This window comes from Salmo salar, chromosome ssa13, assembly GCF_905237065.1.
Source record: "Salmo salar chromosome ssa13, Ssal_v3.1, whole genome shotgun sequence".
Classification (NCBI taxonomy): Eukaryota; Metazoa; Chordata; class Actinopteri; order Salmoniformes; family Salmonidae; genus Salmo; species Salmo salar.
Window position 1 is genome coordinate 91,665,632 of NC_059454.1, and position 72,089 is coordinate 91,737,720.

Below are 72,089 nucleotides of genomic sequence, written 5' to 3' on the forward strand. Positions count from 1 at the left end.
TTAATAATAGCAGAGACACACTACTGGAGACCCACTACTGAATAACTGTACATGAATAGTAAATTATAACTGTCCACACAATGACACTAACCTGACTCAGAGCCTCTACTTGGAATTCCTACTTAAGTCACCATAGAATCTTCCAAGTATGAGTCACTGAGAGAGCAGGGACTACTGTCTGAAAACAATTTTTGGTTTTCATATAATTATTTGGATGTGATTTACTGACACTCACAGCACTTTCACAGAGAATCCCACAGGGATGCCCTTGAGATTGAATTTTTCCTTATATCAGTCAGACTGGTATGAAGTGACTCATCTTAATGTCTCCTGTTTTCATTCTTTCATTATTCCCATCCTGTCCTTTCACCTCTCTCCAAAATAATGATTTCTCTCTGTCACAACTGCCAAACGCTTATCATTCTATGGCCCTATTGGCGTGTCAAAGAGGAGGCTGGCCTATTAGCAGTCACAATAATGGAGATGTATTTCAGTGTGACAGCTCCCATCATCTCAGGAAATAATGCAACACTTTGATTGATTTAAAAAAAAATAATCTTATTTTAACACCGGCTACATGCCTGCAGGGCATTCGGAAAGTATTCAGACCCATTGACCTTTTCCACGGTTTGTTACGTTACAGCCTTATTCAAAAATTGATTAAATCGTTTTTTTCCCTCACCAGTCTACATACAATATCCCATAATGACAAAGCATAAACCGTATTTTAGGCTTGGCACACCTGTATTTGGGGAATTTCTCCCTATTCTCTGCAGATCCTCTCAAGCTCAGTCATGTTGGATGGGGAGCGTCGCTGCACAGCTATCCTCAGGCCTCTCCAGAGATGTTCAATCAGGTTCAAGTCCAGGCTCTGGCTGGGCCACTCAAGGACATTCAGAGACTTGTCCCAAAGCCACTCCTGCGTTGTCTTGGCTTTGTACTTAGTGTCGTTGTCCTGTTGGAATGTGAACCTTCACCCCCATTCTGAGGTCCTGAGTGCTCTGGAGCAGGTTTTCATCAAGGATCTCTCTGTACTTTGCTCCGTTCATATCCCCTTGATCCTGACTAATCTCATAGTCCCTGCCGCTGAAAAACATCCCCACTCCATGATGCTGCCACCACCATGCTTCACCGTAGGGATGGTGCCAGGTTTCCTCCAGACATGACGCTTGGCATTCAGGACAAATAGTTCAATCTTGGTTTCATCAGACCAGAGAATCTTGTTTCTCATGGTCTGAGAGTCCTTTAGGTGCCTTTTGGAAAACTCCAAGCAGGCTGTCGTGCATTTTACTGAGGAGAGGTTTCCATCTGGCCACTTTACCATATAGGCCTGATTGGTGGAGTTCTGTAGAGATGGTTGTCCTTCTGAAAGGTTCTCCCATTTCCACAGAGGAACTCTGGAGCTCTGTCAGAGTGACCATCATGTTCTTGGTCACCTCCCTGACCAAGGCCCTTCTCCCCCGGTTGTTCAGTTTGGCTGAGCGGCCAGCTCTAGGAATAGTCTTGTTGGTTCCAAACTTATTCCATTTAAGAATGATGGAGGCCACTGTATTCTTGGGGACCTCCAACGCTGCAAAAACATGTTGGTACCCTTCTCCAGATCTGTGCCTCAACACAATCCTTTCTCGGATCTCTACAGACAATTCCTTCAACCTCATGGCTTGATTTTTGCTCTGACGTGCACTGTCAAATGTGGGACCTTATAAAGAAAGGTGAGTGCCTTTCCAAATCATGTTCAATCAATTGAATTTATCACAGGTGGACTCCAATCAAGTTGTAGGAACATCTCAAGGATGATCATTGGAAACAGGATGAACCTGAGTTCAATTGCTAGTCTCATAGCAAGGGTCTGAATACTTATGTAAATAATATATCTGTTTTTTATTTTTAATACATTTGTAAAAAATTCAAAAAATCTGTTTTCGCTTTGTCATTATGGGGTATTGTGTGTAAATTGATGAGGAAAACATGTATTTAATACATTTTAAAATAAGGCTGTAACATAAAACATTTTGGAAAAGGGAAGGGGTCTGAATACTTTCTGAATGCATTGAACCATTTAATTTCACGATGGTGTGTTCACTAGAGGCCTCCACTGTCTTTCTGAATACTTTTAAATTAATCACGTTTTGCCCTTTGGTTTATACATTCTAACTTATGGAAACTTTTACATTCCAATCAGACTATCGGTCTTTGCGAAAGGCCATTATCACAGGATTCAATGATCAAAAAGGGGAAAAACTGAATCGGTAATTATTATATTATTCACAGACTCATAATGGGTATGTATGATAAGTGTGAAATATATTTTCATTAGAATGCTGATAGGTCCAAACGTACAACCAATAATAACATTTTTGAGGATATGCAACTTTGGAACCATTTCTAGGTCATCTTGAACTGAAATGTTCCTTCTTTTGTTTCCAAATGAGTGTGTGGTGAAAAGAATGCATTGTGCTTGCATATCCTCAGTCATCATTTTTCCTCTTATGATAACGATCTGTCTCCGTCAGGAATCTCTATTTGTCATTGAATATTCACAAACCTGCTCATTAACATTGTGCATTCTATACCACCTAATGGATGATTCATTTTTGTTCATCCTCTACAACTTTCATCTGTTCAATGTTTGAGGGGGAAAAACACTATCTGGTGTCTAAGATCTGTAACAAAACACTGAGATCATTCAAACAGCACAAACGAGGTGTGCTTGTTCCCTGGCTGCACCAGACAATGGATTTTACTCTGAATTTCACCCACTGACTTGAATTACTTACCCACTGACTTGCATTACTTAACATGTTTTCTAGACTTGAATAATCATCTGAATTCCCCTCAGGCTAGTCGGTGAAAGTTATCAAACCAAAATTTAAAAAGTTGTGATAATATTGCTTAAAATACCATCCACTGTACTCATGTTACTCCATCCAGCAAATGACCGGCATGAGTTATTAGCTGAAATTCAAGTATATTAGTGTTCTGTATCTAGAAGGTCATTGTTTTGAATAGACTGAACCCTCGGTTGCACTTTTTGAAGATCTTTCTGATCGCTTGCATTGCTGCGAAGTGCCAGGAGCACAGCAGAAAAGGACTGTGTAATTTATGTATCTATGCTGTTTTGCCTTTCCCAGTGAGTATGCTGGAAAGCTCCAGAAGGTAACCTAATTGGATACAGAGTGGCTGTGTGCCCTTCACAAACAGAAAAAAACACCCTTTTCAAATTAATGGGAAGGCTGCATTGCTATTTTGGATTTTCTACTCTTTTGAAGAAGGCAGGTTTAGAGGTTTTTTTATAGCCACACAGGCACACCCATAAAACAACATTTTGTCATGTTTTGCCTCAATAAAAGTGAGGGGTTAGGGATTAGGTTGCAATGTGAATACCTTCTGGCAGTCTGCCACAGAGAGTTAGTCAAATGTCTTCTGTCAAATTCAAGGCATCGATCTGTTTGACACTGGATACATAACTCATGCTATACTTCCCTTCATCACCTAGTTGATTAAATACTCATGTAATTCCAGTCTCATTACAATTTGAATATGACATATCAACATCCTGTTGCTATTAATCTAAATATTGTAAATTAACACACTGATTGAAATACAGTCAGGAAATGTATTGTATATCACCTGGTAATGTACAAGTGCAGCAGTCAGTGTGTGTGAAAGAGAGAGCCCTATTTTCCAAAATTAGAGCAATGCTAATTTCATTCATCCAGGATTCAAACAGCCACACGGAGCTATAAGTCATAGCTGCCAAGTGAAAGCCTTTACAGTTATTTAATGTAAGTCTGGCTCTGGTGGCTGATGTAGAGTGTCTATCTGAATGACCTTGGCTCTCCTGCGCTACAGTGGTGTTCTCTCCCTCCCTCTCTCTCTCCCTCGCTCTCTCCCTACCTCTCTCCCCATCTTCCTCTCTACCGGAGTTTGTGCATAGGAGGGAAAGATAAGGCTCTGTGATCAGACATAGTGATACAGTCCAGGAAGTGTATCGTCAAGGCACAGCTTATACTAAAACAAATCAAATTGTATTTGTCACATACTTTGTAAACAACAGGTGTAGAGTAACAGTGTAATGCTTACTTACGGGTCCTAAAAAATGCAGAGTTAAAGATAAAAAACTTAAATGTAATATATAAGAGGTGACATGAGGAATAAATACACAATGAACAAGAATAACGAGTAAAAATAACATAGCTATATACAGGGAAAACCAGTACCAAGTCAATGTGCAGGGGGGTAGAGGTAATTGAGGTAGCTATGTACATATCAGTAGGGTTAAAGTTGTCACTTTGATGTATGATAGACAGTAGCAGAAGTTGGTAGCCATTTGATGAGCTATTTAGCAGTCGTGTTCAGCACACTTATGGCTTGGGGGTAGAAGCTGTTCAGGATCCTGTTGGTTCCAGACTTGGTGCACTGGTACTGCTTGCCGTGCAGTAGCAGAAAGAAAGTCTATACCTTGGGAGTCTTTGACCATTTTTGGGGCCTTCCTCTGATACTGCCTGGTATAGAGGTCCTGGATGGCAGGGAGTTCGGCCCCAGTGATGTACTGGGCCGTACTCACCACACTCTGTAGTGCCTTGCGGTCGGGGAGCCTTGCAGTTACCGTACCAAGTGGGGATGCAGCCTCCTGAGGGGGAAGAGGTGCTGTCGTGCCCTCTTCACAACTGGGTGGGTGTGTGTGGACCATGTTCAAACCTTAGTGATGTGGACACCGAGGAACTTGAAACTCTCCACCGGCTCAACTTCAGCCCCCTGCTCGCCCCTCGATTTCCTGTAGTCCACGATCAGCTCCTTTGTCTTGCTGACGTTGAGGGAGAGGTTGTTGTCCTGGCACCACATTGCCAGGTCTCTGATATCCTCCATATAGGCTGCTCATCATCATCATCATCATCATCGGTGATCAGTCCTACAACTGCCGAGTCGTCTGAAAACTTGATGGTGTCGGAGTCGTGCGAGGCCACCCAGTTGAACCGGTTAATAACGTTATATTATGTTCCATGCATTTCTTTTCTAGTCACACAAAGAAACACAACAACGTGCCTATGCAAAGCCCTCATTCTGTCACTCAGGAACATATTACAGCGTATGCCTGCAAGTTTAACATCTCTGCCAGTGTGTGTGCGTGTTAGGGCTAAACATAGGCTGACATTACAAGAGTGATTCAGAAAATAGGGAGAGAGATTTTTAATTAGCTAGAGAAGAATGGATTCACTTTTTCAATGCCCCCGTATTCATGGTCAGCGTGGCTGATGTTGTTGCGTCATACCCAAGAAGACTTGAGGCTGTAATCACTGCCAAAGATGCTTCAACAAAGTACTGAGTAAAGTGTCTGAATACTTATGTAAATGTAACATTTAAAAAAAAAGAAGATAAATATGTAAACATTTCTAAAAACCAGTTTTTGCTTTGTCATTATGGGGTATTGTGTGTAGATTGATGAGGGGGAAAACTATTTAATCCGTTTTAGAATAAGGCTGAAACGTAACAAAATGTGGAAAAAGTCAAGGGGTCTGAAAACTTTCCGAATACACTGTATGTATTCCTTTTGTCAGTTTGTCCTTTTAATGGCACATGTTCAAAGTGGATGGCCCTTGATAATGTCTCTCACCTGAGCCGCCACTGTCCTTTGCAGTCCATTATGTCTTTTTACATTTTCCTACCAGTACAGCAGCAGCATGACAGAAGTTTGGACTGGATCTCTCTCCATGCTCACTCCACATGGACCCATGTTGCACTCCTGAGAGAAAAAGCATGAAAGAAAAGGCAGTTGAAAGCTTCGACTGGATGCTGTGTACAGGTTGCTGGCTTGGACTCAGGTCTCACGGTAGAAGTGGTGAAGGACCATACTGAACATAATTTTTGCCATTTTCAGACGGTTAGAGGGGGTGTTGAGGTTCACACTGTTCTTGGCCGAATTATCTTCCATGCATCTAGATACCACCTGTGGTCACCTTCGCCATAACCTCGAGAGAGGACAGCCCAGAACAACAGTTTAGTTTAGAATAACTACACACAGTTGAAACCAACATGCCCCCCCCCCCAATTGGCTTACACTCCCCTATCATCTCGGCAATCTCACTGCAGAGTTACAGGTCAGGGAGTCAGATGGCTAATCCTTAGGGAGAAATCCCGACCATCCAGCAGACCCAATCTGGTGAGATTTGTTATTGAAGCAAGACAAAAACAAAGAAAAGAAAACAACAACAGCAATACACATCTATCACTCAAGGTGGTGGAAAACTTTAATTAATTTGGAGTAACTGTCATCCATTACCAACATCTATTTTTTCCTTTTACAGGCAGGCATGTGAAGAAAAATAATTTACATATTTACCAAAGGGCCCCAGGGGACCGGTAATTCCCCCTTTGGACACATGGCTCACATTGTAATTCATGCATCCCAAAAAAACAACAACACTGCCTGTTAAATCAAAAAGAAACAAATTAGAATAACAAATCAAATAATCTCTTGATAACTCCATAAGGAAATAATTGTATCCCATAAGGTAATGGTAAAATAGAACAGAGACAGCTCTCTCTCTGTCCTTCTTGTGTTCCGAATCACACATAGGATTATTGATAAATTATAAACTTCTTCCTAATTATTTGTTTTTATATAGCCCATAAAAAACAAAACAATGTCTCCTGTCTTTCTAGTGAGGGGGATCAGGCCTCACCGGGAAGTCTGAACAGAGGTCAGAGGTCAGCCAGTCCTATTGAGTGAGTGTTTGTTTTCTTGTACCTCAGACATTATTTAAAGATATTTCAAACAAAAAACTGGTTGGGGTATCCATTTTTTCACGCACTCAGCAATCCTCTTTCACACTCAAGCTAGTCAGTCGCCTGACAGCTCTCATTCACTCTGTACAGTCAGCTTAATATCCACATCCACATCCATATCTCTTAACATCCAAATTTCAATCAATCATTTTTTCATCCAAATTCCAATGAGCTTAACAACCAAATTTCAGTCAATCATCTTATTTTCTAAATTTCAATCAGATTAACACGTCCTTTCCCCACTCACACAACCATACACAACTTTCACATCCACATTAACTTAGTAACAAACACAAACACAAACAAACACACTCGGTAATCTCCCTTTGTCACGCCCTGATTTGTTTCACCTGTCCTTGTGCTTGTCTCCACCCCTCTCCAGGTGTCGCCCGTCTTCCCAATCATTCCCTGTGTATTTACACCTGTGTTCTCTGTCTGTTTGTTGCCAGTTCGTCTTGTTCGTTCAAGCTAACCAGCATTTTTCCTGTCAGCTCCTATTGTTTCCCAGCCTCTCTATCCTCGTCCTCATGGTTCTTGACCTGCTATTCACAGAGAAGTTATATTTGCATGATTTAGCATAATTAATTCATCTTTACCGTTTTGTTCATTCATGTGACCGACCAATGCTTCTTCTTTCTAAGCTGAGACCTTGAATCTGAGATATCTTTTGTTCTCAAAACAAGGTCTGGGCGTACTGCCAAATTGTCTGGGCGTACTGCCAAAATGCACCTACTGATAGTGAGGATTCGTTCAGTCAGCCACTAAGAAAAGCACAAACATTAAATTCCCATTACACCAGTTCCTACATTTGAATATAAAAATGGATTGTATCAAACAAAACTATGCTTCATTTTATCTCTGGGACCCTCAGGATGACAAATCAAGATTACTGAATGTAGGTACATTATTTACCTTCAGAGGTGAATGTATCAAACCAGTTGCCATGATAAGTGTTTTGTTGTTGTGCACTATCCTCAAACAATAGCATGGTATTTTTTTTGCTGTAATAGCTACTGTAAATTGGACACTGCAGTTAGATTAACAAAAATGTAAGGTTTCTGCCCATAAATCAAATCAAATCAAATGTATTTGTCACATACACATGGTTAGCAGGTGTTAATGCAAGTGTAGCGAAATTGTTGTGCTTCTAGTTCCGACCATGCAGTAATATCTAACAAGTAATCTACCAATTCCACAACAACTACCTTGTACTCACACACAAGTGTAAAGGAACGAATACGAATATGTACATAAAAATATATAAATGAGTGATGGCCGAACGGCATAGGCAAGATGTAATAGATGGTATGGAGTACAGTATATACATATGAGATGAGTATTGTAGGGTATGAAAACATATAAAGCAGCATTGTTTAAGGTGGCTAGTGATACATTACATCAGGATGGCAAGATGCAGTAGATGGTATAGAGTACAGTATATACATATGAGATGAGTAATGTAGGTTATGAAAACATTATATGAAGTGGCATTGTTTAAAGTGGCTAGTGATACATCTAATTACATCAAGATGGCAAGATGCAGTAGATGGTATGGCGTACAGTATACACATATGAGATGAATAATGTAGGTTATGTAAACATTATCTAATATAAAGTGATAAATTGATTAGCAGTCTGATGGCCTTGAGATAGAAGCTGTTTTTCAGTCTCTCGGTTCCAGCTTTGATGCACCTGTACTGACCTCGCCTTCTGGATGTTAGCGGGTTGAACAGGCAGCGGCTCAGGTGGTTGCTGTCCTTGATGATCTTTTTGGCCTTTCTGTGACATCGGGTGGTGTAGGTGTCCTGGAGGGCAGGTAGTTTGGACCCGGCGATGCGTTGTGCAGACCTCACTACCCTCTGGAGAGCCTTCCGGTTCTGGGCGGAGCAGCTGCCGTACCAGGCGGTGATACAGCCCGACAGGATGCGCTCGATTGTGCATCTGTAAAAGTTTGTGACTGTTTTTGGTGACAAGCCGAATTTCTTCAGCCTCCTGAGGTTGAAGAGGCGCTGCTGCGCCTTCAACACCAAGCTGTCTGTGTGGGTGGACCATTTCAGTTTGTCCGTGATGTGTACGCCGAGGAACTTAAAACTCTCCACCCTCTCCACTACTGTCCCGTCAATGTAGACAGGGGGCTGCTCCCTCTGCTGTTCCTGAAGTCCACGATCATCTCTTTTGTTTTGTTGACATTGAGTGCGAGGTTATTTTCCTGACACCACACTCCGAGGGCCCTCACTTCCTCCCTGTAGGCCGTCTCGTCGTTGTTGGTAATCAAGCCTACCAATGTAGTGTCGTCTGCAAACTTGATGATTGAGTTGGATGCGTGCATGGCCACGCAGTCGTGGGTGATCAGGGAGTACAGGAGAGGGCTGAGAATGCACCCTTGTGGGGACCCAGTGTTGAGGATCAGCGGGGTGGAGATGTTGTTACCTACCCTCACCACCTGTGGGCGTCCCGTCAGGAAGTCCAGGACCCAGTTGCACAGGGCGGGGTTGAGACCCAGGGTCTCGAGCTTAATGACGAGTTTGGAGGGTACTATGGTGTTAAATGCTGAGCTGTAATCGATGAACAGCATTCTTACATAGGTATTCCTCTTGTCCAGATGGGATAGGGCAGTGTGCAGTGTGATGGCGATTGCGTCGTCTGTGGACCTATTGGGTCGGTAAGCAAATTGGCGTGGGTCTAGGGTGTCAGGTAGGGTGGAGGTGATATGGTCCTTGACTAGTCTCTCAAAGCACTTCATGATGACGGAAGTGAGTGCTACAGGGCGGTAGTCATTTAGCTCAGTTACCTTAGTTTTCTTGGGAACAGGAACAATGGTGGCCCTCTTGAAGCATGTGGGGACGTCACCCCGCTCCTCCGCACACTCCACTGGCTTCCAGTTGAAGCTCGCATCTGCTACAAGACCATGGTGCTTGCCTACGGAGCTGTGAGGGGAACGGCACCTCCGTACCTTCAGGGTCTGATCAGTCCCTACACCCAAAGAAGGGCACTGCGTTCATCCACCTCTGGCCTGCTCGCCTCCCTACCTCTGCGGAAGCATAGTTCCCGCTCAGCCCAGTCAAAACTGTTCGCTGCTCTGGCAACCCAATGGTGGAACAAGCTCCCTCACGACGCCAGGACAGCGGAGTCAATCACCACCTTCCGGAGACACCTGAAACCCCACCTCTTTAAGGAATACCTGGGATAGGATTAAGTAATCCTTCTAACCCCCCCCCCCCCCCCCAAAAAAAAAAGATATAGATGTACTATTGTAAAGTGGTAGTTTCACTGGATATCATAAGGTGAATGCACCAATTTGTAAGTCGCTCTGGATTAGAGCGTCTGCTAAATGACGTAAATGTAAATGTAAATGGGACAGCAGACTGGGATAAGGATTGATTGAATATGTCTGTAAACAGACCAGCCAGCTGGTCTGCGCATGCTCTGAGGACGCGGCCGGGGATGCCGTCTGGGCCTGCAGCCTTGCGAGGGTTAACACATTTAAATGTTTTACTCACGTTGGCTGCAGTGAAGGAGAGCCCGCAGGTTTTGGTAGCGGGCCGTGTTAGTGGCACTGTATTGTCCTCAAAGCTAGCAAAAAAGTTGTTTAGTCTGTCTGGGAGCAAGGCATCGTGATCCGCGATGGGGCTGATTTTTCTTTTGTAGTCCGTGACTGACTATAGACCATGCCACATACCTGTCGTGTCTGAGCCGTTGAATTGCGACTCCACTTTGTCTCTGTACTGACGCTTAGCTTGTTTGATTGCCTTGCGGAGGGAATAGCTACACTGTTTGTATTCGGGCATATGGGTATGTCTATGTCCCGGAAAGTTGTCTGTTGTTTACAACGCCATTCTAGTCACATTATTGCATAATGAGCAACAACTGTCCCGGTTTAGGGACACCGATCCTGTAGAGGTTTTAATACTGCCTACACTGATGCATGTAGGGAATATCTTCCATCAACATCTTCTAATTGAACTGTGGTTGGCTGTGAGAGCAGACTAAAGGATGAGACATTACTGTCATTTTGCCACTTTTTGAGTTGTCCAACTCTGTCTTGCAAATCACCTTGTTAAAATTGCAACAGCAGTATGCCTTCACTCCCTCTCTCCTTTAATAAATACAATATCCCTGCCTATCAATCAATCAACTCATCAAGAAACTATTCAATCCAACAATCAAGTATACAGTTGATCACACTTGAAGCATCATATGGCTGAATAGTGTAAATAGTAATCATATTATGGGTTAACTTCTGATTGAGTATTTGTTTGTTTTCATTCACACTAATTACATTTACATTTCAGCATGCCTGTGGTGCTAACATCCGCATGTACATTCGAGTAAATTAAAATGAAGACCACTCCCAACAGATGCGATAAAAAACAACAGGATTTACAACAGGTATATTAACGTCATGGGCAATCCTTCCTAAAAGGGTAGAAAAGGTTGATGTATTCCAGGCAAACATTGGGCCTAGGCTCTGATTGAGTTACAGTAACAGTTACTGCAGGGTAATCAGATCAGGAAGAAAGTGATCCAGGCCGGCTGGAGTCCCTTATGGCTCTGCCAGTCAGTGTGCAGAGGGTGATGGAAGAAAACAAGGCAGGTTAGTTCAAGGTCAGTCTCACACCTTCAGTATTATACAGTACACACTCACTCACTTGATGTTTGATAATGCCTCTGCCTAAAGACCCTAACTTGTAATGCCTATGTACATCCTTTAACAACATATTACAAGCATAAATTCAGATCTTCCACAATCTTCCACAGACACTCAAGTAAACAAGGTTTTGAAAGAGAACCTTTGACAGTTTATCTTCATCCTTTTTATTATATATATATATATATTTTACATATTTCCCTGCAAACACTATTTGTTAATCAGTGGTACAGTAGATGTGGCTGTGGGGTGGTTATAGCATTTCTTTCACATGACACACCAATTTACACATGTGTGTCTGGGTAAGCATCATCTAATAATTATAAAATATTTATACAATATTTTTATCTGGACACTTTCTATTTTTGATATTGCTACTATGCAAATATGCAAGTAACCATTTCACTGTACCGTTTACACCTTCTATATCCTATGCATGTGATAAATAAACATTGGTTTTATTTGATATAGTGTGTGTTTACCAGAGACGGTAATGTAAAGAACAACATGACCTGCCCCAAAGTCAGATTATGATATTGGCTAAGGACTAGATAAAGTTTATTTTTACCTGGAGTTTTCGCTTTTTGTAGGCTACTACTTTCACCACTTTTAGTCATGAAATCGTTGGTTGTTTACTGTACTACCCTACTCACGTGTGAATCATTAAAGAGGGTGTAAACGATCCTGAATAGGTGTAGACAAAGAAGAGCTCTCCAGTGGGTGTACCAAATAATTCAAGGGCCATTTTCTCAAAAGTGGGGTTACAAGTTTATCAACTTTAAAAGCAGAATGACTTTCCCATTGTTCCTCAGCTGTAGTGTATGATATAACATTTTCTAGCTCTGAGTCTCTACTTTTATCTAATGTAAATAACACAATTTCAAATGTTGCTACGTAAGACCGAATCGAGGCGGTCGATCACATATTGGCTGTTCTTTCTCTTTTCCCACCAACAAACTCTGCTCTGAATAAACTGGTTTTATTGGACCTTCACGTGAATAATCTGAAATCAATATGTACATGAATGCAATGTTTGGCCCATCATTTGCATTTGATTAGAACCGTCCATCAATAATCTTACTGTATTGTACCTCATGCTGTCAAAGTTTAGAGTTTATAGGGCTATAATGCTGTCAACATTTCACCATAGTCAAGCTAACAATGACAGGATCATCTGTAGGCTGACTCACAAGGGTTTACTGCTGCATCATTCATCACCACAAACTGCTGTGTCATTATTGCTTGTGACACCCATTAAGTCATGCTTAGGGGCTGCATACATTTACATTTAAGTCATTTAGCAGACACTCTTATCCAGAGCGACTTACAGTAGTGAATGCATACATTTCATAAATTTTTTTCCCCATACTGGTCCCCTGTGGGAATCAAACCCACAACCCTGGCGTTACAAACACCATGCTCTACCAACTGAGCCACACAGGATCATAATCATAACGTAATTCTTAAGAAGAGCATCATTTGATGACATAAGAATTGTTTCCTATTCAAGCTGGAGGGTCTGTTTGACTCTGAGTGATTTTCTTCTACCAAGAGAAACTTCTTTGAGAAGAGGAAGATTGTTAAACCCTCTGTCCCCAATATTGACTCAGCTCATACAAATCAGCTCTATAACTTGGAGCCTAATTGCTTTGAGAGACTAGTCAAGGATAATATCAACTCTACCTTACCTGACACCCAAGACCCACTACAATTTTCTTACCGCCCCAATAGATCCACAGACAATGCAGTCGCCATTGCACACTGCCCTATCCCATCTGGACAAGAGGAATACCTTTGCAAGAAATCTGTTCATTGACTATAGCTCAGCATTCAACACCATAGTACCCTCCAAGCTCATCATTAAACTCAAGGCCCTGGGTCTGAACCCCACCCTGTGCAACGGGGTCCTGGACTTCCTGACGAGTTGCCCCAGGTGGTGAAGGTAGGAAACAACACCTCCACTTTGCTGATCCTCAACACTGGGGCCCCACAAGGATGCGTGCTCAGCCCCCTCCTATACTCCCTGTTCACTCATGACTGCGTGGCCATGCACGCCTCCAACTGTGTCGTCAAGTTTGCAGACGACACAACAGTAGTAGGCTTGATTACCAACAATGACGAGACAGCCTACAGGGAAGAGGTGAGGGCCCTGGGAGTGTGGTGCCAGGAAAATAACCTCTCACCCAACGTAAACAAAACAAAGGAGCTGATGCAGAGGGAGCATGGCCCGATCCACATCGACAGGACCGAAGTGGAGCAGGTGAAAAGCTTCAAGTTCCTTGGCGTACACATCTCTGACAATCTGAAATGGTCCACCCACACAGACAGTGTGGCGAAGAAGGCGCAACACAGCCTCTTCAACCTCATGAGGCTGACAAAATTTGTCTTGGCACTTTAAACGCTCACATACTTTTACAGATGCACAATTGAGAGCATCCTGTCGGGTTGTATCACCGCCTGGTACAGCAACTACACCGCCCGCAACTGCAGGGCTCTCTAGAGGGTGGTGCAGTCTGCCCAACCCATCACCGGGGGCAAACTACCTGCCCTCTAGGACACCTACAGCACCAGATGTCACAGGAAGGCCAAAAAGATCATCAAGGACAACAACCACCTGAGCCACTGCCTGTTCACCCCGCTATCATCCAGAAGGTGAGGTCAGTACAGGTGTATCAAAGCTGTGACTGAGAGATTGAAAAACAGCTTCTATCTCAAGGCATCAGACTGTTAAATAGCACATTAGAAGCTGCTGCCCTATAGACTAGAAATCACTGGCCACTTTAAAAATGGAACACTAGTCACTTTAATAATGTTTACATATTTTGCATTACTGATCTCATATGTACAGTTGAAGTCGAAAGTTTACATATACCTTAGCCAAATACATTTAAACTCAGTTTTTCACAATTCCTGACATTTAATCCTAGTAAAAATTCCCTGTTTAGGTCAGTTAGGATCACCACTTTATTTTAAGAATGTGAAATGTCAGAATAATAGTAGAGATAATTATTTATTTCAGCTTTTATGTCTTTAATCACATTCCTTTTGTAGGCCTCCTTGCTCGCACACACTTTTTCAGTTCTGCCCACAATTTTCCTATGGGATTGAGGTCAGGGCTTTGTGATGGCCACTCCAATACCTTGACTTTGTTGTCCTTAATCCAATTTGCCACAACTTTGGAATTATGCTTGGGGTCATTGTCCATTAGGAAGACCCATTTGCGACCAAGCTTTAACTTCCTGACTGATGTCTTGAGATGTTGCTTCACTATATCCACATAATTTTAGTTTCTCATGATGCCATCTATTTTGTGAAGTGCACCAGTTCCTCCTGCAGCAAAGCACCCCATAACATGATGCTGCCACCCCCGTGCTTCACGGTTGGGATGGTGTTCTTTGGCTTGCAAGCCTCCCCCTTTTTCCTCCAAACATAACGATGGTCATTATGGCCAAACAGTTCTATTTTTGTTTCATCAGACCAGAGGACATTTCTCCAAAATGTACAGTCTTTGTCCCCATGTGCAGTTGCAAACTGTAGTCTGGCTGTTTTATGGTGGTTTTGGAGCAGTGGCTTCTTCCTTGCTGAGTGGCCTTCCAGGTTATGTCGATATAGGACTCGTTTTACTGTGGCTATAGATACTTTTGTACCTGTTTCCTCCAGCATCTTCACAAGGTCCTTTGCTGTTCTGGGATTGATTTGTACTTTTTGCACCAAAGTACGTTCATTTCTAGGAGACGGAACGCGTCTCCTTCCTGAGCTGTATGACGGCTGCGTGGTCCCATGGTATTTATACTTGCGTACTATTGTTTGTACAGATGAACGTGGTACCTTCAGGCATTTGGAAATTGCTCCCAAGGATGAACCAGACTTGTGGAGGTCTACCATTTTTTTCTGAGGTCTTAGCTGATTTCTTTTGATTTTCCCATGATGTCAAGCAAAGAGACACTGAGTTTGAAGGTAGGCCTTGAAATACATCCACAGGTACACCTCCAATTGACTCAAATGATGTCAATTAGCCTATCAGAAGCTTCTAAAGCCATGACATCATTTTCTGGAATTTTCCAAGCTGTTTAAAGGCACAGTCAACTTAGTGTATGTAAACTTCTGACCCACTGGTATTGTGATACAGTGAATTATAAGTGAAATAATCTGTCTGTTAACAATTGGTGGAAAAATTACTTGTGTCATGCACAAATGAGATGTCCTAACCAACTTGCCAAAACTATAGTTTGTTAACAAGAAATTTGTTGAGTGGTTGAAAAACGATTTTTAATGACTCCAACCTAGGTGTATCTAAACTTCCAACTTCAACTATATATACTGTATTCTGTCCTTTTCTTCTGTATCTTAGTCTATGCCGCTCTGACATTGCTAGTACAAATATTTATATATTCTTAATTCCAATCCTTTACCTTAGATTTGTGTGTATTTTGTGTATTGTTGTGAAATTGTTAGATATTACTTGTTACATATTACTGCACTGTTGGAACTAGAAGCACAAGCATTTCGCTACACCCGCAATAACATCTGCAAAACACGTGTATGTGACAAATATAATTTGGTTTAATTTGATTTGATGAGTTATGTCACATTCCTGCTGGAATAGAAGCACTCTGCTAAACTATCACAGGATCATCCTTGTACAACTCTTCTGTACACTCGCATTGCAGGGTATAAGAAAAATATATAAAAGGTATAGGAAAATAACTTTGGAAAGGAAGCATTTGTTTATTATCTATGCGTAGAGGTCTCTTCACAGTCCCCAAGTCCAGAACAGACTATGGGAGGCATACAGTACTACATAGAGCCATGACTACATGGAACTCTATTCCACATCTAGTCTCTGACGCAAGCAGTAAAATTTGATTTCAAAAACTGATTAAAAAAACACCTTATGGAACAGCGGGGACTGTGAAGCAACACAAACATTGACACACACACACACACACACACACACACACACACACACACACACACACACACACACACACACACACACACACACACATTTAGTACTGTAGATATGTGGTAGTGGTGGAGTAGGGGCCTGAGGGCACACAGTGAGTTGTGAAATGTATTGTAATATTTTTGTAACGACCGTCCAAAGGATTTGACCAAGGTGCAGCGTGGAATATGTTCATCTTGTGATTTATTTATTTAGAACACGATAAAAAGTAAAGAACAAAGAAAATACGACCGTCACGTTCTGTAGGCACACAAAGCAATACAAAAATAAGATCCCACAAACAAACACAGGACGAAAAAAGGCTGCCTAAGTATGGTCTCTAATCAGAGACAACAATAGACAGCTGCCTCTGGTTAGGAACCATACTCGGCCCAACACAAAGAAATACAAAACATAGAATGCCCACCCCACACCCTGACCTAACCACATAGAGAAACAAACCCTCTCTCTCAGGTCAGGGCGTGACAGTTTTAAAATTGTATAAACTGCCTTAATTTTGCTGGACCCCAGGAAGAGTAGCTGCTGCTTTGGCAGGAAGTAATGGGGATCCATAATAAATACAAATGTACAAATACCCCTACACCCTTCACCCCTACCTACATGTACAAATTACCACAACTAACCTGTACCCCCGAACACTGACTCGGTACCGATACCCCTGTATATAGCCTCATCATTGTTATTTTATTCACTTTTTATTATATTTTACTTTAGTTTATTTGGTAAATATTTTCTTAACTCTTCTTGAACTGCACTATTTGGCGCATGTGACAAATAAAGTTTGATTAGATTTTTATTCAGAAGAGCATCGTTCAACTGGGAAGCAATCGGAAAAAACTCCAGAAAAACCTCAATGTCCTATATTACATAATCTGTTTTTCAACTTGTGTCATGTCGCCTTCTTTTGCATACTGCATCAGATATTTTTGGTGATGATATTTTTCTCCTGACTGGCTGACAGGTGCAGAACTCCACATGAAAAACCTCTCCTAAGAAGACATGATGAACCTATGTTACTCTCACTTCATGAACATGTTAGCTTATTCTGAGTAATCTTGGAGGCAAAGCAGGTGAATTTTTGTACAGTTGACTGACGGTATCTATGAGATGTATAGCTAATGCTCATGCAAAACTTCCTGAAGAGTCTGTATTCTCATGGCTCGGCATGAGAATTCATACAGAAGCTTACATTTCACATGTATCTCATTAAACTGGCTGCCTGTGGGATTTAATGACAGTTTGACAATATAGACATAAACAACAATTAAAAAAAATATTTGGTCATGAAAAGCAGAAAGTTGTCTCTATCTAAAAAGTTTTGCGATGCTGACAGCACCCTCAAGATGTTTAATGATGAGGGCTGTGACAGCCTACCCGGTGAGAAATAGTCCCACTCTCCCATACTAAAGTAAAGACTGAATGGGAAAGAAAAATAAGTACATTTCCTTGCTGATGATTGTTTGGTTTAGAGAATTGAGCTGAAAGCTCTAGATTTCATTCTCAGTGCATATCTGAGTCATTAAAGAGGCTCTTTGATGTGCTGTGTACATACTGCATCATTAGTTCTTAGAAAGACTGTTCTGTAAGAGTATACGTTATTGTTCAGGTTGGACAAGAGATTATCATTTCAAAGTAGAACACCTATTTAAATAAAGTCCAAAATATATACAATTGTATCCAAACATCATTGTGCCTCATTCCTCTCAAGCACTCTAGGCAAGTCAAGAGCATACATAAGCTGGTTGTTTTGCATATGTCACATTGATTACAAACATGGACTGATTGCAGTTAACAGGCTGTTGTCCCAAACCACCTTACTCTGTATTGAGAGGTATACGTACGGTGGTACTAAGGGCAAAAATCTTTGTGCCTCACTTCTCTAAAACACTCTAGGCAAGTCAAGAGAATATGTAAAATAGGAAGTAAGATGGTCGTTTTGCATATGTCACATTGATTACAAACATGGAGTGATTGAAGTTAACAGGCAGCCCCAAACCACCTTACTCTGTGTTGAGAGGTATAAGTACGGAGGTATAAGGTCTCTCTTCGCACTTAGCTAACAAATAACTTGATAATAGCTACAAGTGAAACCCCTTGTCACCCCAAAATGTTATTCTTTGGTGAAATTAGGCAGAAGTAATAGAGTGCGCCACAGGAAAAGAACACCCTGGCATTCTTCCTTGGCAATGTTAGAGCAAGACATCCTGTGGGTTAACTGTTTAAAGTGGTGATTAGAATGGTGATGATCACAAGATTCACCCAAGCAACAACCGTGAGTTAGAAATCCGTGTGTAAAGCGAGACAATAGTAATGGAAATTATAGCTTTTCATTATGTGTATTTAAGGAATGTTAATTATGCTGCTTAATGGTATCATAAATCTGAGGAACATTTGTTCAACACAAACAAATCAGAATCAAAATGAAATTCATTGGTGTCTACCCCACCGCATTATCATGATTATAGCCCCATAGATATGCAGAAGTGCATTCAGGAAATCTAATTGGAATCATCAGTTCAGATGATCTGCTCTCAGGTTATTCATGGTTTAATCCAGACTGAGGGATAATAAAGACCAAAGCAAATAAAATCCAAAATACACAAGTCTCTTAAATCTTCTCAAATAAAACCACTTTCACTTTTTCTCTCTCACTTTTGTTGTAAACAAAAAGCTGATTCAGGATTGGATATCAGGATTATGCTACAACATAAATGGGTAGTTTTGCCAGTCAACAAATTACTTCAAACACGGCTGTATTTGGTCAGTCGTGCCACTTCTATGATAATGTTATGATTGTGCAGTGGAAGAGATAATGACCTTCTTGAATTGTGATTCAGACTGTTAATATATATATATGATAAATATTACTAACTACAAGGGTACTGGCAGACCAATTCAAGATAAGAATTGTCACATGCTCTGCCATGGGATAAGCCTCGGGAGGGTGTTACTTAGATAATGGACCAGGTTCCATTCGGATCACATGCATGCTGACAGATAAGTGTACACTCTGGAATTGAGGGTCCTCCAGTCAATTACAGAAGCAATCAATATTGCCAATAGAATCGGCCATGGACCTGTTGCAATGCAGGTCCCGTAGATGAGATTTTGGGGGACTTCTTTCTGCTCTGCTAGTTTTACAGATTGCATTTTTTGTTTGTTTATCAGCTGATTTTTTCTTCTTCTGGTTTTAACAAAATCTCATCAAATAGGTATTCTACAGGAATTTCTTCAACCTCCATCAATGAGCTATTTACCAGAACAACAGAGGTGGAAATAAATGGAATGGAGTCCACATTGATTTATTTCTCTAATAGATATAGGCCATTCTTATTCACATCAGAGCGTTTGTTGGTAACAACTGACATAAATCTTTGTCCTCGGCTATGGCTGTGTGTGTGTACTGAATAGTTAAATGACAAACTTTACAACCAATAGATTTTACCTAATAATTCCTATTAGATTGTTGTGTGTTGTATATGATCTTATGTAATAAATGGGACATCTTAATCCATTTTCAAACTTCTTTAACCTAAAACAAGAAATCTTATCCCCTGTGATAACTAGCATTTCCAGTACGAGCGACAGTGCATTTCAAACACTCAGTACAGAAGTTGGGAAGGTTGATAGCTTTAGGCAAAAGACATGAACAAACAAAATGATTTCAAGCCATCAAATCCGATCCCTCATCTAGTGGTTGACTAAGAACATTTGTACTTCATTTGCCCTGCCAAGGCATAAAGATGAGGCTGAAATCCCTTAATGGAGGTTTGCTCCCAGCGCAGAATGTTTTATATCTAATATGTTCACTCTGAAACAGCCATAAGCAAACCAAATAAATAAGTACCACCAGAGGTTATTTTAAATGGGGTTCTTTGTGTTGTTTTAACACGACTCTACATAATTTCACTGTGACCTCTATCACACTATTGAAGTTCTGACACTATTCAAATTGATACTGACAAGTTTTAGGGGATCTAAATTCATTGGTTTACTCTTACAAAGATGGACAGAGTGTTATGTTTCACCTGTGTGGAGTACAAGCAAGGAAATCATGGAAAATAGCAGAAAGTGGTTGTATCGACAGATTCTTTCACCTCTTGGTCTCTAACTATGGTCTGAGACCATTAAAGATTTTACATGAACAAAAGATGAACCCATGCTGGCTGTTGGATAAAAGCATTCTAGACGTCAAATGCTGTATAGATGTCTGACCTTCTAGTACTGCCCATGGACAAGGGTTTGTATGCTGTTGAGGGGCACCTTTTCTGGTTTGCCCTAAACCCACTCCCTCCCTCACACATACACATGCACCAACATACAGACACAAAAAAAGCTCATGCAGTGTGGTGCCCACACAGTGAATAAACAACAGGTTTTCAGCATATTTTATCCTAGCAGGGCAGCTGTGACATTGAGAATCAATACATATTTAAAGGTGATGCACTTACTCACCAAACATGCAAGGATGCCTTTGTAAACAAGACACGTACTGTGCAGTGTGGGGGCATTTTGGATGTGATTATCAAACCATGGCTTTCTCAGAGCATTGTGTTAGAAAAATCATTAAAGCTGAGCCTGTCTTTCTGGGTTTGAGAGGATGACTCAGGGTCTGAACCATCACATCCATTGTACTGTGGATCGGTTTGGAATGAGAGGTGCCTGTTATTCAGCTTTCATAAAGCCTGCTGCTGTCAGAGCCCAGGCAGTGCTCAGACAGAGGCTCAGGGAGGGGCCCAGGTGCAGCAGAGGGAGACAATCCCCCCAGCATCCAGAGAGGAATAGACCTGTCAGCCAAACCAGCTCTAAAACAGCCCAGAGAAACCATTCAGAGCCCTCACCACAGGATTCTCATTCAACTATGTGAAGAATCCTGACACATAGCCAACAAACAAGCAGCACATAAAAATAAATACACACACACACACACACACACACACACACACACACACACACACACACACACACACACACACACACACACACACACACACTCACACACACTCACACACAGAAATTGTGAATATTTCTAGTTTCATCTACAGACTTGAGTGATATGCTTCATTGAGTGATGTTTAATTGAAATCCCATATTGGAGAACTCCATAAGGAAAGCGCGGTAGGAAAGGCGTTTGGCGCCACGACGTCAGACTGACATGAGGAAGAGGAGGCAGTAAAGTGCATGAACGTTAGAACGCGCTATCCTTGGTGCTGGAATCGTATTACGGCGCGCAGCTTTGACCTTCCTACCACAGCAGCTCTCGTCCAATAAAGTCAAACTGAAAAACACCTGTTGTTCCTCGGGATCAGCTATTGCGCATTTCAAGTAAAAAAAAAGAAAATATATATGTATTAGCATATACAGCTTTAGCATAAAACTATATACTTATATAGACAGACTATACTATTATTTCTCTATCTCTACGTCCATCTATTCATTTACCATTACGTGCCCTAGTACAAGATACAGTGACCATCATGTTCAAGCGTCACTAAATAGTACAAAGCGTCAGTCATCAATGTCAACATTGAGAGACACGTTTTGTGTTCAATAAGATCATTTATAAAGTCTACTACGAAGGGGGAGGTGGATGGGGTTTTCATCACTAGAAACCGTGGGGAGCTTGGATTGAGGGAACCAAAATGAGACAACAGTGTGCAGAGCAGACGGCTCAAGGATCAACCTATACACGGAGTGTTTCTCCATCAGAATAAAGAGACAGTGGGTCGACCAGGAAATCCATTGACTATTGAATTCCATGACAACTCTTGTTTTTAGTTTTGCTGTTATTTAGTTGTTAGGCTATACATTTTTTTCGTCTATTTTTGCCGCCCCAAAAAAACGTTAATTTCACTGAGAACCTTACCGATGAAAATCTGTTCAATAAGCTACTGGTTGCAGCTTTTGGGCTAATGGTTACTTACAGTTTTATCGACTGGTCTCAAGAAGTGAAGATAAAGGAACAGGAGAGGAACGTGTGAGGAAACGAAAGGCATTAGCCTATCTTGATCTATGATTTAACACAAAAATATGTGCACGCTAATCCTATCAAACATGAAATAGAAATCTTTAGTCTCACAAATATGTAATGGCATGCATTTTTAAGCGGGTGCGTACTTAAACTGCGCTCGACTCGGATTTGTAATTCACAAGTTGTGTTTTTATGTATAGTTTTTTTGTATCATTATTTTATTCCCAGATATGCGGAATACAATATGTGGTTTCAAATTGGAGGTTTTGGTCTAACACAAATATTCGCTCTTCTTAGGTGGATCATTATTTGAGACAATAACATAGATATAATTACACCTGCTTATAAAGTTTAAGCACTATATGTAGTACTTATATCCTTTGGTAATTGTATTGCAAAGTTGGCGTGACATATATACACAAGCACTCTTCTTGTATAGCCAGTCATTACATGCATGAAGCCAAAGGCAGAGACACCTGCCACTTTGTCGGGGGTTTCACGTGCTTCGATTCCGCCACTATTTTCACAACAGGCTACACCAAAAAAACAGAAAATATCAAGTGACATAACCTGAACAGATTTTTGTTCTCCAAAGTGGACTATAGTAAAGTTTTGTTCAGCGAACAGTGAGCTATAGCCTATGAAGATCGCGACACAGATCTTCCCTCGCAGAAATGCCAGTGCGAATGCCAGTGCGAACCACCAGGTTAATGTACAGGGGAATTTGCACTATTCCAGATATCCTGTCATACCGGACCCCCATTAACCTGCCTGAGGATGAGGTGGAAGGTGAGTCATGATTGTTATATCTACAGATGTAGGATCTTAATTTGATCAGCTTTTGTTGTTGAGAATTTTCCTGCACAGCATATAGTGTTTTTGAGGCTTAAAAATGCTTATAAAGTTTGTAATTTCCACATTGAAATTTCAGACTTGACTCGTCCTTACAAAAAATGTATCAACCCCTACAAAAGTGTCCATTAATGTATCAACAAAAAATGTATCAACGACCAAAAACATGTCCATTAATTATAAAAATGTTAATTGCTGTTGCTGCAAGATTATTTTCCTGCTGTAGAAAACTGGCTCAAATTAAAATCTTACATCTGTATTGTTTCATGTCTTGCCTAAATCCATTCTGCATGTGGTGGATCAATCCAGCCAGGCTAAGAGAATGACCTTAGCCTTGACCATGAAATGAGTCACATAAAATGAGTCAGCAAATTGGAGAGTGCCTCACAGCTACGGGGCTAAATGTTTGCACATCAGAATGGTCTCAAGCAAGAGCAACAATTACAACTTAAATGTACTCACATTTTTGGGCTTGCCGTAATATTCTCGATTTAGGTGATAAAGCCAGAGAAGCCGGTGTTTGGAGGATATATTGGCACGGGTGTTGTTAGGTCCGAGATGACCTCGAACACCGGCAAACCGTGCCAATATATCCTCCAAACACCGGCTTCGAGGGCATTATACCTTTTATACAACGGGTTACCAACATATACTCAGTTGGTAGAGCATGGTGTTTGCAACGCCAGCATGGTGTGTGCAACGCCAGGGTTGTGGGTTCGATTCCCACGGGGGGCCAGTACCAAAAAAAATGCATGAAATTAAATGTATGCATTCACTACTGTAAGTCGCTCTGGATAAGAGCGTCTGCTAAATGACTAAAATGTAAATATTCAAATAATGATTGACATATTTTCTTTAAAAACTTTATTTTGATGAATTTATTCATACTATTTCAACTGTCCACAAGATATAGTCCCGACATAAATCTAGAGACGCGACACAATCATTCAGTCTTTTTGTTCTGTATCTGTGGATGCGACCCAGTCGTTCGTTCTAAATGTTCCATTTCCGTACTGGCTGGGAACATTCTTATCCTTTGCTTGCTAGCAAGCCAACTACGGCTTAAAGTGCAGCCAGAATAACAGCAAAGTAGCCGCATTTGCATTTGTTTAAGCTGTTTTCTAGTGACATTTATTTGGGTACATCCATAACAATGAGCTAATGAGGCGCAATTTCGCCTTGCATAGTAAATGTGCTCACTCGTCAGGACACTGTTGTTCAGAGGAGCTAGCCAACAACACAGCTACAGTAACACAATCACTTCAAACTGAAGCTGGAAAGACTGCAAATTAGGTATGTTTTGTTTTACCTTTTTTCAATTGACATTTTTTTTGTATACAGTTGAAGTCAGAAGATCCACTTAGGTTGGAGTCATTAAAACTCGTTTTTCAACCACTCCACAAATGTCTTGTTAACAAACTATAGTTTTGGCAAGTCAGTTTCAGTTAGGACATCTACTTTGTGCATGACACAAGTCATTTTTCCAACAATTGTTTACAGACAGATTTTTTCACTTATAGTTCACTGTATCACAATTCCAGTGGGTCAGAAGTTTACATACACTAAGTTGACTGTGCCTTTAAACAGCTTGGAAAATTCCAGAAAATGATGTCATGGCTTTAGAAGCTTCTGATAGGCTAATTGACATCCTTTGAGTCAATTTGAGGTGTACCTGTGGATGTATTTCAAGGCCTACCTTCAAATTCAGTGCCTCTGCTTAACATCATGGGAAAATCCAAAGAAATCAGCCATGACCTCTGAAAAAGATTGTAGACCTCCACAAGTCTGGTTCATCATTGGGAGCAATTTCCAAATGCCTGAAGGTACCACGTTCATCTGTACAAACAATAGTACGCAAGTATAAAAACCATGGGACCACGCAGCGTCATACCGCTCAGGAAGAAGACGCCTTCTGTCTCCTAGAGATGAACGCACTTTGGTGCGAAAAGTACAAATCAATCCCAGAACAACAGCAAAGGACCTTGTGAAGATGCTGGAGGAAACCGGTACAAAAGTATCTATATCCACAGTAAAACGAGTCCTATATCAACTTAACCTGAAAGGCCGCTCAGCAAGGAAGAAGCCACTGCTCCAAAACTGCCGTAAAAAAGCCAGACTACGGTTTGCAACTGCACATGGGGACAAAGATCGTACATTTTGGGGAAATGTCCTCTGGTCTGATGAAACAAAAATAGAACTGTTTGGCCATAGAGACCATCATTATGTTTGGAGGAAAAAGGGGGAGGCTTGCAAGCCGAAGAACACCATCCCAACCGTGAAGCACGGGGGTGGCAGCATCATGTTGTGGGTGTGCTTTGCTGCAGGAGGGACTGATGCAATTCACAAAATAGATGGCATCATGAGGGACGAAAATTATGTCGATATAGTGAAGCAACATCTCAAGACATCAGTCAGGAAGTTAAAGCTTGGTCACAAATGGGTCTTCCAAATGGACAATGACCCCAAGCATACTTTCTAAGTTGTGGCAAAATGGCTTAAGGACAACAAAGTCAAGGTACTAGAGTGGCCATCACAAAGCCCTGACCTCAATCCTATATACATTTTGTGGGCAGAACTGAAAAAGCATGTGCGAGCCTGCAAACCCGACTCAGTTACACCAGCTCTGTCAGGAGGAATGGGCCAAAATTCACCCAACTTATTGTGGGAAGCTTGTGGAAGGCTACCCGAAACATTTGACCCAAGTCAAACAATTTAAAGGCAATTCTACCTAATACTAATTGAGTGTATGTAAACTTCTGACCCACTGAGAATGTGATGAGAGAAATAAAAGCTGAAATAAATCACTCTCTCTACTATTATTCTGGCATTTCACATTCTTAAAATAAAGTAGTGATTCTATCTGACCTAAAACAGGGAATTTTTACTTGGATTAAATGTAAGGGATTGTGAAAAACTGAGTTTAAATGTTTTTGGTTAAGGTGTATGTAAACTTCCGACTTCAACTGTATATCCGTAGAAATGATGCCAGCTGATTCATGATTTTGACTGGCTGAGAAATGCTTCCTGCCTGCCTGTCTGTCTTGTCCCGACTCCCGACACATACATTATTATGGGACAGCAGGAGATCCAATTCGAATACTGAAACAATGTTGCAAATGTCGGAAAGACAGACAGCAAGGTTTTTGCAAATCTCTGCTGTTGAAAACAAAATGTTAGTCTAAAAGAAATGTGAGATAATGTCTAGATTCTTTTTATAGTGGAGATCAAGTTTATAAATTGCCTGGCTGGGCTGATGAGACAGCGGATTGCGTCGAGTGGATTGCACAGAGTAAATAGGCATTTTAATTCCATAGATTAAAGGTCCCGAAGCTTCTGCACATGTTTGGGATTCTATTTACGCACAGTCTCTGCTCTACTCATAGAGAACAGGCGACTCTGGCGAATGGTGCTCATTTAATAAAGTTATATCAAAGCTGAATCAATTTCTGCAAGATCACATAATGATAGTATTTTACATAAAATAACAGAATATAATAGCATAGTCTAACATTACTGTAAGACAATAAAACACCACCTAATTTCTTATGAGATTACAGCATGATGGTCAAATTTTTCTCTCATGTAGCCGAAACTCAACAGCCATGACACTAGGCAAAATATGTGCTTTGAAACAAAACACAGGTAGGCTATGCTACAGTTTATTAACACCATCTGCCCTAAAATTCAGTCACTTTACACAATTCAAACAACAAAGTAGGCTGCTTCGAAACAACACTATATAACTCAACAAGATCTAAATGCATATCCCCATGAAACTGATTGAGGTAAAATGGTTGGTATGCAGATGCTGCATGGACGTCTCACAGGTTAAATCTGAAGAATTCTCATTCACGATTGACAGTGAGAAATGTGAAGGGAGGGTGACCACAAAAATGTGTGCATAAAGTAGAGGTAAAGAAACACATGTGCAAAATGTGATTCGGATCTTCAGCTCCGGGGAAACGGGATACAGGGGGGCGGGACGGAGTGGTTACCTATGGATCGCAAACCACTGCCTATCATTAATGTGTTGGAGCTGCAGGGAGGGGACATATAGAGTAAAAATCAGGAGAAAGAGGATATCACCAAATGTAACTGTGTAGCAGGATAAATCCAAAAATGTCACCAGAATTTCCTAGGAAATGCAATCAGTTTTTCCTGAGAGGATGTACTGTAGCTAAGATGAGCTGACGTGTACAAAACGTACCCCTACCTAAATGTACAAATTACCTCGACTAACCTCTACCCCCGCGTATTGACTCGGTACCGGTACTCCCTGTATATAGCCTCGTTATTGTTATTTATTGTGTTACTTTTGATAATTTTTTATTTTAATTTATTTGGTAAATATTTTCTTAACTCTTTCTTGAGCTGCGTTGTTGGTTAAGGGCTTGAAAGTAAGCATTTCACTGTTGTATTCGGCGCATGTGACAAATAAAGTTTGATTTCATTTGAATATAATCTGTGTATGTCTGTTTTTTCCAACTTTGAAACACAGAAAACCAAGTACTTAGAATCCAAATAGAAGAAAACTATTTTTGCCAATTATTTACTTCTTCACACTTCCAGAAAACAACAGTCATTAGAATACAATGCATGTCCATTCTGACATTAGAGGGAGGGTCCTCTCTAACCCTGAAGTAAAGGAAATGGTGCATTTCGGTCCATTGGTGTGCACTGTGTACAAGGTATGGCATTGGAACTCACAATATGTGATGACTGTTGATGATGAGCATGACTCCCGGCTGCCAATTAAAAGTGAAAATATGTCATTGACTGTTTTTATGAAGGTCATTGATGATTGACAGCAGACGATGGTATGGTGCAGGGAGGAGTGACTGCTATTTGGAAGGACCAGATAACAATGAGAGAAGCTGCATTGCAAATTCTGAAAACAAGTGTTTCATGGAGGAGATTTGAAATTGAACTAAATACATAGGAATTAAAACAATCAACAGCATAATAAAAACCTTAGAAAAGAGTTATGGATTGATCGGCATTGACGCATCACTGTTCTAGTTGACATTAGTTTGGCTATAGAGGTTGCAAAGAAAAATATATAGAACCTAGTCTTGCACAGGATATTTGGTCCTGGGTGACGAGATTATAGAACCCAAATATAAATATAGAACCAAATATAAACTTGAGACTGTGTTTTGTCTACTACTCCAGGAAGAACAGACTGTCGAGTTGAGTTCATAAGGGATGTTTTCATTTTGAAAAGCCAAATTCTAAAGTTCACATAGGTGCATCTCAGCAGTCGAATTATTAAAGAGATTTGGCATTGGGTAAAAAACTAAACCCTGCCAGAATATTGTAGCCTTCCTCCTGTCTGAAAGGGCAGTTTGGTGGTTCCTGCAATGACAAGATACACATTAATTAGAATAAATGTGTTTTCCTAAGTTTCCTGGAAGTTAAGAATTGAGATTTTGTTGTAACAAAAAAGAGATGAAAATCAGATCAGTCTTTTATGCTGATAATGAAATCCCTATTTTCTGTTTCTGCTCTTGGTTAGACACCCTGGCCCCAGACCTGGCCAAGCTGTCTCGCCTTAAAATTCCATCATCGCTTTGAGCAATTAATTTGCTGTCAATCAGCTGTACATTTTTTGGTCCTGAAAATGAAACTGGTTTACTTTTTTATTTATCACAATTTTCTTTCCCAAAATTGGTGAAAACATTACATCAGACAAGTTCCTTACTTTCTCCCCCTTCCACTTGCTTCTTCCATTTTTGCGGTAATGCTGCAATTAGCATGGTTGTAATTTTGAGTAGAGCAGACATTTTCATATATTTTTGTTAGCTGCATGCGTGACATAATTCCACCAGTCCTATTTATCAAATCAAATCAAATATTATTTCTCACATGCACCGAATACAACAGTTGTAGACCTTACCTTGAAATGCCTACTTACAAGCGCTTAACCAACAATGCAGTTTTAAGAAAATAGAGTTAAGAAAATATTTACTAAATAAACTAAAGTAAAAAAAAAAAGAAGTAACACAATAAAATAACAATAATGAGGCAAAACACAGGGGGTACCGGTACCGAGTCAATGTGTGGGGGTACAGGTTAGTCTTGGAAATTTGTACATGTAGATAGGGGTAAAGTGACTATGCATAGATAATAAACAGCAAGTAGGAGCAGTGTAAAAACAAAGGGAGTGGGGGTGTCAATGCAATGCAAATAGTCTGGGAGGCCATTTGATTAATTATTCAGCAGTCTTATGGCCTGGGGGTAGAAGCGGTTAAGGAGCCTTTTGGACCTAGACTTGGCGCTCCGGTAGTGCTTGCCGTGCTGTAGCAGAAAGAACAGTCTATGACTTGGGTGACTGGAGTCTTCCTCTGACACCTCTTGACAGTTTAATACTTTCTGTGAAGTACCCATTATTTACTATTTTTACACCTACGGCTGCTATACTTTAACCCATTGTATAAGAGATTCTCCAAAATGGAAATATTCCAGGCATTTATATATAAATCTCAATCGTACTTTATCAAAAGTATTTTCAAAGTCTGCTATGAATACCAGGCCTGGTTTCCCAGATTTTTCCTAGCATTCTATTGTTTCCAGTATTTGTCTTATATTATCTCCAATGTACTGTATTGTCCATGTAAAAAACCTGTCTGATTAGGATGAATAATATCCGACAAAACCTTTTAAATTCTATGCGCTATGCACTTTTCTATAATTTTTTGCATCACAACACTGAAGTGTAAGGGGACTCCGATTTTTTTAATGGATTGGATCTTTATATTTACCACTTGGGTCCTGTTTCAGTAATAATGAAATCAGACCTTCGTGTTGAGTATCTGATAATCTACCATTTTGATAGGAGTAGTTAAAACATGCTAATAGCAGTCTTCTGATTACATCAAAAAAGGTTTGGTATACCTCAACTGGTATGCCATGCAGCCCTGGAGCTTCCCCAGACTATAATATATTACACTTTATCTTTCATGAATAAGTTCCTCCATTTCTTTTTGTTTTTCCTCTAACGTATTCTGTGCCTCTATGGTACTGTTTCTGTTAGTATCTATCTGTACTGTTAGTCACTCTATTTCCTTTCTTAATATGAATTATTTTGACTTAAATTGCTTTTGTTTTATAGATGAGTATTGAATTGCATGGCCTCTAAAGGCACATTTAAAAGTGTCCCATACACTATGGGGATCTGCTGTACCTACAATATATTTTGTCAGAAAAAGTCAGTTATAAATTCTTCTGTCCTGGTTAATAACAAGCTGTCATCCAATAGGCCTTGATAAAGTGTCCAATATCCTCACCCACTTGGAAATTCTGTAAGAGAAATGTATATGCCAATCATTTGATGGTCTGACTGCATTCTGTCTCCTGTCAACACTTTTTTTTACTTTTGGTGCCAGCGAAAATGACAATACGACTAACTTGATTGAGCTTCCACCATTTCTATCTCACTAGTTCAGGATATTTAACCCTCCATATATTCATTAGTTCCATTATATCCATGATATTCATGATTTATTTAAGTGCAGAAGGGTGATAGTTTGTAGTGTGATGTCCTTAAAATATTTTAACGGTCCATTGAGGTATTTAAAACCGTATTGTAATCTCCAACCATAATAATAGAGTATTGTATTGCTTGTAGGCAGTGGCGATTTTATCATGTAATTTTTGGTGGTGCCACAAAAAAAGTGGAATGCATGCCAGCATTGCCACTACACAACACAACACTAAACAATACATTAATTGCACAATGACGGTGACAAACTGTGCCCACAAACTGTTAGGGCCTACATAAAGCTGTCCCAGCAGCAGAGTCCCAAAAGTAGTCCCAACACCTTACCACCGCTACACCTGGCAATCAGCAGAGCCTTGTCTGGCAGCGAAACAGTTAATTCAGTCTAATTTACTGCCTTAACAAAAAACATAACTGATATGGATGACTTGCTTAAACAAATGTGGTTTCTACTGTCAATTGAGATGTACGAACTATGGAATAAGGGGACGACAAGTGGATAAGAGGAAATCCGTAATTTTGATTAAGACAATGAGCGAGCTAGGACAGACGTAACGTTAGTCAATATAACTATTTGTTTAGTACTTTTGAAATGTACAGCGACAGAATTCAGAACATGGGCCGTTCTTACAGTGCTCTCCCTGTACAAAAAGTTAGAACCGTAGGATCAATAAAGGGGGCATATAAGCAGACAATGAATGCTCTTACAATATTTGATTATTACATTTCTCTAAAACAGGTTATAGGCTACAGTAGAACAGTCAGAACAGTAGGCGAAATTAAGAGGGGTAAATAGACCAAATGATTAGGGTGAGGCAGATAGGCTACTGACATCTTACTACACAACATACACTTAGTATTACTATGTTAGCTATAGTACGATATACATATCTCCCTGGTATATTACATAATTTATGAAGCAGCATACAATACATTTTTGGACTCACATTGTTGTGCTCGGCTCACTTGAACAGGAAGGTGGCGTGGAGGTCCTCCGAGTTAACAGTTGTTTGGAGCATGGCACAAATCATGCTTAATTGACAGCATGGCCAATGTTGGATGTTCATCATTTTAAACTTGGAATAGAGCCCCTTAATCCCAGATTTGGGACCACACAGCCACTGTCACTGATTCCTTCCAAACCACTGGTTGAATTTGGGATTTCCAACTTGTTGTGTCATGTTTACGTCCAATGGCCGATGAGCACCGATACGTTTTATCTCTAATTTTTTGTTCCTTATTTCACATCATATGACAAGGATCAAAAAGGATTTGCCAGTAGATTGTCGACTTGATTCATGATGATGACTGCTAGCTAAGATTGTGAAAGTATGATGTTGACATGATTGGTCCAATCAAAGTGATTTGACGTCATTTTATCTGTGGCCAATGACCCTGAGCCTTCTTGGATAGGCACTTCTATGGCAGCAGCCGATGGGATAGAATTTTCAATGTCTCCTCTGTCACTTGGCAGTGACGTAAAGTCCCCATGAGTGACAGAACACTGAGCTAATCACGGCGCAACGTTTCGTATTTTCTGCTGGCTTTCCCCACCACCACAGAAAGCACTGAGCTAGGCTGAAACACCTGCATTTTGGAGCTGCATTTCTCAAGAAAACAAAAAAGAGACAATGTTATTAACTCAACGATACATTTACATTTTAGTCATTTAGCAGACGCTCTTATCCAGAGCGATTTACAGTAGTGAATGCATACATTTCATACATTTTTTCTCCGTACTGGTCCCCCGTGGGAATCAAACCCACAACCCTGGCGTTGCAAACACCATGCTCTACCAACTGAGCCACATGGAACCTGACCCAAACGGGACCTGTATATATAATTTTTACATTGTTTTCAAACTGATATGTGACACTTATTAATGCCACAATAACATGCAAAACAGGCAAGCCCCCCCAAAAAACAAAACAAAAAAGTATTTTATTTATTTATTATTTGCTAAAAACCTGCCCTGAAGGACGGGTCGCCACTGCTTGTAGGCTTGATAAATTATTATATATACAGTGCCTTCGGAAAGTATTCAGACCCCTTGACTTTTTCCACATTTTGTTATGTTACAGCCTGTATTAAATAAAGAAAAAATCCTCAGCAATCTGCACACAATACCCTATCATGACCAGTGGCGGTTCTAGACCATTTCAACTGGGTGGGCCAAGCTGAGGCTAGTTGTACTGTTAGAGGGGCCAGTTACATTAGACGTTATTGTTGTCATATCGTTTTCTTCACTGCATTTCAGGCATTAGCAGGCAAAAGACCATGTTCATAATCAAAATCGTTGCCACTGTCTAATAACGGATGTAAAAAAAGAACGATAAAATTATTTCATACTCCACATTTAGGGGGGCCACAAGGGGGTCAAGAATTGTTGTCACAGGGGCACTGGCCCCCCCTGGCCACCCCCCAGAACCGCTAGTGATCATGACAAAGTGAAAACAGGTTTTTAGAAGTGTTTTCAATTGTATTAAACATAAAAAACAGAAATACCTTATTAACATAAGTATTCAGACCCTTTGCTATGACACGAAATTGAGGTCAGGTGCATCCTGTTTCCATTGATCATCCTTGAGATGTTTCTACAACTTGATTGGAGTCCACCTGTGGTAAATTCAATTGATTGGACATGATTTGGAAAGGCACACTCCCGTCCATATCAGGTCCCACAGTTGACAGTGCATGTCAGAGGAAAAAACTGAATTGTCCGTAGAGCTCTGAGACAGGATTGCTTTGAGGCACAGATCTGGGGAAGGGTACCAAAACATTTCTGCAGCATTGAAGGTCCCGAAGAACGCAGTGGCCTCCATCATTCCCAAATGGAAGAAGTTTGGAACCACCAAGACTCTTCCTAGAACTGTCCGCTTGGCCAAACTGAGCAGTCGGGGGAGAAGGGCCTTGGTCAGGGAGGTGCCCAAGAACCTGACGGTCACTCTGACAGAGCTCCAGAGTTCCTCTGTGGAGAGGGGAGAACATTTCCAGAAGGACATCAATCTCTGCAGCACTCCACCAGTAAGGCCTTTATGGTAGAGTGGCCAGACTGAAGCCACTCCTCAATAAAAGGCACATGACAGCCCGCTTGGAGTTTGCCAAAAGGCACATAAAGACTCTCAGACCATGAGAAACAAGATTCTCTGGTCTGTTGAAACCAAGATTGGGCTCTTAGGCCTGAATGCCAAGCGTCATATCTGTAGGAAACCTGGCACCATCCTTACGGTGAAGCATGGTGGTGGCAGCATCATGCAGTGGGGATGTTTAAAAGCGGCAGGGACTAGGAGACTAGTCAGGATCGAGGCAAAGATGAACAGAGCAAAGTAAAGGGAGATCCTTGATGAAAACCTGCTCGAGAGCGCTCAAGACCTCAGACTGATGCGAAAGTTCACCTTCCAACAGGAAAACGACCCTAAGCACACAGCCAAAACAACGCAGGAGTGGCCCTGCCAAAGCCCGGACTTGAACATCTCTGGAAAGACATGGAAATAGCTGTGCAGCAACGCTCCCCATCCAACCTGACAGAACTTGAGAGGATCTGCAGAGAAGAATGGGAGAAACTCCCTAAATACAGGTGTGCCAAGCTTGCAGCATCATACCCAAGAAGACTCGAGGCTGTAATCGCTGCCACAGGTGCTTCAACAAAGTACTGAGTAAAGGGTCTGAATACTTACGTGAATGTTATATTTACGTATTTTTTATAAATTTGCACAAATGTATAAAAAACTGTTTTTGCTTTTTCATTATGGGGTATTGCGTGTAGATTGATAAGGAGAAAAAAACGATTTAATACATTATAGAATAGGGCTGTAACCTTACAAAATGTGGAAAAAGTCAAGGGGTCTGAATACTTTCCGAAGGCATGGTATTTTCAAAGAAGTGTGGATCATCATTATTTGGACCGTATAGATTAATGACCTTTAAAGATTAAAATAATCCATCTTGGCCACCCGAGTGTCGCTGCGGTCTAAGGCACTCCGTCACAGTTCTAGAGGCGTCACTACAGACCTGGGTTCGTTTCTGGCTGTATCACAACCAGCCATGATCACGAGTCCAATAGGGCGGTGCACAATTGGCCCAGAGTTTGGTCGGGGAGGCATTACTTGGCTCATCGCGCTTTAGCGACTCCTTGTGGCAGGCCAGGCGCCTGCAGGCTGATCTTGGTCGTCAGTTGAACGGTGTTTCCTCCGACACATTGGTGCGGCTGGCTTCCGGGTTAAGAAGCGTGGTTTGACGGGTCATGTTTTGGAGGACGCTTAACTCGACCTTCGCCTCCCGAGCCCGAAAAAGGGGTAATATACAAAAAAATACAAAAAGAAAATCCATCTACCTTGCAGATCTGTTTGAACAATTTGCACATTCGGATCATATTGATTGTTAATTCATATCTTCACCCCTTTTCACCAAGGAAGAGGTATATTTCATCCCACCAGTCCATTCTCCACACAACTTAATCTAAAATAGTTGAACGACTTTCCTGAAAACAATGGATATTATATTCCTTCTCTTTTAGCCATGTAAATACTGATCGTCTTTTCTTATTATCTGCAAAGCTATTATAATTATAACTGGCTATACTTTTTTCACCATGATGAGATACAAGTTTCAATTCTATTTATCATAATATATGTTTGTAAACTTACCATTAAAAAGTAACATAATGATTGGTTGGCCCATATAGCTATACCCCTGTATTTGCACTACTGAAACCTCCGCCATCCCAAGTTGTATTGTCGTCCCAGTGACTGGCAGACCACACCTGTCAACCTGTATCCTAGGGCCTTTGAGAGATTGGGACCCATCCTTTCAAAAGAGTACATAGCGCCACCCACAGAATAGAAGCAGATTAACTGCCAAAAACATTTGCAACGCTCTCACCTCGATTGTATTGTATACCGTTACTTAAAAAAATATTTATATATAAAAGAAAATTGCAAATCTAAAATCATTTCCACAATTGGCGAATAATATGCATAATAATGTTGGCAGTTCATACAAAGGATTGTTACCTATAACCAGGATCGGCATTAAAAAAATAGCATTTTTGGCAAGAAATTATTGTTTTGGCCATGTACTGTTATAATCTCCACCCAGAAGCCAGAAGGGGACTGGCCACCCCTCAGAGCCTGGTTCCACATTAGGTTTCTTCCTAGGTCCTGCCTTTCAAGGGAGTTTTTCCTAGCCACTGTGCTTCTACATCAGCATTGCTCGCTGTTTGGTGTTTTAATTTGAGTTTCTGTATAGCACTTTGTGATATCTGCTGATGTAAAAAGGGCTTTATAAATACATTTGATTGATTGATTGAATTATTGTAATTAATCCTGTATTGTCCCTAACATTATAACCCCATAGCAACAGATGTGGGATACACACACACACACACACACACACACACACACACACACACACACACACACACACACACACACACACACACACACACACACACACACACACACACACACCACCCTTCCCCAACAAACAACCACAAGCTCAGATGTTTAACAGTTATTCCATCCCGAGCCCAACTCAAGAGAAGGCTTAATGTGCGAATGCATATACAGTTGTAGCTGTTTGAGAAGGCATGCAAAATTGAGCAAGAATGGGGAGATTTGATTAACCAATGTCAAGTCTTAGCTGATGGTGCTCAGATACACCCCCCTACCCTGAAATACACTACCATGAAACTCACACACACTGGTCCCCCGTTGTGACCATTTTACCATCTCTGTGCAGTCAGACCTTTTGATTAATTTGTCCCACCAGGGCAACAATAATTTTCCCCCTCTCTGATTGTGACCCCCTCCCCATGGGTTACTGCAACTAGTGTAGCCAGTACTGCTTCTACCTGGGTGGGGGCACCCCACCAGAATCCCCACCAGCTATGTACAAGGTCATCAAGGTTCTGATTAGCAGCTTTGAAAAATGTATTGTATATTATGCTCACATATCCGGGGGCTTTGGCTTTATTGGACCAACCCTGCAAGGCAGACTTGGACTCTTGAGGGGGCAGTGCTACTTTACTGGGTCTCTGACCGCGTTTATCTTTCTGTCTTGGCTGCATATAGGCTACTTGCAGTAGGCCTATAAAACAGATAAGGATTTCTCCTTAGTGTGTGGGTCACTCAGGTGGGTGTCTAAGGTACAGGGTTGGGGACTGCTCCGTCATGATAAGAAAATAAATAAATAAACTATATTTATAATCTATTTTAAAATGTATATCCCAGATCTGCACGAAATTGAAAGCTCTCTCAGTCACTACTCCTGCTCGCAGACACACATGGGCTCTGGCATTTGCAACAATTTTCCTTTTTCACTCACTTAACTACAGACTTTTCCAAACACATACCCCATCTTCCATCACAATACACCCACACCCTCTGTTTACTGTGTTTTTTTACTCTACCATGTTGATTCCTACCTAATTTTGGGCTTCTAAGTACTTTTGTGTTCCAGTTCATTATATTTGAAATATGTATTATTTCAATAACTATCCTCTACATTACATTTCAGTCATTTAGCAGACGCTCTTATCCAGAGCGACTTACCGTAGTGAATGCATACATTTCATACATTTTTTCTCTGTACTGGTCCCCCATGGGAATCGAACACACAACCCTGGCATTGCAAACACCATGCTCTACCAACTGAGCCACACGGGACCTTTCTTCTAATGCTGTTTTTTTTATCTATTTATAAATAATAGGAATAGAAAGTCGAATACAAATTGTTTTACAACATGCTATCTTGAATGATATAGTGTATTTGTAGTTTATTTCTTTATCAATTGTTGTATTTTCTTGTTTTCCATTTTTTCCTTGATTACAATCCCTACCATGGATAGTATTGGGCGTTCCATTATTCAACTCCTCTTTTCGAACTTTGTATTATTTAGAATAGCCATGGAGTAGTCTTGGTGTCTCGGAACAGTTGGTTATCAATGTCCAGTTAATCGACTACGGAGCTACACATTTCCCTATAAGTCTATTCACTTTGAATACTGGGTACAGAACTTTGCGCCGTTCTGCAATTTCCTTCATGAACTGATCATTCATTCTTATTTTCGTGCCAGTGAGTTTTTTGCCCAGGCTTTTAACCATTATTTTATCTTTAAGAATGCAAATTTGGCAACTATTGGGCACTTGTATCGTTGTCCTCTCTATCCGAAACGGTGTACGCGTTCGAAAAAAGGTTGCAGTCAGAGTGCAGTATAACTCCAGTACACTGCAGTATAACTGCAGTTAGAGTGCAGTCTAACTTCAGTGTGCTGCAAATATTGCATCCAAATAACACAGTTTTCTTTACTGCAGTAATTTTGCAGCATAACTGCAGTTAGAGTGCAGTATAACTGCAGTTCAACTGCAGTACAGTGCAGTTATTCTGCAATTACTGCGTCCAAAATACACAGTCGTCTGCAGTCACTGCAATTTTACTGCAGTTTCAAAACTGCAATCTTTTTTTGTAAGGCTTGATTTTGTCAACAGTATCGCATGGGATCTGTAGCGCTTCAAGGAGGAATTCTTTCCCCATGCTTTCAGGATCTTTCACCCTCATTTTCTTTAAGCACCAGATTTTCTCGCATGGATCTAGTCTGTATTCCATGTAAGGCTTCTTTTAGAAACATGTTCTCTTTTTTAAGTTCATTAACATCCGATGCAATAGTATTGACTGTACCTTTTAGCTTGTTTGTTTGTTTCTCCATTGTCACAGCTTTTTCGTCACTCGTTCTCCTTTTTTTTTACTGACAACTTCGAATACTCCCAATTGATAATTTCTTGATTTTAGCAGGTCGGTTTCCACTCTTACCGTACCAGGTGGTGAAAAGCAGGTGGTGTCTGTCGAGGAATCGCGTTGTTTTCTCTTGGAGTTTGGTTCTTAATTCACATGGAAAGAGGGTGAGATCCGGTAGTCAGTGGGGAGCTGCAAATGGTATGTTACCTCATTGACCCTCCGGAGTACTTTGAACGAACCCACAAACCGGGGGGTCAGCTTCCGGCAGGGCAAGCGGAGCGGGAGGTTCCTGGTGGAGAGCCAGACATGATCACCAGGACGGAACACAGGAGCCTCACTGTGGTGGCGGTCCAAACCTCCTCTGCACGCCAGAACCACTCATCTGCTGCTTCGGTCTGGCTCTGGATCCACGGGGCCAGGGCCGGCTGGTACCCCAGGACGCACTGGAAGGGAGACAGCCCGGTGGAGGAGTGATGAAGTGAGTTCTGGACGTACTGTGCCCAGGGAAGGAACCAGGCCCACTCCCCCTGCTGGTCCTGACAGTGACTCCTAAGGAACCTCCCCAGCTCCTGGTTGGTCCTCTCCACCTGGCCGTTGGACTGAGGCCGGTACCCGGATGTGAGGCTGACCGTGACCCCCAGCTTCTCCATGAAGGCTCTCCATACCCGTGAATTGGGGGCCACGGTCGAAGACGATGTCCTCCGGAAGGCCATAGTGCCAGAAAACCTGTTGGAACAACGCCTCAGCAACCTGGAAAGCGGTAGGGAGACTAGAGAGAGGGATACAATGGCAGGATTTGGAGAATCTGTCCACAACAACCATAACAGTGTTGAAACCATCAGACGGGGGAAGATCAGCAACAAAATCTATGGACAGATGTGACCAAGGCTGCTGAGGCACGGGAAGGGGAAGTAGTTTCCCTGCTGGAGATTTGGATTAGGTACATATGGAGCATGAGTTGACATAGTGGGCGACGTCATGCGCCAAGGTGTGTCACCAGTACTTCTCAGAGAGAGATTGGATGGTGTGGGTGATATCTGGGTGTCCGGCGGCGAGGGATGTATGTGCCCAGGTCAACAGCCGATTTCTCACCCCCGTGGGGACATAGATGCGTTCTGGAGGGCAGGTAGCAGAAGCAGTTTCCCTTTCCAGAGCCTGACGATGGCCACATCTACGTCCCAAAACATGGGAAGATACAAAAGAACAAACACGGGAAGCGTACTGAACGTGAGGGACAACCAATAACACCTAAAGACTGATGACAAATGAGGGCTAAATAAAGGGGGAGTAATCAGGGTATTGATAAAGTCCAGTTGTGCCTAATGATGGGGCGCAGGTGTGCGTAATGATGGGTTGCTAGGACCGGTGGTTAGTAAACCGGCGACGTTGAGTGCCGAAGCAGTGGAGCGGGAGTAGACGTGACAATGCGTTCGTAATATTTATCAATGAACTTCTCTGTCCTTATATGTTTTTTAGGGTTATTATCCAGTTTGAATGTTATTGCCCACGAGCAAATGGATCAGTGTAGTGCTACTATTTGGTCCGTTTTAGAGATAATGAATATTGCGATTTCTCATGAGGCATTCTGCACCTCCATCTTTAGTCCGCCATCTGCTAAATAGTTAACCAAATAGATACCCGGACAATTTCAAATGACTTTTTTTGTCTGCCTTATAAAGTAATTGTCTTTTGGCTGGGTGACTGGTTTCTGGGACTGATTACACTGTAATACTGCATTGTCCAAGTTTCAATATTAAAAACCTTTGTGCTCCTTGATGATACTGCAAAGTGTTATAATAATAATTGTACCAATTTCCATTTTCTCACCAAAATTACAATTGTTACAGTTAATATATGACATAAAAATTCATACCAAAATAATGCATAAAAAATATATATTGAAAATAGGTTTTTAAATATGTGGTCAGGAGGTGTAACTATATTCATCATCAGGGAACTAAAGGGGATTACAGCGAATGGCACTTTTTGTTATTCTTCACAATCCCTATTCCCTACGAACAAGAGTCAACACCTCAAAATAATCAGACTGAAACAGTTCATTCAAGTGCCTCTCGACAGCTATGGCATAGTCAGGAAAGTATTTTAGGACTGCCAGTTCTCGCCCTTGAACAAGTCTGCCGAGCAAGATAAGACCACAGAGCACTGATTTCCTTAGAGTGAGATCCCATGTCTCAGTCTCCACCTCTCTTCCTGTTTCTCAATGCACAACTGACGGAGCTCACAAATGTTCTTTATAGATCACAGAATGTCAGAGAATCCCCCAGACACAAGACATTGTTGTAGGACTCAGATCACTTTCCACTTTGTATGCAAAGCTGTCTTCATACATGGTTACAAATGGGAAGATAAGCACCTCATATAAAGAGATGAGGTCTCTGACTACTGTAAATCTGAAAATTAATTAGCTATTAAATTTGATACAATGTTAACATTTGACAGAGACCCATAACCCTCTGTATGACAGCAATGCTCCCCATCAGCTGATTTACACATAATACCTAACACACAGTTGAACACACACTGGACTCTAATTGGGCTATAATAGAGTTCATACATAGGGTGTGTTCGTAAATTCCATCTGGCTATCTAATCCGATTTCAGAGCACTCTCTTCTGAGTGTGCCAGAATGCAGAATAACTGATGAATTTAGGAACGCTCAACATCCATCGGAAATTACCGGTGTTAGTAAACATCTGCAAAAAAAGCGTAGTTAAATAATTGCCAGCAGCACATTGACGTGTTCTCTCATTTTATGTCTGGAAGTAGATAGCAAGCTAGCTAACTTTAGCCAGTTAGTTTGGGTGCTTGACTGCCGTTGTGAGGTCAGAATGCTCAGAGCAACCCTACTCCTTGGTTAGAGCGTCCAGTGTGCTCACTAAATGCTCAGAGAGCGAAACGCTCTGAATTTTCAAACAGACAATCTGACAAAGCTCTGTATTTACGAATGCCCAGAGTGCACTCTGAGCGCTCTCTTACACTCCAGTGTGAATTTACGAACGTACCCACAATAGAAAGAATCATTAGAATTATATTTCATTGAGCAAGCGTTGCTATAAACAAAGTGGCATGGCATTGTTTGAAGAATGTTTGAACAAATTAGAACACTGTAGCATACAGTGCTGTTCTCATCAAATACTGTTACCCTACTGTATGTAGGTGGGTCAATTCCTAGAATGGGGAATCCAATGCTAAATGTGGATATATGGTAAGCAGTGGTGTCCTCGTGGACCAGCTGTTTAAATTAGTACCAGGAAGGCTTTTCCCACAGTGTTGAATCTACAGGGTCCCAGAATAGTGTGAACTATAAGAGGGTTTCCATCACCTCTTACTGTGTAGAGTCCACCTCTGGTATATAGCGATATAGGATCTTAATTTGATCACTCTTTTGTTGCTGAGGATTTTCCTGCACTGCAGGAAATGCAGATGAGCTTCGTGATTTACATAGATTCACTGAAAACCCACACTAAAACACGGTTATATTAACAGTATTGCACTTTTCATTTAGCCTACTTTTAACCTGCTGATAGCCTAACCACCGATCAAGCAACATTATGGACTAAACATTCAAATCCTGTTGCTGCAGGATTATTTTGCTGTAACAATATAGGTCAAATTAAGTTCCTAAATCTGTAGCAGACAGCTTGTACTGCAATTCCCTTGGCACATCAGAAGAAGCAGAGTTTCCTGTAAAGTCTGTAAAGCTGAATAGATAACCCGGGATGAGTTATTTGTTCAAGCTGAATTATTTAAAATGTCATAACAAAGATCAAGTCATGACTGGAGATTGTGATAATTTCTTGGAGAGCTCCCGGCTCACAGTAAGCTATCTGAAGAGGAGGGATCTCTAGAACCCCCCCCCCCTCTCTCTCTCTCTCTCTCTCTCTCTCACTCTCTCTCTCTCTCTCACTCTCTCACTCTCTCTCAGCCGCAGTCTCACTGAATGCAGAACCAATGTCACAGTGCCAATTCAGCTATATTATGATAAAAAGACAAGCCTTTTGAAAGAGAGAGAATTCTCATGAAATGGATGAGCAGGTCGCTTAAAATTGAATATCTGACACCAGCTTCAGCAAATACAATTGTCAGTCAGTTGGAACCAGACAGTCTTGTGGTTTTTCATTTTTGTTTGATTGTTGTCAGTCATTTGTTGGGAAAGCATTGGGACAGTGCAGAATAGAGCTATATCCCCCATACAAGACCTACCTGCAGAGTGAGACAGACAAGCAGAAAAAACTGTCCTCCTCAGAGAGGGAAACTATGGTCCTGAGGCACTGGGGAGGAATAGGGCTCAGGCTCATAGGTGACCTTTTGTTCAGGGGGAACGGTGCAGACAGACCCCTGTAGAGATCCCCTTTCGGGGCTGGGCTCACTACACCAGAGATGATTTCTTTCTGCACTACAGAGCAGATTGACTGAGGAGATTTTAATACGCATCTAGATTGGAATCTTTTAAAATGACTACCAGGTGGAAATGAAGGAATTGACTTATATCTTCAATAATGGAACGTTGTTCGGTGTGTGTTCAGGGTCCTGCCGCTGCTCAGGAATGTCAGCAATTCTATAGACCAGATGTGTATTGTGAGCATAAATAATGATAGTCGATGTGAGACTTCAGCTCCAGTCAAATATCTGCAGTTGTGCAATTACTTTGAAGAAAATGGACATGCGCAGGCGACGAGCTAGGCTTTGTAGTATTCAATTCTCAAAGCAACACATCATGAATTTAACTCATTTGTAAACTAACTGTGGATTTTTAAACTAACTGTGGGAAACTAAACTTTTGACTGACTTTGAAGAAGTTCTGAACATGTAAAATAAATTATATGCCAAGGGAGCTAAGGTTTTAAAGTATAACTCTTCTTGGAATAGGAGCAATTTGGTGGCCATAACCTTGACATTAAATCAAGGACTAAGACTTAAAACTACGACCTTCAGTTTATTAGGCCAGTTTATTAGGTACACCCCCCGTTCACGAAAATGGTTCGCTCCTACAGACAGTGAGTCACGTGGCCGTGGCTTGCTATATAAAGCAGGCATACGGGCATCGAAGCATTCAGTTACTGTTCGATTGAACGTTAGAATGGGCAAAACAAGGGGCCTAAGTGACTTTGAATGTGGTATGATCGTCGGTGCCAGGCGCGCCGGTTCCAGTATCTCAGAAACGGCCAGCCTCCTGGGCTTTTCATGCATGACAGTGTCTAGGGTTTTCACGAGAATGGTGCGACAAACAAAAAACATCAAGTCAGCGGCAGTCCTGAGGGCGAAAACAGCTCGTTGATGAGAGACTTCGAAGGAGAATGGCAAGATTCGTGCAAGCTAACAGGTGTGCCACAAACAGGTAAATAATGGGCGCAGTACAACAGTGGTGTACAGAACGACATCTCGGAATGCACAACTCATTGGTCTTAGTCATGGATTGGCTACTACAGCAGACGACCACACAGGGTTCCAGTCCTATCAGCTAAAGACATGAAGAAGTGGCACCAGTGGGCACGCAATCACCAACACTGGACAATTGAGGAGTGGCAAACATTGCCTGGTCTGACGAATCTCAGTTCCTGTTGTGTCATGCTGACAGCAGAGTCAGGATTTGGCGTAAGCAGCATGAGTCAACAGCCCCATCCAGGCTGGTGTACAGGCTGATGGCAGTGGTATGGTCCCTTGATACCAACCGAGCAACACAGCATATCTGTAGCTGTTCTGGAGGCAAAGAGGGGTCTGACCTTTATTTAACTAAGCAACTCAGTTAAGAACAAACTCTTATTTACAATGACAGCCTACCCTGGCCAAACCCTAACAACTGTACGCTGCCCTATAGGACTCCCAATCACAGTCAGTTGTGATACAGCCTGGAATTGAACCAGGGTCTGTAGTGACACCTTTAGCACTGAGATGCAATGCCTTAGACCACTGTGCCACTCATGAGCCCTAAATGGAGGGGTGTACTAAATGGGTGTACTTAATAAACTGGCCAATGAGTGTATATCAACAGTAAGAGTTGGCACTATATGAGCTAAAGATAATTGTTCAATCACACCCATTGATCAGGTGGAAGTAAGACATGTGTTGCTATTATAATAATATCATAAGCCATTTAGTAGACACTTTTCTCTAAAGCGGCTTGTGTTTTACATGGGTGATGCCAGGAATCAAACCCACTACCCTGGCATTGCAAGCACCATGCTCTACCAACTGAGCTACAGAGGACCATTATGAGGCATTGAGAGGGGCAGAAAGATGTCTGATGGCCAGGTCAATGTGACCTCATCTCTCTGTCAGAGCTGATGGGATGTCAATCTGACACAAGCAGTGAATTGAAATCGGAAGGGATACCATGAGAGGGAGAAGGAGGGGGATCTCTCTTTCACCGAAACAATAAAATAAAAAGGTGATACCCTGACAGCAGATCAAACAACCAGAGCCACGCTGGAGGGAGATGAAGTATAAGTAACAAACATCCGCCTAGCTGTCCCCTTCCCAGAGAACACACTTAACAATGGCTGGAGGACTGTCAGAGGACTGTCAACACAGCTGAAGAAGATGTAAGAGTTATTGATCCACACATCATATTGTTAGAACTGAGTATCTCTATGTGTGTTTATTATGGATCCCCATTACTTCCTGCCAAAGCAGCAGCTACTCTTCCTGGGGTCCAGCAAAGTTAAGGCAGTTTATACAATTTGAAAACATTACAATGCATCCACAGATTTCACAACACACTGTGTGTCCTCAGGCCCCTACTCCACCACTACCACATATCTACAGTTCTAAATCCATGTGTATGTATAGTGCGTATGTTATTTTTTTAAAAATATTTTTTATTTATTTCACCTTTATTTAACCAGGTAAGCTAGTTGAGAACAAGTTCTCATTTACAACTGCGACCTGGCCAAGATAAAGCAAAGCAGTGCGACAGAAATAACAACACAGAGTTACATGGAATAAACAAGCGTACAATTATTGTGTCTGTGTGTGTGTGCGTGCGTGCGTGCGTGTGTGTGTGTGTGTGTGTGTGTGTGTATGCACGTGTCTGTGCCAATGTTTGTGTTGCTTCACAGTCCCCGCTGTTCCATAAGGTGTTTTTTTAATCTTTTTTTAAATCAAATTTTACTGCTTGCGTCAGTTACTTGATGTGGAATAGAGTTCCATGTAGTCATGGCTCTATGTAATACTGTGTGCCTCCCATAGTCTGTTCTGGACTTGGGGACTGTGAAGAGACCTCTTGTGGCATGTCTTGTGGGCTATGCATGGGTGTCTGAGCTGTGTGCCAGTAGTTTAGACAGACAGCTCGGTGCATTCAACATGTCACTACCTCTCATAAATAAAAGTAGTGATGAAGTCAATCTTTCCTCCACTTTCAGCCAGGAGAGATTGACATGCATATTATTAATATTAGCTCTTTGTGTACATCCAAGGACCAGCCGTGCTGCCCTGTTCTGAGCCAATTGCAATTTTCCTAAGTCCTTTTTTGTGGCACCTGACCACACGACTGAACAGTAGTCAAGGTGCGACAAAACTAGGGCCTGTAGGACCTGCCTTGTTGATAGTGTTGTTAAGAAGGCAGAGCTGCGCTTTATTATAGACAGACTTCTCCCCATCTTAGCTACTACTGCATCAATATGTTTTGACCATGACAGTTTACAACCTAGGGTTACTCCAAGCAGTTTAGTCATCTCAACTTGCTCAATTTCCACATTATTTATTACAAGGCTGAGTTGAGGTTTAGGGTTTGGTGAGTGTTTTGTTCCAAATACAATGCTTTAAGTTTTAGAAATATCATTGGATGTGGTGAAAACCTAATTATTATCAGAAACAGTTTAATACATTGAGGCCCTGGTATTTGTATCAACATTCCTAATACTGCCAAGATTAGAGACATCCATGAAACTATTTGGTACGGAAAGAGATAACCTTATTAGTCTCCATTATACATAGGATGTGAAGGCTGAACAACTTTCTCATTCATTTGACAGTTATAGAAATCATTAATCATGATTTCCTTTGATGTGCTTTCTGGGAAACATAGCAGTTATAACAGCACTCACTGTAATTGTATTGTGTGATTTGTCTTGATCCTGCTGTTGTGTCCCAGAGCAGTAGGGTCAGTCTGACCCTGGCCACAGATTAGACACAGGGAAAAATCTATTTTCAGCCCTCAGTACACCAAAGAGGTTCCGATATGCCTTTTATCAATTGCATTTAACAGAAGGTTAACACATGCACACAAGTGCTCAAATTATTCATCAGTCATTTGAGTGTAGGTGTAACGACCGTCGTCACAATGAGACCAAGGTGCAGCGGAGGATGTGTTCATCATAAAGGATTTAATGATCGAATGAACACTATACAAAAGAAACCCAAAAAACGACTAGCAACAGTTCTGTCAGGAACACACTAAACAGAAAACATTCACCCACAAACCCCAAAGGAAAAACAGGCTGCCTATGTATGACTCTCAATCAGCAACGATCTACAACTGTTCCTGATTGAGAGCCATACACGGCCGAAACAAATTAAACCACCAACATAGAAAATGTACATAGAACGTCCACCCATGTCACACCCTGGCCTAACCAAAAACAGAGGAAAAAACCCTCTCTATGGCCAGGGCGTTACAGTAGGCTAGTTGGTTTGCATGCTATTTCTATTACAATTCTCCTGTCAAAAAATGAAGTTGTGTTTTTTTACAGATAATTACTTCACTAGCATATTGTAATTCAGATGGCATACATATAACAATACAATATGTATTAGATACTTTTGTATGTGATGTGAGTACAAACAAGCCATAGTGAAATCTGCAAATCCTTTGGACTTTGCCTCAACTCACTAAATATAAATGTCCTATGGCCACTCAGCTACTGTACCATTGATGTAGGATCCATTCAATTGCTATACCGTTTAAGTAACAGCCTCCTTGGATTATACATTCAGCAGGGGAATATAAAAACCAGTTCCTCGAAACACATTATCCACTTAATTTGTCATTTTCAAACCCCTTGAGTCTTGTTACAATTTGGTAAGTGCAATATTTAAAGCCTCTTTGTCACTGGAAGGACTATTCACCATCAAATGTGGATTTAAAGTGGCATTTGCATGGATTATGCGCAGGTTGAGTTTAGTGTTTGAAATTCATTTAAGGTGAAAGGAAAGCTGTATACCTCATTTGAGCACAGTATTATTGAAGTTTGAAGTGCTGAAATCTTATGACTGTATGCATAATATGCTCAGTTTGTACTAGTTGATTCTGATCTGTTGTCTTTTACCGAGCCTGGAAAGATGGCACAAAACCTCAGTGGTGATATACTGTATCTAAGTAAACTCCAGGTCAAGGATATTACAAACTTTATCCAAACAAACATATAAAGCCCCTTACCATATTGATGAGCATTTTGTTTATTTGCCACCCTCCAGATCTGGAATGGAAACTATTCCATAATCCCTAGCTACTGCTATTAGGCTTGTAGCCTCTCCTCTTGTTCTACAGTATTCTGTTTGAAGTGAATAAGATACAGTTGGCATCACAGATGTAAAATGTCAGACCCTCTGCTGTTTGATGCAAACAAACACTCATGGATTTAAAACCCTACAAATTCAGCTGAGCAATGCAAATATCAGCCAACTAGCTGCAATAAGATATGAACATAATACCACATATTTCTAAGTCAGCATTATTTACGTGAACATAACGCCACATGACTCTGAGTCTGAGCATTATTAACACATCAAATCAAACTGTATTTGTCACATGCGCCGAATACAACAAGTGTAGACCGTGAAATGTTTACTTACAAGCCCTTAACCAACAGTGCAGTTCAAGAAGAGTTAAGTAAATATTTACCAAATAAACAAAAGTAAAAAAATAACACAATAAAATAACAATAACGAGGCTATATACAGGGGGTACCGGTACCGAGTCAATGTGCTGGGGTACAGGTTAGAGGTAATTTGTACTTGTAGGTAGGGGTGAAGTGACTATGCAGTTCTCTATGAGTGGTTTGAGAGGTCAGGACAGTTCTGTTGTGTGGTGGGGAAATGTGAACTACAAATTATCAGTGCATTAGAAATAGAATATAAGACTAGTCTCAACCCTTCTACCCTCCATTTCCCCACAGAGATCCGCGAGGCCTTCAAGGTGTTTGACAGAGATGGAAACGGCTACATCTCAAAGCAGGAGTTGGGGGTGGCGATGCGGTCGCTGGGATACATGCCTAATGAGGTGGAGCTGGAGATTATTATCCAAAGGCTGGACATTGATGGTGAGTTACAAACATACGCAATATGAAATGAGGTTTACTGGGATAATTCAAGATAAACCATTACATGTGTAAAAGTGTCTGGCTGAAGAAACTATTTACTAAATATCCACTCTCCTGTCCCTGCAGGTGATGGCCAGGTTGACTTTGACGAATTTGTTGCACTGCTTGGACCAAAACTTATTGCTGCTGGGATGCCTGATAAGTTCCATGGGGCGAACTTTGACTCTGTATTTTGGAAGGTAAAGTATCACTAGTATCACTATCAAAAGCCTCATCTATGCAGTCTCATTCTCTTCTTTCTTTTTCAGAGTTAATTATGGCTTAATATTTCCTCATCAGAGTGAGATGATTTTCCTGAGGGCTTTTAAAGCTTTTGTAATAATAAACCACAGTCAGTCTAATTAGAATTACCACAAAAACATGATAGGAGCAAAATGAGTCATTAAAGAGAGGCCAATTCCACTGTGGTTATGAAATCACGTATTATTTTCCTAATTGCCATTGCAATCGTTCCCCTGAGATTCAAATGTCTATTCAATTTTTCCATGAGAGAGAGTATTCCAGAGCAATGTTCAGAGAATTGATACAAACACTTTATTAGTTGCTTTATTGTTTAAATTCTTCATCACTCCGTGATGACTGGATCATGACATTGGATGTCATAATAGTCAGGGGGCTGTTCATGATTTTAAACTTCATAACAGTAATTCACATCAGAAGAGGCTGGTAGGATGAGCTATAGGAAGACGGGCTCATTGAATGGCTGGAATGGAAAAAATGGAACACAATCAAACATGTGTTTGATGTATTTGATACAGATCCATTCATTCCATTCCAGACATTACAATGAGCCTGTCCTCCTATAGCTCATCCCACCAGCCTCCTCTGATTTACATCCACGTGTCTGTGTAGAGATAGAAACCCTTGCACCTCTTATAATTGTCTAACATAGAAATGCTCCCCTGTGTAACCTTGCTCAAACATTAATATGCAGACAGACACCTGTAGTTGTGGTCAGTAACCAAGTTTCCATCCAACCTTTTTATGCGAGTAAAGTACATGTCGGATAAAAAATGTCACAACAGGCCTATTGGAAACAGAAAACTTGTCAGGAAATGTCCAAATGTTGACAAAACAAGGGTGGTAACTTCACAGGGTGGTGAATGTGGAAGTGGATGAGCTTAATGCTCCTTTCCAATAAATATTGAGGGTCTTATTCTGGTGACATGATGATCGTTGCTTGACTGCTGTTTGACACATAAAAAATATTGTCGCTCTTATCCATAATAATCTCATCATGTAGACTAGCCTAGCCGCCCTGTATCTGTTGTTGGCTAGATCGCGGGTAGCAAGACCAGAGTAGGCACATGTGCTATTTAACGCAACAGTGTTTGTGATAAAACTATTGGTAGTGTGGAAAATGTTTGACACGATATATCAACATTTTTATTCAGTACCTGGAAACGTAACTTTTTTGGTGTGCATTACCTCATCACACACTGATCGTTATCCGCAACAAGTACCTTTGGTGGAAACACACCACTGGTGGAACATTTGCATATTTTTTTATGTGCATTTGTGAATAATCGCATGAAAATCTGTGGCCTGTTGGATGGAAACCTAGCTAGTGTTTGTGTCTGGTGCTATCCCCCAGTGTGACATGTCGAAGCTAACGGTAGATGAGCTGAAGAGGCTGCTGTATGACACGTTCTGTGACCACCTCACCATGAAAGACATCGAGAACATCATCATGACCGAAGAGAGCCACCTGGACAACCAAGTGTGCCAAGTGGACATTGACAGTAAGAGCTTCAGCCAGCACAATCTTGTTTAACACATTGCTGATAAATACAGCTATGCAATATTTCTAATGAGCAAAATTCATGCTACCGTCTTACGAAGGCTTGTAATCGATGAAGTGCAATGTATTGTGTACTGTTTTCCTGATAGATTTCTCTCTGTCATTGTCTCTCTATTTTTCTCTCTCTCTTCACAGCGAGCCCGACACAACAGGTGAAGCACACATGTGTGCGGAAGAGTCTGATTTGTGCTTTTGCCTTTGCATTTATCATCAGTGTAATGCTTATTGCAGCTAACCAGATGCTCCGTAGAGGTATGAAGTAGAAAGTCCTTCACTGCCAGAGGGGAAAATAGTTTTCTTCATTGTCCTTTCACACTCAATCCAGTGACTAAGCAGAGACAAATTTAACTGAAAAAAATAACCAAAATGACATGGATTTTCTTTGATCCAGAGACATACACTGAGTGCACAAAACATTAAGGACACCTTCGTAATATTAAGTTGCACCCCCAGAGCAGCCTCAATTTATTGAGACATGGACTCTACAAGGTGTCAAAAGCGTTCCACAGGGATGCTGGCCTATGTTGACTCCAATGCTTTTCACAGTTGTGTCAAGTTGGGTGGATGTCCTTTGGGTGGTGGACCATTCTTGATACACACGGGAAACTATTGATTGTGAAAAACCCAGTAGCGTTGCAGTTCTTGACACAAACCGGTGCACCTGACCCCCACTACCATACCCAGTTCAAAGGCACTTAAATATTTTGTCTTGCCCATTCACCCTCTGAATGGCATACACACAATCCATGTCTCAATTGTCTCAAGGCTAAAAGATCCTTCTTTAACCTGTCTCCTCCCCTTCATCTACACTGATTGAAGTGGATTTAACAGGTGACATCAATAAGGGATTATTGTTTTCACCTGGGATTCACCTGGTCAGTCAGTCATGGAAGAGCAGGTGTCCTTATGTTTTGTACATTCAATTACCATTCTGTCCTGAGATCCATTTCGAGCCAGAGCATAGACCGAACCCCGTTACTAAAACCGTCAACTGGACGAATGGGCATTCAGTGATGTAAAGTAACTAGTTTTAAGTTTCAAATTGTATTGGTCGTAGGTACAGGATACACATGGTATACACCGTCCAACGAAATGCTAACTTGCAGGTTCCTTCTCGACAAGACAACAACAATAAGAAATAATAAAAGATAAGAATACGAACATAAAGTAAATGGCTCAGTAGAATATAATATATTTTTTTGCATAAGTATAATACAGGAAGGCACAATTTATAGTCCAATATTTACACATGTATCAGAGGAAGGGGGGATTGGAGGGCAAGTGTTTAAATTGTGTAGTATTAGGAATAGTAAATAAGAGTCTGGTAGCAGCAGTTGTGATGTGTGTGTAGCATGTGTGTGTGTGTGTGTGTGTGTGTGTGTGTGTGTGTGTGTGTTCTAAGGTGCGGAGAGTCAGTGCAGATGGTCAGTCCAGTTAAACTGTTCAGCAGTTTGATGGCTTGTGGATAGAAACGGCCTCTTGCTATCAGACCTCATACTCTGCCCGACGGTAAGGGAGTGAACAGATCGTGGCTGGAGTGGGGTCCTTGATGATCCTGTGGGACTTCCTCAGGCACAGTTTCAAGTAGATGTCCCGGATGGGTGGGAACACGGTCCCAGTAATGTACTTCACCACGGGACTTGCGATTGTGGATGGAGCAATTCCCGTACCAGGCCGTGATGCAACCGGTCAGGGCACTCTCAATGGTGCAGCAGAAGTATTTGGAGAGGACCCAGGGTGGCTTGCCAAATTTCTTCAGCCCCCTTAGGAAGTAGAGGCGCTGTTGTGGTGGTGTTGTTGGTCCATGTCAAGTCCTCGGTGATGTGGATGCCGAGGAACTTAAAACTGCTGACTCTCTCTACTGCAGTCCCGCTGGATGATGTGGAACTATACTGAACAAAAATATAAAAGCAACATGCAACAATTTTAATGATTTTACTGAGTTACAGTTCATATAAGGAAATCAGTGAATTTAAATAAATTCATTAGGCCCTTTCACATGACTGGGAAAGGGGTGTAGCCATGGGCGGGCTTGGGAGGGCATAGGGAGCTCCCCACCCACTGAGGAGCTAGGCCCAGCCAATCAGAATGAGTTTTTCCTCACAAAAGGGTTTTATTACAGACAGAAATACTCCTCAGTTTCATTGGCTGTCCGGGCGGCTGGTCTCCGACGATCCCGCAGGTGAAGAAGCCGGATGTGGAAGTCCTAGGCTGGCGTGGTTACACGTGGTCTGCGGTTGTGAGGTCGGTTGGACATACTGCCATGCTCTCTAAAATGAAGTTGGAGGCAGCTTATGGTAGAGAAATTAACATTAAATTCTCTGGCAACAGCTCTGGTGGACATTCCTGCCGTCAACATGCCAATTGCAAGCTCCCTCAAAACTTGAGACATCTGTGGCATTGTGTGACAAAACTGCACATTTTAGAGTGGCCTTGTATTGTCCCCAGCACAAGGTGCACCTGTGTAATGTTCATATTGTTTAATCAGCTTCTTGATATGCCACACCTGTCAGGTGGATGGATTATCTTGGCAAAGGAGAAATGCTCACTAACTGGGATATAAACAAATGTGTGCACAAAAGTTGATTGAAATAAGCTTTTTTGTGCATATGGAACATTTCTGGGATATTTTATTTCAGCTCATGAAACATGGGACCAACAATTTACATGTTGCGTTTACATTTTTGTTCAGTATAAGTAAAAATAATTTTAAGTACTACTTAAGTATTTTTGGGGGGTATCTGTAGTTTACTTTACTATTTTAATGTTTACATCCTGCCATTGCATAGCATGTAGCCAATGGCAGTCACTAAAGAAAATGTGATAAGAAGCAAATGAGATTGGAAATGTAGAGATATGATTGTGGGGAACTTCTTAGACACAGATATATTAATTATCGTTATCAAACCTAAGATGGGATCTGCCAATCCCTAGCTATTGAGCCACTGTTCCAACTGCTGGCTCACCCCAGTTCTCCTTCAAAACACACAGCACATGTAAAGTACATGTAAATAATACATCCTGTGCGGCTCAGTTGGTAGAGCATGGTGTTTGCAACGCCAGGGTTGTGGGTTCGATTCCCACGGGGGACCAGTATGGAAAAAAACATGTATGAAATGTATACATTCACTACTGTAAGTTGCTCTGGATAAGAGCGTCTGCTAAATGACTAAAATGTAAATGTAATACAATTTGTGTACTTCCTCTGTGGTGGTTTTACTTCAAAGTCAGATGTATTTATTACAGTTATTATGCAAATTATAGTTCTTGCGAAAAGGTACATGACAGTTTTGTGTAAATATTTATGTTCTGTGAGTAACAGGTTTTACGGTATGCTGTGAAGGATATAGAAACATATCATGGATATCAATGTTGTTTTGTTTGACTGTTGACATGGTCCACCAAAACAACATTCAGCTATTGTTTAGATTTTGACTTGGTTATATTTTCTTAATGGAAGAAGAGACACGATGTATCAAAGATGATGATATCAAGAATGTAAACATATGATATTTTTTTAAACCAGGGTTATAATGTATGATTTCCAGGTTTACTGAAACTGGAATACCATTCTAACACAATTAATGTGTTAATGGCCATTTACTTAAATTTTACGTATTACTCTTTTGTCATATTTCTTTTTAAGAATCAGTGTTTATCATACAGTACCAGTCAAAAGTTTGGCTACACCTACTCATTCAATGGTTTTTCTTTATTTTGACTATTTTCTACATTGTAGAATAATAGTGTAGACATCAAAACAATGAAACAACACATATGGAATTACGTAGTAACCCAAAAAAGTGTTAAACAAATCAAAATGTATTTTATATTTGAGATTCTGCAAAAAAAACTAGCCACCCTTTGCCTTGATGACAGCTTTGCACACTCTTGGCATTCTCTCAACCAGCTTGATGGTGTAGTCACCTGTAATGCATTTCAATTGACAGGTGTGCCTTGGTAAAAGTCAATTTGTGAAATGTCTTTCCTTCTTAATGTGTTTGAGCCAATCAGTTGTGTTGTGACAAGTTAGGGGTGGTATGCAGGTAGCCCTATTTGGTAAAAGACCAAGTCCATATTATGGCAAGAACAGCTCAAATAAGCAAAAAGAAAGCACAAGCCATCATTACTTTAAGACATGGAGGTCAGTCAATGCGGAAAATGTCAAGAACTTTGAAAGTTTCTTCAAGTGCAGTCGCAAAAACTATCAAACGCAATGATAAAACTGGATTTCTTGAGGACCGCCACAGGAAAGGAAGAGGATAGAAGATAAGTTAATTAGAGTTAACTGCAACTCAGATTGCAGACCAAATAAATGCTTCACAGTGTTCAAGTAACAGACACATCTCAACATCATCTGTTCAGAGGAGACTGCGTGAAGCATGCCGTCATGGTCGAATTGCTGCAAAGAAATCACTACTAAAGGACACCAATAAGTTGAAGAGACTTGTGTTGGCCAAGAAACACGAGCAATGGACATTAGAATGGTGGAAATCTGTCCTTTGGTCTGATGAGTCCAAATTTGAGATTTTTGATTCCAACCGCCATGTCTTTGTGAGACGCAGAGTAGATGAACGGATGATCTCTACATGGTTGGTGGTTCCCACTGTGAAGCATGGAGGAGGAGGTGTGATGGTGTGGGGGTGCTTTGCTGGTGACACTGTCTGTGACTTATTTAAAATTCAAAAGCACACTTAACCAGCATGGCTACCACAGCATTCTGCAGCGATACGCCATCCCATCAGGTTTGCACTTAGTGGGACTATCATTTGTTTTTCAACATGACAATGACCCAAAACACACCTCCAGGTTGTGTAAGGGCTATTTGACCAAGATGGATTGCTGCATCAGATGACCTGGCCTCAACAATCACCCGACCTCAATCCAATTGAGATGGTTTGGGATGAGTTGGACTGCAAGGGGAACGAAAAGCAGAACAACAAGTGCCTAGCATATGTGGGAACTCCTTCAAGACTGTTGGAAAAGCATTCCTCATAAAGCTGATTGAGAGAATGCCAAGAGTGTGCAAAGCTGTCATCAAGGCAAAAGGTGGCTACTTTGAAGAATCTGAAATATATTTTGATTTGTTTAACACTTTTTTGCTTACTACATGATTCTATATGTGTTATTTCATAGTTTTGATGTCTTCACTATTATTCTAAAATGTAAAAAATAAAAAATAAACCTTGAATGAGTAGCTGTGTTCAAACTTTTTACTGGTACTGTATATTAAGAATTGAATTATCGTTTTGATGAAATGCTATATATTTTGTATTAAGACTATATCATACCAGATAATACTATATAAAGTAAAGTGAAAAAGAATGGGTTGTGCAATAGTCTAGGGCAATTCCAAGGTAAAATAGTGATGCTGAAACTTTTCAGACTTGTTAAAAGTAGTCCTTGAGCATAAAGTTGTATGTTTTGCAATCATTGGTTTTTGTTTGATATACATTTTAAAGTGTAATATCTGAGTCTCAGCATCGTTCTGTTGACGTGGAATTACCCTCTACCTTGCTGAGGATGACAAAATGTTGCTTGGTTATCTGTTCATATTTACAGAGTGTACAAAACACTGAGAACAGCTTCCTAATATTGAGTTGCACCCACTTTTGCCCTCAGAACAACCCTAATTCGTCAGGGCATGCACTCTACAAGGTATCCAAAGCATTCCACAGGAATGCTGGCCAATGTTGAGTCCAACACTTCCCATAGTTGTGTCAAGTTGGCTGGATCCTTTGGGTGGTGGACTTTTCTTGATACACACGGGAAACTGTTAAGCGTGAAAAACCTAGCAGCATTGCAGGTCTTGACACACATCAATGCGCCTGACGTTCAAAGGCACTTCAATCTTTTGTCTTGCCCATTCATGCTCTGAGTGGCACACACACAATTCATGTCATAATTATCTCAAGGCTTAAAAATCCTTCTTTAACCTGTCTTCCCCCCTTCATCTACACCGATTGAAGTGGATTTAACATGTGACATCAATAAGGGATCATAGCTTTCACCTGGTCAGTCTATATGTCATGGAAAGAACAGGTGTTCTTAATGTTTTGTACAATCAGTGTATATGAGAATTAATTATATGACTACACGCATTTGTGCAAATGTGAAATAGCCAGTGTAATAGACAATACATACAAAAATATTAAAGCAATGATATTGCATATGAACAATGTTAGATTTAATTATTGAGGATAATCTGTTCATGTGCAGTTTGTTGAGAGCTGATCAGATGTTTTACTCATATCCCTCAATGTGTCATATGTAGCAGTTTGGTTCTCTATGTGATTGTCATCAAGTCAAACATAGTGCAGCTCTGATACTTTGTGTCAAACACAGGAGGAAATCCACATATCAATCATATCAGAATAATATGTTTTATGGACCAACTATTCTTGATTGAAAAATAACTTGCAACAAATGTATATGTCAGAGATCTTGCAAATCTAAATTAACACAATATACAGGTACAGTTGAAGTCGGAAGTTTACATACACTGAGGTTGGAGTCATTAAAACTCGTTTTTCAACCACTCCACAAATGTCTTGATAACAAACTATAGTTTTGGCAAGTCGGTTAGGACATCTACTTTGTGCATGGCACAAGTAATTGATCAAACAATTGCTTACAGACACATTATTTCACTTATAATTCACTGTATCACAATTCCAGTGGGTCAGAAGTTTACATACACTAAGTTGATTGTGCCTTTTAACAGCTTGGAAAATTCCAGAAAATGATGTCATGGCTTTAGAAGCTTCTGATAGGCTAATTGACATCCTTTGAGTCAATTTGAGGTGTAGCTGTGGATGCATTTCAAGGCCTACCTTCAAACTCAGTGCCTCTTTGCTTGACATCATGGGAAATTCAAAAGAAATCAGCCAAAGACCTCAGCAAAAAAATGTAGACCTCCACAAGTCTGGTTCATCCTTGGGAGCAATTTCCAAACGCTTGAAAGAACCACGTTCAACTGTACAAACAATAGTATGCAAGTATAAACACCATGGGACCATGCAGCTGTCATACCGCTCAGGAAGGAGATGCGTTCTGTCTCCTAAAGATGAACGTACTTTGGTGCGAAAAGTGCAAATCAATCCCAGAACAACAGCAAAGGACCTTGTGAAGATGCTGGAGGAAACAGGTACAAAAGTATCTATATCTATAAGGAAGAAGCCACTGTTCAAAAACCGCCATAAAAAAGCCAGACTACAGTTTGCAACTGCACATGGGGACAAAGATTCTACTTCCTGGAGAAATGTCCTCTGGTCTGATGAAACAAAGTAGAACTGTTTGGCCATAATGACCATCGTTATGTTTGGAGGAAAAAGGGGGATGCTTCCAAGCCGAAGAACACCATCCCAACCGTGAAGCACAGGGGTGGCAGCATCATGTTGTGGGGTTGCTTTGATGCAAGAGGGACTGGTGCACTTAACAAAATAGATGGCGTCATGAGGCAGGAAAAGTCTGTGGATATATTGAAGCAACATCTCAAGACATCAGTCAGGAAGTTAAAGCTTGGTCGCAAAAGGGTCGTCCAAATGGACAATGACCCCAAGCATACTTCCAAAGTTGTGGCAAAATGGCTTAAGGACAACAAAGTCAAGGTATTGGAGTGGCCATCACAAAGCCCTGACCTCAATCCCATAGAAAATTTGTGGGCAGAACTGAAAAAGTGTGTGCGAGCTAGGAGGCCTACAAACCTGACTCAGTTATTCCAGCTCTGTCAGGAGGAATGGGTCAAAATTCACCTAACTCATTGTGGGAAGCTTGTGGAAGGCTACCCGAAACGTTTGACCCAAGTTAAACAATTTAAAGGCAATGCTACCAAATACTAATTGAGTGTAAACTTCTGATCCACTGGGAATGTGATGAAAGAAATAAAAGCCGACATTGAGTGTAAACTTCTGATCCACTGGGAATGTGATGAAAGAAATAAAAGCCGACATAAATAATTCTCTCTACAATTATTCTGGCATTTCACATTCTTAAAATAAAGTGGTGGTCCTAATTGACCTAGGACAGGGAATTTTTACTAGGATTAAATGTCAGGAATTGTGAAATACTGAGTTTAAATGTATTTGGCTAAGGTGCATGTAAACTTCTGACTTCAAATATATATGGTGAATGGAAATTATCCCTGATGTGAACCTTCAGGTGTCCTAGAACTGTCTAATGTTGCCTTTGGTTATGGCATTCTTTCATCATCAGTAAACTCTTCCTATGCTCTGTAGATGCAGAGGCGGCAGGTAGCCTAGCGGTTAAGAGCGTTGTGCCAGTAAGGGCTTTTGATTCCCTGAGCCGACTATGTGAAAAATCTGTTGATGTGCCCTTAAGCAAGGCACTTAACCCTAATTGCTCCTGTAAGTCGCTCTGGATAAGACCGTCTGCTAAATGACTAAAAGGTAAATGTAAATGCACATACAGTATGTACCCATCACCACATCAAATAGACATTTATAAAAGTGATGTCTGGGAGCATGTTGTCCAATAAACACAAACATAAATAGCCTTGTCAAATGCTTTTATTCCTATCGTACGGATACTGTAGCTTTTTAAGGGAACAGACAAATATTGTAATGTTTTAAGATGTAGTGTGTGCAATTGAAGGCTAGTGATTGTTGGTGTGTATCATATTGTGAGCCAACAGGTGATACACATATTCATATAAGACTGCCTCGAAATCTAATCAGGGACGTTACTAGAATTTGATAGAAATAAGGAAATGATACAGAAATGTGAAGCTGCATTCTAATTAAGTTCGAATGTGAATCTTTCAGCTGATTTCTGTAGCACCATTAGTGTTGTGGCTGTAGCTCTATGGTGGAATCCCAACGGACCAGATGATGGCCCTACCTTCTGACAGACATCAGTAGCTCTGGTTCCCTGGGACTCAAATCCCAGCATGAGTAGACAGGAACACTTTAGATACGGAGTAGTAGCAGATATCATTAGGCAGGTCCAAATGTTCAGTAAACCAGAAAGAGGTGGAAAAGGAGACAGACTGGGTGGGAAAATAATGGTGTTGGAAATCTCAATGTTCTTGGCCCATTTCTCTTTCTTCTGAGCATACCAGAATAATCCCATGGGAAGTCATACATTTGAGGCCATTTTAGGACCTTCAATATCCTCCGAATTACCATAGAGGAGAGTGAATTGCAAGTTCTGTTTTATGTGATTATATAATTGTTAATAAATTATTTATATGGGAGATACCAGCAAACCTGCCTGAAATTCCCATACATAGCCTCTGGGGTCTGACAAATACATAATGGCAGTTCTTTCTGCCCTGTTTACTAACAGGAATCAAATAATACAAGACAGTGAGTACTCAAGTGATAAAGTGACGTGTTATCTGAAGAGAATCAGCAATACAACATATGGTTATGCTGTTGTATGAAAATATATCTTCAAGAGATGATATAATAAGCTGACAGCCAACCTCTCATGGCACTAATATTACATCAGCATGAATGTAACATCAATAGTCTATTCAATGCACAGTAATGGCAAGGATCCATTTGATCACGCAGCTCGATTTTCCATGAAACCATGCAACATGAAAACAAAGCTACTGCCCAAAGGGTTCCCCTATATCTCGTTGTTGACATGTCAGACTCCTGTTTGATGATATAGTGTCTTGACAAGCTGATGACCTGAGAGGATCTGACATGAAGGCACTCACTGAACTTTAGTCCCAAACAAGACATGTCTTCTCTTCACCCCTCTGACAGTGACAGGTCTATGATTCACACCCAGGGAAGGCACATCCTTTCTCCCTCGAGGACCTCCGTCTCACAAGAGTCTGGTAGACTGTCTATAACATTTCTCTAAGGGGACTTAGGCAGACTCTAGTTGCTGGCTGGCCAAAGATCTCTCAAAGATGGGGGGGGGGGGACAATTCAGATCGACTTTGGATCATATTGACGACTGTTTAGTTTATCCCCTGGGAGAAGGACAGAAATTAACTGTTACATTTTTCATAGGAACTTATTTTTTTAACGATGGTAAATAGCCAAAGATGCAATAAACTGAAATTATTATGCAATGGATCTAAATAAAAAGTGGTGCTGTTTGAAATGGGTTTCTTTGAGCAGTGCAGATATGCAGAAACTAATTAAAACGTAATGATGGTAATCTATGCCTTTATTCCTTTTCCATCTTTTTTCTTTTGCATATCCGGTATCCTAACTCCACATCGCCCTTCATAGACTGTAACACATAGCACCACAGCAAAGAGTTTAAATAAATAATATTCCAGGGACCACAAAATCCAATAATATCTACATGCCTTTGAAAACATCTAGGCCGCTTTCCAGACCATGACAAAAATATCACTGGGACACATTTTGTTTATAATATTGTGTGGATAGAGTAAGACTCAACTGCTACGTTTTGAACATTCATACAACATGTTATTCTCTTGAGATTTGCCAAGCTGTTTTAAGTATTTACATTTGTTAGAAGAGAAAGCTAAAATGGTAGGATGGTTTTAAAACAGGATCTAAGTTTGGAATAGTGTCTGCGGTTGCTAAAATTACTCAGAGCAATTGGGGGTAAGCCTGGCACTCGTTCCCCAAAAGGCAATGCAGAACCTTGCTCGTCTTAATTAAGTGTTACAACTTTTGGTGCTTGTCTCGGGAAGGGGAGAATGTGCCCAGCCTTAATAATAATAATTAATTAATGCATCTCGGACTGCATACCAATGACAGGTCCAACAAGCAGCTGCGTACACTATGAATATATTATCTATTACCCCACTGCATCTTTACAACCATTATTGCTGCATAATGCAAAAATCAACCTTCCTTTTCCATTTATTTTCAATCAACCTTTCAATTCCAAACAAGGAATTTTAATGTTTATTAGATATGAATGTTTACCAAATATGCATTTCCAGTTGGTTTACATTGCCATTTTCTAGAACTGGATAATGATCTATATTCTTACATGACGCATACTGTAAGAAGCAGTCATGACAATTCCATATGTTGAACCTAATTCCAAGCTACTAGGGTGATATCTATTAAATAGCAATACAAATATGACATTAATGATTAATGACCAATCAGTGAAATGAGGTTTGACCTGCCTGACATGTGCTGGCAACAACTGAATCTCATCAGTTCCTGGTGCATATGCTTTCAGCAGAGAAGCTGAAGACTTGCTGCTGGGGAGCCATTTCTCTTACTGTGTGTTGCAAATAAGAAGTTAAATTGTAGTGTTGATTTGCTGTTAGGGGATTTTACTCTGCATTTAACCTCAAGCCCATAAAAGCCAAATGCAATGCTTGAATGATCGGACTGTGAAAAACAAACCAACTCAGTGAAGGACCTCTACTACTGCCAGGTGCCTACAGCACACAGTCAATAACGGAACATCAGTAGGGAGGGGGACTGTTGTAGAATAACAAAATATACAAACTGCTTTCAGTAACACATGTGTAAAACACAATTACACTAACAACCTGTTACAAAATAGCCTACTGAGATATTTCCAAGACACAGGTGACTTAGATTTTTATCACAGATTCAAGAAAGACAGACTCCATGTACATTTGTATTCATTTATTTAGTTTATTTAACTTGGCAAGTCAATTAAAAGAACAAATTCTTATTTACAATGACGGCCTACCCAGTCCAAACCCGTATGACGCTGGGCCAATTGTGCGCCGCCCTATGGGACTCCCAATCATGGCCAGGGGTGATACAGCCTGGATTCGAACCAGGGACTGTAGTGACGACTCTTGCACTGAGATTCATTGCCTTAGACCGCTGCGCCACTCGTACATTGGGACTCTGCTTTTAATTCTCTTGCGGAGCCGAGAGAGACCGTTGTTAATGTGTCACATTTCAGCAGGGAATGGACTCAGTATTCAGCACAGCAACTTCTCATTGGAGGTGGTTAAGGTCTTAAAGACCAGTGAGGATGGTAAAGAGAAGCAGAGCAGATATAAAGAGCACAGTGTACCGGCAATTAAGCAACCAATGCAAGCTGCATACTAATGGTTGGAAGGTAGCAAAAAGCTACTATTAATAGCTACAAACTTTTCTACTTAGAATTTTGTTTGGGTACAATGACTGTACATAGTACATTTTGGTGAATAGTTTGAATAAATGCAAAACTACAAGTGTAAATACCAACTTAATTATGTGGAGTTATTTTATGCCTGGTTCAGGGAAACTTATCAGGGCTCTCGGTGGCAGGTAGGCAGACACTAAGGCCTTGAGACAAGTCAGTAACTGTAGTCCTGCTCCAAAATTGGCCATGTGTGTTTTTATCACAGAGCCCAGAGATGTAATACAGCCAGCATGGCCATAATATTCAGAGTAGAGGAGGTACTCACACTGCTGGCCAACCAACCAGCAAAGTATCCCTGTCCTGGCATCTCCCTCAGAGCCAATCTGAAACAAATTGAAAATGTTATTCTAGGGTGTAGCAGTTTGGGTTTTAATCTGTGTCACTGCCACAGGAGAGGCAGATGATGCCGGCAAAGGGTCGCCGTCACATGGTGATGTGACATCCTGCCAAGGCACGGTCTGATCTGGCCCTCAGTTGTGTGGCACATACTGACAGGGCTCCAATTACACACTGAAGTAAGGTCCTGAATAGCTCTTGTTCCATTATCCCCTACAAATGAAACGTGGGGAAACACTATTTTATTACCTGAAGATAGGGATACAAAAAATAGATGTTTTTACAAATATCGACACCATCTTTTGTGCATGTGGCCTACATCAGTGATGAGGTAAAGCTGTAACATCCATCCAATCAAAATAAATCTTCCCAAAGTACACAAACCACTTTTCATCATAAAGAATAGGTGGAGGGAAGGAAATCACATATAGTTTTGTTCTAAATGTGGTAGCCACTCCAGTACTGCTGCTTTCCTGAGGTCATCATTTCAAAAGCATTACAACCTCACATTCTGCAAATGTATAATTCATAATCCATTTTCTTGAATCCAAGGACTTACTCAACAAGTCTGCATGCACATAACTCATAAGACTAATGTAGACTAATGAAGAAACTCAATGAAAATATGAAGATAAAAAAATTCACTCACCTTCATCAAGTAAAGGTTTGAGGCCTAATAAAAATAAATGATCAGTTCTTGCATCACCAACTGGAACTTTGAGAAATAAAATGGTGAATCTCCTTTAATTAACCCCATTCAGTTCAGCCAGACTTTCCATCCACTAGGGGGAGGAGGGGGCAGAAGTGAGGGAGGGAGGTCAGGAATTGTGAGGAAATGTGGCGGTATATCATTCGCTGGTTGATTGTCATCATCTTCCTCTTTCAAAACACCGTAGGGAGTAAAATAGATTAACAATTTTAGGAAAAGCTATCTTTGCACTGATGGTATCAAATCTGACACTGTGCAAGTGAAACTAACATTTTACCACTAGCATGCACAGTAAGTACTGACAGCCTTTGACCATTTATTCATACTGTACCTTCCACTGCTGAGGGCGGCTCTCCTCTTCTCCCTCATGGTGAGAAAATCCTCTATGCTCCACTCAGGGGATGCTCTGTGCTCTGGGTCCTCTCTGCTCCGTCTTTCATCTAGAGTTCAGACTGCACCACTTAATATGGAGCTAATTAACACAAGCACCATGGTAACTTTGAATTCCGAGCAAAATTAGTAACGATGCTTACTATGAGAGATTTCATTGAACCACCTAAATGAACAGAGTGGCATTGCATGTTCATAATTCAAACACCAGAGTAACTTGCCACCATAATGATGTAAATTTGACTTCTTAAAAATGTTATCATGCAAGGCATAACTAAAATGACGACGACGCCATTGCTCATAACTGAATACCCTTTATTTGAGGACCATGTCCATGGCAGACAGTGCCATCTTGTGGAAACAACTCACCTTCAATCTGCATTCTTAGGTTCTCCATTTTATTTAACTAGGCAAGTCAGTTAAGAACAAATTCTTATTTACAATGAAGGCCTACCAAAAGGCAAAAGGCCTCCTGCAGGGAAGGGAGCCTGGGATTTAAAAAAAATGTATTCAATATAAATATCGGACAAAACACACATCACAACAAGAGAGTCATAACACTACATAAAGAGAGACCTAAGACAACATAACAAGGCAGAAAAACATGACAACACAGCATGGTAGCAACACATGGTAGCAGAACAAAAACATGGTACAAACATTATTGGGCAAAGTCAACAGCACAAAGGTCAAGAAGGTAGAGACAACAATACATCATACAAAGCAGCCACAACTGTCAGTAAGAGTGTCCATGATTGAGTCTTTGAATGAAGAGCGTGAGATAAAACTATCTAGTTTGAGTGTTTGTTGCAGCTCGTTCCAGTCGCTAGCTGCAGCGAACTGAAAAGAGGAGCGGCCCAGGGATGTGTGTGCTTTGGGGACCTTTAACAGAATGTGAATAGCAGAACGGGTGTTGTATGTGGAGGATGAGGGCTGCAGTAGATATTTCACATAGGAAGGAGTGAGGCCTAAGAGGGTTTTATAAATAAGCATCAACCAGTGGGTCTTGTGACGGGTATACAGAGATGCCCAGTTAACAGAGGAGTATAGAGTGCAGTGATGTGTCCTATAAGGAGCATTGGTGGCAAATCTGATGGCCGAATGGTGAAGAACATTTAGCCGCTCGAGAGCACCCTTACCTGTCGATCTATAAATGATGTCTCCTTAATCTAGCATGGGTAGGATGGTCATCTGAATCAGGGTTAGTTTGGCAGCTGGGGTAAAAGAGGAGTGATTATGATAGAGGAAATCCAGTCTAGATTTAACTGTAGCCTGCAGCTTTGTTATGTGCTGAGAAAAGGACAGTGCACCGTCTAGCCATACTCCCAAGTACTTGTATGAGGTGACTACCTCAAGCTCTAAACCCTCAGATGTAGTAATAACACCTGTGGGAAAAGGGTCATTCTTCTTACCAAACCTTGTTCTGAACACCTCCAAAACAAAGGTCAAGGGTAGAGAAAGCTTGTTGGACACTAAGAAAGCTTTGTTGTAGAGCATTTAACACAAAATCCGGCGAGGGGCCAGCTGAGTACAAGACTATCATCTGCATATAAATGGATGAGAGAGCTTCCTACTGCCTTAGCAATGTTGTTAATGTAACTTGAGAAGAGCGTGAGGCCTAGGATTGAGCCTTGGGGTACTCCCTTGGTGACAGGCAGTGGCTGAGACAGCAGATGTTCTGACTTTATACACTGCACTCTTTGAGAGAGGTAGTTAGCAAACCAGGCCAAAGACCCCTCAGAGACACCAATACTCCTTAGCCGGCCCACAAGAATGGAATGGTCTACCGTATCAAAAGCTTGGGCCAAGTCAATAAAAATATCAGCACAATATTGCTAAGAATCAAGGGCAATGGTGACATCGTTGAGGACCTTTAAGGTTGCAGTGACACATCCAGAAACCAGATTGCATACCCAAGAGAATACTATAGACGTCAAGAAAGCCAGTCAGTTGATTATTGACAAGTTTTTCCAACACTTTTGATAAACAGGTCAAAATAGAAATAGGCCTATAACAGTTAGGATCAGCTTGATCTCCATGTCCCTCTGACATGTGAGAGAATCTGCAGTTGTTGCCGAACACACACTGGCCTGATGCAAAGGACAAAAATATAAGCATTACACAGATAAATCGTAAGGGTCTTTAATTCACACGACATGTTCCTTGTATCTTTAATTGTAGTCTTTACCAGTATTTAGAAACCTCCTGCATGGTTTCTTAGTCCGTTCATCATACAGGATAGCTGCTGTATCTGTGATGAGAGAAGAGGTGTCAATGTGTACATTAAAATCTACAGCCTATTACCACAAGTATGTCAGATGATAAAAACAACGGCAGAGATAGGGTCACTGTCAATTATTTTTAGAAAAGGACTTGAACCGAATTGCATTTGATCACATCCATCTGAATTTAACCCCAACCATCTCTTTTTGCTGTTATTTTGTCATTATATTACGTCTTCTGATTGGTTACTGTGTCAAACCTTTACGCCCTGATCTGATGTAGGAAACCAAGCCTAAGCACATTCCAGTAGCTTCATCGTATGGGCAGGTGGGGGAGTACTATTCATGTCTGTGTAAGTTTCCTGGTTCGTTATCTATATGTTTTGTGTATGCAATGTATGAGCTATGCCAAGATTTTCCTAATGTAGGACAATAAACGTGATAGTGAAAACACATTGGCAACTTGATGTTGGTCCTGCTGCCTGCCAAAATGCCAAGTAAATAAAGCCTTTTTAAATCAAGAAGTTCCTTCATCTGTTCTTCAAAAGTGCATTGATGGGAAAAGTAAGCCAAGTGATAGCCATCATTCCCCCCCAAAAAAATTCTGCCAGTCCATAGACAACCCTTTATCTAAAAGCATCTCTCCATGAACATATAGTTTTAACTTTTTACACACTTGAGCGCACCAACACAATGTTTCTTCAGACTGAGGCCCCAACTATGTTGGACTGAAACTCTTCTTACCTCTGAAATGGTCAAACCAGGCTTTTTTAGATCTGTGTTGTTGAACACCGTACATGTGTTTTCTCCTGTTGTGCATGTTGTTCTGAAAGGGCCGGTCACAGTAGTCACAGTAATACCGCTTCACCATGGTTGAGATTCTGTCTTCAGTTCAGTCAGCTATAGAGTCACCTCATGTCTCTGAAACCAAACAATGGCTGTGTTCAAGAGCATCAAAACCGTGATGTATCATAAATTGTGACAGACTGACTGATCTACAAATAATAATGAGTTATTATTTTTGATGCAAGGTGATTTGTAGATCAGTCAGTCGATAGCACTGTTGAATGCAATGTCAAACAAGCCCAATGATTGAAAATATGACGGTCACATTACAGGACCCAATCGAAGTGCCAAGACCTTCAAGTGCTTACCCTGCAGTGAGTCAAGGGTTGGCAAACCCTTCTTGTGTAGAGCTACTGGGTGTGCAGGCTTTTGTGCCAAAATTACTCTCTACACACCTGATTGCATAGGCTACTAATCCTCCAACCCCCTGCTCATCAAGACTTTAGTTAGCTAAATCAGGGCTGGAGAAAGGGTAGTTTGAGAACCAAAGGCCAAACAATCTTACTGAAACATACAGTACAAGTCAAAAGTTGACACACCTACTCATTCAAGGGTTTTTCTTTATTTTAACTATTTTCAGCATTGTAGAATTATAGTGAAGACATCAAAACTCTGAAATAACACATATGGAATCATGTAGTGAGCAAAATAGTGTTAAACAAATCAAAAAACATTTTATATTTGAGATTCTTCAAACTAACCACCTTTTGCCTTGATGACAGCTTTGCGCACTCTTGGTATTCTCTCAACTAGCTTCATGAGGAATGCTTTTCCAACCGTTTTGAAGGAGTTCCCACATATGCTAAGCACTTGTTGGCTGCTTTTCCTTCACTCTGCGGTCCAACTCCTCCCAAACCATCTCAATTGGGTTGAGGACGGGTGATTGTGGAGGCCAGATCATCTGATTCAGCAATCCATCACTCTCCTTCTTGGTCAAATAGCCCTTACACAGCCTGGAGGTGTGTTGGGTCATTGTCCTGTTGAAAAACAAATGATAGTCCCACTAAGTGCAAACCTGATGGGATGGCGTATCGCTGCAGAATGCTGTGGTAGCCATGCTTGTTAAGTGTGCCTTGAATTCTAAATAAATCACAGACAGGGTCACCGGCAAAGCACCCCCACACCTCCTCCATGCTTCACAGTGCGAACCACACATGTGGAGATCATCCGTTCAACTACTCTGCTGCTCACAAAAACATCAGTTGGCACCAAAAATCTCAAATTTGGACTCATCAGACCAAAGGACAGATTTCCACCAGTCTAATATCTATTACTCGTGTTTCTTGTTCCAAGCAAGTATCGTCTTCTTATTGGTGTCCTTTAGTAGTGGTTTCTTTGCAGCAATTTGACCATGAAGGCCTGATTCACGCAGTCTCCTCTGAACAGTTGATGTTGAGATGTGTGTTACTTGAACTCTGTGAAGCATTTATTTGGGCTGCAATCTGAGGTGCAGTTAACTCTAATGAACTTATCCTCTGCAGCAGAGGTAACTCTGGGTCTTACTTTCCTGTGGCGGTCCTCATGAGAGCTAGTTTCATCATAGCGCTTGATGGTTTTTGCGACTGCCCTTGAAGAAACTTTCAAAGTTCTTGAAATGTTCCAGATTGACTGACCTTCATGTCTTAAAGTCATGATGGACTGTCATTTCTCTTTGCTTATTTGAGCTGTTCTGGCCATAATATGGACTTGGTCTTTTACCAAATAGGGCTACCTTCTCTATACCAACCCTAACTTGTCACAATACAACTGAATGGCTTAAACACATTAAAAAGGAAAGAAATTCCACAAATTACATTTCAACAAGGCACACCTGTTAAATGAAATGCATTCCAGGTGAGTACCTCATGAAGCTGGTTGATAGAATGCCAAGAATGTGCAAAGCTGTCATCAAGGCAAAGGGTGGCTACTTTGAAGAATCTCAAATATATTTTGATTTGTTTAACACTTTTTCGGTTACTTCATGATTCCAAATGTGTTATTTCATAGTTTTGATGTCTACACTATTATTCTACAATGCAGAAAATATAAAAAAATCAAGAAAAACCCTTGAATGAGTAGGTGTAGCCAAACTTTTCACTGGTACTGTATTTCACTTGTTGGCCTAACCCTCTGTACTGGTATAGCTCTACTACTCGCACTCCCCTCTACATTATTCATTTCCTCAGCATACAACAACTTCTGCACTACTCTAACCCTGGAAATCTCAACCTGCCTCTCTCGCACCGGACATTTCTGATCCCCGGCCTCATGGGCACCCCTCCACACGAGGGTGGTATTGAAGCTATGGAACATTTTCTTCTGCAACGTGACGCTAATGAACTACCTTCCAGTGCCTGCATTATAACATTGGCTGAAATAGTACTCACACATAACTATTTCATGTTTCTAAATGATTTCTTTACTCAGACGAAGGGTACTGCTATGGGATCCCCCATGGCTCCCTAACTATGCTAATTTGTATGTGGGTTACATGGAGAAACAGTCTATTTTCAATCCTCTCTCAAAAAAAATCTTGCCTCACATCATTATTTGGAAACGGTATATTGATGATATTTTTGTTCTATGGAGGGGTGATGCAAAACAGCTCCAGGCATTCCATGCTTTTCTTAACCCCTGTTCTGAGCATCTGAGATTTACTATGCAATCTGATACACGTCAAATCAGTTTTCTTGATCTTCTGATCTTGTGTGAAAATAATGTTCTATACACTGATCTTTACAGGAAACCTACTGATCGTAACAGTTTGTTGAGGGCTGACAGTTGTCACCCACTTCCCTTGAAAAATAGTTTGCCCTACAGCCAATTCTGTCGAATCAAAAGAATTTGCAAAAAACAATCAGATTTAGACAGAAATATGGCTTAGACGCAAAGAAAGTTCAAAGAGAGGGGGTACAAAAATGATCAGATTAATATTGCCATTGAGAAAATTCAAAACAAAATGAGACATGACCGTTTTCAAGGTCAGTCTCGCAAAAAGACGCATTCTTGCATTCTAACTACCCGCTATTCAAAGCGCTCTGAACAAATTAAAGGAATCATTCACAAACATTGGCACATTCTAAAATACGATGATCGTCTCGGTAATGTGTTTTCGGACCTTCCTTTGGTCGTATTCTCGCGGGGCAGAAATCACAGAGATCAATTGGTACACTCTGATTTACCACCCCAAGATATTCCTGAACAACGTCTATTTGCGCCTCTACTGGATGGAAATTACAAGTGTAATGGCTGTGCTCAATGCAATGGCACTTATAAATGTAGATCCTTCAAACACCCACAAACAGGGAAATCGATCCCAATCAAAGGTGTTATTACGTGCTCCACTAAGGCAGTCATTTATCTTATAACTTGTCCTTGTGGTAAAAATGATGTGTGTAAAACAAAGCGCGAATTAAAAGTACGTATCTCAGAGCATCGTAGCACCATTAGGTGCAAAAACTTGACTTACCCAGTTGCGGCCCACTTTTTGGAAGCAAACCACTCGATTACGTCTCTGTGTTATATTGGTATCGAGGGGGTGACCTTGATAATTTATTGTTAAAATGAGAGGCTGCTTGGATCTTTAACTTAAAGACCCTTGCTCCCTTCGGTCTCAACATAGACTTTGATCTGAAGCCATTCTTGTGACTATTGTGACTTTGCCACTGTAATTGTTTGTAAGCTTGTGTAGTCTAAAATGAATCTATGATCGTATGCTATCCATTTGTTTTTTGTATGCTGTCCTTTGTATGCCATTTTTATATTTGAGAATTAACCAATGATATTAGGCCACACATGGCCATGATTACAGACACCTGTGTGTCTTTTGACACTATATAAATGAGTCATCCGCAGTGTTTGTGATTATACCCTGATGAAGACAGCTTGGCTGTCGAAACGTTGGATATTACATTTTTGCATCTGAACTCCTAGAGTGTTCTCTTCCTTATTTTCAAGTTTTCTACTCCGCTAGCCAGACCTCGCCTTAATAGGTGTGCGTTTCTTTTTCATCACCCCTACAACTAACACATACCACTACTTTCCCCAATGCTACACATTCCTTTGTCTCATGCCCTTCTGCACACTTCTCACACCTAGGAACCTCCCTCCTACACACTGCTGCCACATACCCATAAGCTTGACTCATGTAACAACGTCATGTATTTGGCACAAAAGCTCGTACAGAATAACTTATATATCCTAACATCACGTTGTTGACTCAACATCAAAACTCAAAAGGACAGACAATGACTCTCACGCGGCCGTCACCACTCACACCACCCTGTCTGTGTCGCACCAAACGACGAGCATCACAAACACCGGGAATCTTTCCCTTCAGGTGGTCAACTTTCACATTTACCCCTACCCCAGTAATCACTCCTCTCAATGGCGCCCTTTCGATGAGAGCAAAACGAAAGTTACATATGTAACCACGGTTATGTGAGCTATTGGATCACTCCAATATGGTATCCTTCCGCTCGACAGGATACTTTCCTTGTAAGAATTTCAGATTAGTCCCGTGTTCTGGTTGGTGCTGCAGCTGACACCCTTAAATAGCTGCCGACGCACTACTCCCACCTCAAGTTCTTTTCGACGCGTAGTAGATCACAACAAGAGGATTGGAGTGATCCAATAGCGCAAATAACTGTGGTTACATTCGTAACCTTATGTAGCACTATTTTGGATCACTACAATATGGTATCACAATACCAGATTAAATCAGTGAACTAGGCATGGCCAGACAAGACCAAAGTCCCATAGGACTGAGCCCATGGCAGTCATGGTTGCGGTTTCCCTCCACCCCCCTCCAGGGAAGTGGAGGCAACACCCAACATGGCCATCCCGACCTGGTTGGCCGCAGCACTATTGACTCAATAGTGCCTAGCAAAAGTGCCAGTTGGCCAAGACACAAATTTCATCAAGGGGA

At 41.0% G+C, this 72,089-nt stretch overlaps 1 protein-coding gene and 1 long non-coding RNA gene across 2 annotated transcripts in view; one reads left to right on the forward strand and one right to left on the reverse strand.

Annotated features, from left to right (window-relative positions):
- Positions 1-21,991: 21,991 nt before the first annotated feature.
- On the forward strand, positions 21,992-51,143 carry LOC106568261 (calcium-binding protein 7). Its single transcript, XM_014138432.2, has 5 exons — positions 21,992-23,160; positions 48,592-48,735; positions 48,862-48,974; positions 50,390-50,537; positions 50,732-51,143. The coding sequence occupies exons 1-5, from the start codon at positions 23,046-23,048 to the stop codon at positions 50,857-50,859; spliced, it is 648 nt and encodes a 215-aa protein (XP_013993907.1). The 5' UTR covers positions 21,992-23,045; the 3' UTR covers positions 50,860-51,143.
- Positions 51,144-65,224: 14,081 nt separating this feature from the next.
- LOC106568199 (uncharacterized) overlaps positions 65,225-72,089 on the reverse strand; it is an 11,666-nt gene continuing 4,801 nt past the window's right edge. Inside the window, exons 2-3 of the long non-coding RNA XR_006758391.1 lie at positions 67,082-67,258; positions 65,225-66,366 (exon numbers count right to left, since the gene is read on the reverse strand). This is a non-coding gene — a long non-coding RNA (uncharacterized lncRNA). The remainder of the gene's footprint in view (positions 66,367-67,081; positions 67,259-72,089) is intronic.

Coding starts and splice junctions, on each gene's coding strand:
- LOC106568261 (XM_014138432.2), top strand. CDS start 23,046: ATGCCAGTGCGAATGCCAGTGCGAACCACCAGGTTAATGTACAGGGGA. Junction 23,161..48,591: donor GCCTGAGGATGAGGTGGAAG/GTGAGTCATGAT, acceptor ATTTCCCCACAG/AGATCCGCGAGGCCTTCAAG. Junction 48,975..50,389: donor TTGACTCTGTATTTTGGAAG/GTAAAGTATCAC, acceptor GCTATCCCCCAG/TGTGACATGTCGAAGCTAAC.